General features: G+C 27.1%; 2 protein-coding genes across 2 annotated transcripts; one reads left to right on the plus strand and one right to left on the minus strand.

The window, feature by feature from the left end:
- Positions 1-14849: 14849 nt before the first annotated feature.
- Positions 14850-43356, minus strand: LOC122511991 (programmed cell death 6-interacting protein). The gene is made up of 15 exons (XM_043627593.1): positions 42896-43356; positions 38530-38645; positions 37935-38062; positions 35404-35682; positions 33432-33533; positions 33133-33355; positions 27999-28122; positions 27691-27868; positions 26951-27112; positions 26395-26538; positions 25633-25848; positions 25331-25480; positions 21075-21216; positions 20524-20700; positions 14850-15095 (listed from the first exon to the last, which is right to left on the minus strand). Exons 1-15 carry the CDS (start codon positions 43099-43101, stop codon positions 14977-14979), a joined length of 2466 nt encoding a protein of 821 aa, XP_043483528.1. The 5' UTR covers positions 43102-43356; the 3' UTR covers positions 14850-14976.
- Positions 43357-45719: 2363 nt separating this feature from the next.
- Positions 45720-64685, plus strand: LOC122511992 (insulin-like growth factor-binding protein complex acid labile subunit). The gene is made up of 4 exons (XM_043627594.1): positions 45720-46143; positions 52595-52724; positions 58966-60205; positions 63421-64685. Exons 2-4 carry the CDS (start codon positions 52716-52718, stop codon positions 63786-63788), a joined length of 1617 nt encoding a protein of 538 aa, XP_043483529.1. The 5' UTR covers positions 45720-46143; positions 52595-52715; the 3' UTR covers positions 63789-64685.
- Positions 64686-72089: the final 7404 nt, after the last annotated feature.

Genomic DNA, 72089 nt, shown 5'->3' on the forward strand with positions numbered 1-72089 from the left:
AGGACAACTCATAAAAAAATTTGGGGATTGATTCATCAACACTTTTTTTTGCATGGACATTTGACGTGAAAACCGCCATTGTCTTTAATTTCCAATTGTTTAACAACAATTGTTTGAACAAATTAATAAAAATTTAAAAATATTTGAAAATTGTTAACGCTAATCGATTCTACGTGGAGAAATAAGAATGATTTGTATGGGTCATTTTTTACTCCAAGTCGTATTTTGTTTATAAAATTGTTATAAACAAATTATGCTGGATAGAGGGTGTTTTATCCCAAGCAACAGTATTCAAAAATTTTAAATTTTAATTAATTTGTTTAAACAATTGTTGTTAAACAATTGGAAATTGAATACAATAAATAGTCATATCTTTTTTTTAATTTGCCTATGAATCCAATTGTTAGTTTTACTTAAAATCCATTTGTTGATGCTTTGGATGAAACACCCTTTATCCAGCATAATTTGTTTATAACTATTTTATAAATAAAATACGACTTGGAGTAGAAAATGACCCATACAAATCATTCTTATTTTCCCACGTAAAATCGATTAGCGTTAACAATTTTTAAAAAATTTAAAATTTTTATTATACTCCAGAATCGAGTCGTCACAGTTGAATTTTAATGCACTAATAGGTCGAAACACGGCTTCACATTTTTAATGATATATCGAAGACGGATTAACCTTTTTTAATTTTCGAAAGCTTATTTTAAAGATGAACATCTAACAAAGATTTCTGTGTTTTTAGAAAAATGTTATCTAAATTTTTCTAGATTTTTGAAAAAGTTGAAGTCAAGAGACAAAAATGAGAAAATTTGATATTTTTTTATTTCTTTCTCACTCTACAACTTAAAGAATAGTTAACGAAATGACTTTTTCCATTTGACTATGAATGTAATTGTTAGTTTTACTCAAAATCCATTTGTTTATGCTTAGGATGAAACACTCTTTATCCAGCTTAATTTGTTTATAACAATTTTAAAAACAAAATACGACTTGTAGAAAAAATGACCTAGGGGAGGGTAGGCTACATTGAACAGGGTATTTTATAAAGTCCAAGAACTAATAAAATTTTACTAATTTCGATCAGGTTTTTGTATCAAAATTAAGCTGAAGTACTCCTTTAGTTAATACACACGTTACAAACACAAATTATTATGATTAAATAATTAAATTAAATTTTTTTCTAACAAGTCACACTTTTCTTATTTTGAAGGATGTGTGTCTACATTGAACCACCTCTAATAAAACACTACAATTTACTTCAAAAATAATATTTCCACTTACACATTGTAAAAAATCTTATTTTCCACTCAAAAAAATAGAAAATTGTTATTTAATTGTTATTACTTGTTAATATAGGAGATTAATGTATTTTAATGTCAGGTTAGGTAGGTAAAGTGACAGTTTGAGTTTATCTCGTTCACAATTGTGATGAAAGCATGTCTTCCAGTATTTTTCTTACTAATTAGTAGAGCAGACAATTTTACAACTCTTAAAATTGAAAATTCTTTGCTTTTTCGGGTGGTTCAATGATGCCGCACTCACTGTATTCACATGACATTCACAACAAAAATTGTTTATAATAAATTTGTGTAAGATTTAAAGTTCTTTATCACATCGGAATATTGAAGTTGACACCCTAAGCGAAATAAATCGCAAGTTTACTAATTTTTAAAACTTCTTATTTCAATAAAAAAACGTCATTATAATTCCACCAAATTTTTTGTTTTGTACGTGAAAAACAGTTTTTTTAGTTTTTCTTTGTAAATAATAAACCTACGTGCCCGAAATTTTTGGACATAGTTTGTTTCAGTAAAACTAACTTATATATTAAATATGAAAAAATTTCACTCAGTCATTTCTCAGAAAATTGAAGTGGTTCACTGTTGACGCTGGTTCAATGTAGCCTACTCTCCCCTATACAAAACATTTTTATTTTTCCACGTAGAATCGATTGGCGTTAACAGTTTTAAAAAATTTTATATTTTTATTAATTTGTTTAAACAATTGTTGTTAAACAGTTGGACATTAAAAACAAAAAAGCAGGTATATATTTTTTCCATTTGCCGATGAATCCAATTGTTAGTTTTGTAATACAATGGCTGGTTTCTTCATGGGACTTAATGGGTTAAGGGTGCAGTCTGGGTCTTTTGCACGTATTTCGAAAAAATTTTTTTTTAATATTGAAATTTATTTAAACATTTTAAAATTTTTACATATTATTACACACATATTAAACTAAATAAAAAAAATTTTTATTATTTTTTGATCTTAATAGCGAAGAAATAGCAACTTGAAAAAAATCTCGAAAATCTGGTTGACGTGATATCTTCAGTCAGAACAGACGGAACGAATCAAAAAATTCAAACGGATTATTAAAATGTAGGTAACTGGTTACAGCCGGAACTAAAATAAAAAATTTTCATTGAAAAATAACAAAATGGCGGACTTTTTACTTTTCTAAACCTTCTTTTGCAAATAAAATTGTTTTAAAAACAGGTTAAAAATTATTTAAAAATTATGATTTTAGTTCAGGCTGGTAACCACATACCCTCACAGCACCGGGATATTCAGGATATCCCAGAGACGTCCTGGGGATATCGATTTGTTTTCGGAAGTTTGGATATCTCTGGGATATCCTAGGGACGTCCATGGATATCCAGAGGATAATCCAGGGATATCCAAACTTCCGAAAACAAATCGATATCCCCAGGACGTCTCTGGGATATCCTGAATATCCCGGTGCTGTGAGGGTACCTATATTTTAATAATCCGTTTGAATTTTTTGATTCCTTCTGTTCTGACTGGAGATATCATGCATGTCAACCAGATTTTCGAGATTTTTTTTTAAGTCGTCATTTCTTCGTTATTAACAACAAAAAATAATGAAAGAAATTTTTTATTTAGTTTAATATATGTGTAATAATATGTAAAAATTTTAAAATGTTTAAATAAATTTCACTATGAAAAAAAAATTCTTCAAAATATGTGCAAAAGACCCAGACTGCTCCCTTAACCCCTTCGCTGTGAAGAGAAAAATCTATAAAGTGGGTCCAAAATGTTAAGAAATTTTTTGGCAACCAAAATTTGTGCGATTCAGTACACTTAAGTTTTGGGGGTCGCTGATGACGAATCTTAAGTCAGATTTTCAAAATTCAAAATGGCGGATCCAAAATGGCGGACGTATTTTTTTTTAATTTATCGGATTCGCTTGAAACTTGTTACTCGGGGGTTTTCGAGGTCGCTGAATCCGAATATAAAGTTAGATTTTCAAAATTCAAAATGGCGGATCAAAAATGGCGGACGAATTCTATTTAATTCATCGGATTCGCTTGAAACTTGTTACTCGGGAGTTTTCAGGGTCGCTGATAACGAATCTGAAGTTCATTTTTAAAAATTCAAAATGGCGGATCCAATATGGCGAACATATATTTTTTAAGAATAAATTTATATTTAATATATTAATATTAATATTAATTAATATTTATTAATATTAATTTATATTTAATATTTAATATATTTTTTAACTTTTCGGATTAGCTTAAAACTCGTTACTGTAACTAACACGCGTAATAAATAAACGAAAGGTAAACACTTAGAAGTCGAATTAATACCTATTGTTTCTCGAATCAATTTGAGAAAATTAATCCAATGAATATTATAAATGTAGGAGTGTCCAAAATTTTAATAAGACGAATATACGGTAATAAGACGATTTTATTATAGAAAAGTTGATTAATGTAAAATATCAAAACAAAAGACGATATGCCTTGTGCAAATTACATTCTAAGAATAGGGAGTGTTCAGAAATCATGTCTTTATTTTAGTAAATCTCTGCTTTTATAAAAAAAGAAAGACTCAACTTAAGTATTCATTTATTTATCACGTATTTTTAAAAAAATTCTTATTATTTTCGTTTTTTACGAGCGATTTCAAGCGTAACGACTAGTTTCAAGCGAATCCGATAAATTCAAGAAATACGATCGCCATATTGGATCCGTTATTTTAAATTTTTAAAAATATAACTTCATATTCGTAATTAGCGACCTCGAAAGCTCCCGTAGTAACGAGTTTTAAGCAAATCCGAGAAATTAAAAATATGTGTTCGTCATATTGGATTCGCTATTCTGAATTTAAAAAAATGGTCTTTAGATTCGTTATCAGCGACCCTGAAAACCCCCGAGTAACAAGTTTCAAGCGAATACTACGAATTCAAAAAAATACGTCCGCCATTTTGGATCCGCCATTTTGAATTTTGAAAATCTGACTTCAGATTCGTCATCAGCCACCTTGAAAACCCCCGAGGAACAAGTTTCAAGCGAATACGATGAATTCAAAAAAATTACCTAAAATTCTTTTACAAATTGAAACCCCACCATTTTTTTTATGTCAGACACTGTTACATACATTAGCACCAATGTTTCTACTGGTCGTAACAAAAAGCTGGACCCCACCATCCCCTTAAAGACTTACTTAATTTTCAAATGTGTTTTGATGGTAATTTTAGTTTCATCCGTGATAATTAAATATTTCTTGACTTAATTTGTCAATAACTTTTTACATTAATTGAATACTTTTTGAAAAATTTACTTTTATTTTTTACAATTGGTTATAAATACTTTAGGAGGTGTTTTCTGAAGTCATAAGGAGTTAAAAAATACAATAAAAAAAATAACATTTTTTTAAATTCTAAAGTGTAGGGGAGAGGGCCCCAAGGTGGACAGGGCCCTAAGGTGGTCACCCTAAGAAAATTTTTGTATATTAGTTAGTATCTTCAAATGTTTTTTGTTATTGTTATTATTTGAGAAGACAAATATTTTAGTAAAGTTTTGAGGTAAATAGTCGTATGAGTCTCTTTGTAACGTGAACGTCGTAAAATTTCTGTTTTTAAATGATCGAGAAATTTTTTTCTCAGGGTGTTAAAATCATCGAAATTAACCATTTTAAATTAGTAAAAATCGTTATAATTATCTTTATATATCGTACAATAATATTCCAAATGAATATAATTAATATTGTGCTTTAAAAAATTTTTTCATTAACGTTTAAAAAATTCTGTCTTGGCCCTAAGGTGGACACTTTTTTGGCCCCAAGGTGGTCGCTTTTGATTTTTTATGAAAATGTGTTTATACGCTATATTTATCAACATTTATCACTGTGAATGTGAATTTTATCAATTTTTAAGTTTTATGATGAATAATAATGAAATATAATTATTTTCAAAATTTTACCTATCTAATACATACACAAAAAGTATCATTTTTGACGAAAGGACAAAGTGCAAAAAAAAATATGTAATATGTTTCTGTGATCCTGAAAAACAATTAATATTAACCCTTAAACCGCACACTTCCGAATCCATCCTTAAACCGCACACTGGGTGTGCGACACCCGGGGACTTTAAAGTGTGTTTTTCAAGCTGGAAAAGGATATTATGGTTCAGGAAAATTCTCTTATGTAGCTCACGGAACATAAACTTAAGTACAAAATGTATCGTCCAATAACGACACATGTTCAATTTTTACGAATTTAACCGAAATATTAGAGTAAAAAGCTAGAATATGGGTGTCGCACACCCAGGGTGCGGTTTAAGGGTTAAATAAACAACTTAGTAGTAGGTTTTTTACATTTTTTTAAAACTTTTTTAGTAAATTTTTGTATGGTGACCACCTTGGGGCCACTTTTTTAAAAGTCGAATTTTCAACTTTTTTAAAAAGTGCCATAACTTTTTTTTATTAATGAAATAAAAAAAACTTTATGATAGGAAGTTAGGTAATAAGATAAAGTTTCAAACGCCGTATTATTGACCTTTATATATAATTCCATTTGAAATCTACAGTCGTTCAAAAGATGGGTGACCACCTTAGGGCCCTCTCCCCTAGTAGTACAAAGTGTAATATATGTGAATTATTTTTGTTTAGAATTAAAGAATGGAATTTGTACTTGATATTGTGCAACTATCAAATCTTAAAAAAAAATTTCTTCAATTGGCGTGCGCTTCAATTCTAGATTTCAAAATCGAATTTTTTACGAAAAATCTCTAACTTTAAAGAATTATATTTTTAATATTTACACTATTAGATTGGTTATATCTTAGGCTATTTGACTCTAAATTTATTGAACTTTAAAATGATCCTAGTTTGATAGCTCTAACATCTGTTTTTACAGAAATATTTTGAATTAGAAGTAAGGCGAGCATTTAAAAGTAATCAGTACAAATGTACTGAAACTTTTTGACCCCACTGTATGTATCGATCAATTTTTTTCAAAATTTTTTGTAAGAAACTAGCACTAAATTAACAATTTTTAAGCCTTGTCCGATCGTGGGCAAACGATGGGATCTATGAAGTTTGAAATTTTTAATTTTTATGTACGCAGTGGTGGCCAAATGACTAACTTGCCATTTGACAGAATCACACAAATTTTTCACAGCAAATGTGTTTTCAGACTGAGTCTCTCCAAACTTAACCTTCTTTCTGTGTAAAATTGTGATTTGGTCAAATGACAAGTTAGGCCTACCGTTTTCACTGTGTATATAAAAATTAAAAATTTTTAAATAAATAGATCCCATCGTTTTCCCTCGATTGGACAAGGTTTCAAAATTGTTAATTTAGTACTAGTTTCTTACAAAAAATTTTGAAAAAATTCGATCGATACATACATTGTTAAAAATGAAATTTTATTTAAAAAATTTTAAAATTTTATCATAAATTATTTAAAAAATTTTTTAAAAGGTTTTTATTAGAAACTACGCGTGAAAACAAAACTTTTCATTATAAAAACGTTCAATTTGATCAATTTTTGACCGAGTTATAAGCATTTAAAAAAATTTACGTAAAAAACGTAATTTTTCAAAAATCTGTATCTCCTGAACCGCTTTATGAAAAAATTTGAAAAAAATCAAGGTAGCTCATTTCAAACAGTACTAAAAGAAAAAAAATGTTTAAAAAAGATTTGAGATGCAAAAGCAAAATAATTTCCAATTTGGCCTGGAATGCCCCATGTATAATATTATATATTATTTATATTAATAATATATATGGGCAATTCCACGCAAGATTTACCTATGACCTTGAGAATTCGGTTAAACATATTTTTTTCTCAATCTATATGGAAAAAAAAGAAATACGTGTTTTTTTATTTTTGTTTAATCGCCCAAATTTTCGAGTTATGAATTTTCGAAATTTTGGATTTGTAACTGTAGACATATTTTCAGTAGCTTATAAGTCTGAAAATATTGAGTTTAGAAAAAACTTGATGAAAGTTTTAGTTTTCTTTCAACTTTTAAGAAATGTAAAAAAAAAATTTTTTTTAATTTTTTATTAAAAAAAAATTTTTTTTTTATAAACAAATTAATTTTTTTTAACTTTGGACCCTTTTTTTTTTAAATTTATTTATACCTTATAATATACAGAAGATTTTCCAAAAAGTTTTGGAGTGGGCCGACGCGTTTAATGAGTTGTACAAAATTTTCAAAAATCACGTGCAAGGTGCTCGCGTTCTACGAAACGCCTCACAATGGAATTTTTTTACAATTTACTTCTCAAAAAATGTCTACAGACTAAAATTTTTAATCGATTCTCGTGTTTTTTGTTTTAAATAAAAGGAGAACAATTTCTGAAGATATCTCTTCATGCAAACCTAAGAATCTTCAATTGTTTATAATTTTTTTTAAAAACAAAAAGTTAACAAATTAATTGTGTAGTTTCCTTTAAAAATGAAAGATTATTTTCTTATTTTGCTACTACACATGTCCTAAATCAGATTCAATTAATATAATATACGACCACCAAATAAATAGTAAAACATAAAATAATCAGGGTGTCTAGCGAATCGTCAATTTAAAATTCCCGGGTTTTTCCCGGTTTTTTCCCGGGTTCTTGAATAATTTTCCCGGATATTCACAAAGGATTTAAAAACATATTTAAATGTTTATCAATAACATTATTTACGTAATTAAATATTGTTTTTATTAAATTACAATGATTAAAGTTATACAATAATTTCTAAAAACTTGACATAGAATATCAAAATTTCACTTATAAAAATTTCTCAACTTTATAATATAATTGTCAATTCAGGGGAATTTAAGAAAAACTTTTTTTGAAAAAAAAATTCCGCTCGGTACATACATTATACCCTTTGAAATACTTGTAAAATTTAATTAATTTCTCAAACCATGAATTGCACATTATAATGTTTACATAGAATTAAACTAGAATATTTAAGCTTTATTTTTACATAAGTTTCAAGAAAATCGGATGCGACGTGTTTTGAGATATTCAAAAAGGTTATCTTTCAAACTTAATTTTTTTCATAAATTCTATTATTTAAAAAAAAAATTTCTACCATTATAAAGTTGAGAAATTTTTGTTTTAAAACCACTAATAGTAAATAAAGTTTGGCTTCAATAAATATGAGAAATAATGATTTAAAAATTGCCTTACAATGTCAATTGTTTATAAAGAGGATCATTTTGAAATGGAATGCCCCATATTTAGTTTTAACCACTTGAGCGGCAGGGCGTCAGAATTGGCGTCGGGCGTAGAAGTGACAGAAGCGGCAGAAAGGCGTCAAGACTTGACTCCGATTTTCTAATTCTGTTAGGAGATTTAAAATATCAAAATATAGTAATCTTTTTTTTAAGATTAAAGAAGACATAAGTCTGTTCTTTTATCTTAAAAAAAAATACTTTAGTTTGATATTATAAATCTCCTTACAGAATTAGAAAATCGGAGTCAAGTCTTGACGCCTTTCTGCCACTTCTGTCACTTCTACGTCTAACGCCAATTCTGACGCCCTGCCGCTCAAGTGGTTAAAAAGTAAAATCTTTGCCTTTCCTATATCACAGAAGATTCTTAATTTCTTCTTATAAAATTTGTTACGTATTGTATACATATAAATTGTTATATAAAAATAATAATAGTACAAATCCTTTAACTTTTATAATATAACGTATACTAAAGTTAGTTTTAAATAAAATTTAAGTTATTATTTTTACTACTGCTTCATACTATCAATTTACCCTTGACGATTTTGAAAAAAATTATAATTTTTTATATACATAATTCAAAAAATACCCTATAAATAGAAAATTCCCGGGTTTTTCCCGGTTTTTTGAGGTCGAACCAAATTCCCGGGTTTTTCCCGGTTTTTCCCGATTTCCCGGTTCGCTAGACACCCTGATAATTTATCTAAACTGTTATAAACAATATTAGTTAACAAATAGTTAACTTTGGTTCCTCTCCATAAAAAAACTTTGTTCTTTCATATTCATATTGTACTTTAGGTTCATTTAATGAATACATCTCCCTTTCGTTAAAAAACAATTTTTAATTTGTTATAAACAATAATAGTTAACAAATAATGAACTTTGGTTCCTATTCACCAAAAAGAATTTTTTTCATAGTTTTCATTGAAGTTTATTACAAAGAATATAATATGTTAAAAAATAGTGAACGTATGAAATAGTTTGTTCAATAACTATAAACAATTTAATTTATATAAATTTGTATTAAATGTTTTTTTTCTTTCCTTGTGTTTTTGAAAATTAAAATGAAAAAACTAATTAAAATAAAATAAATGCAATTAATATATATTTTACATTAAAATGTTTATTGTTTTATTTTGACACAAACATTCTTTGTAATAAACTTCAATGAAAACTATGGAAAAAATTCTTTTTGGTGCAGAGGAACCAAAGTTCATTATTTGTTAACTATTATTGTTTATAACAATTAAAAATTGTTTTTTAACGAATGGGAGATGTATTCATTAAATGAACCTAAAGTACAATATGAATATGAAAGAACAAAGTTTTTTTATAGAGAGGAACCAAAGTTAACTATTTGTTAACTAATATTGTTTATAACAGTTTAGATAAATTATTTTATGTTTTACTATTTATTTGGTGGTCGTATATTATATTAATTGAATCTGATTTAAGACATGTGTAGTAGCAAAATAAGAAAGTAATCTTTCATTTTTAAAGGAAACTACACAATTAATTTGTTAACTTTTTGTTTTTAAAAAAAATTATAAACAATTGAAGATTCTTAGGTTTGCATGGAGAGATATCTTCAGAAATTGTTCTCCTTTTATTTAAAACAAAAAACACGAGAATCGATTAAAAATTTTAGTCTGTAGACATTTTTTGAGAAGTAAATTGTAAAAAAATTCCATTGTGAGGCGTTTCGTAGAACGCGAGCACCCTGCACGTGATTTTTGAAAATTTTGTACAACTCATTAAACGCGTCGGCCCACTCCAAAACTTTTTGGAAAATCTTCTGTATATTATAAGGTATAAATAAATTTTTAAAAAAAAGGGTCCAAAGTTAAAAAAAATTAATTTGTTTATAAAAAAAAAATTTTTTTTTAATAAAAAATTAAAAAAAAATTTTTTTTTTACATTTCTTAAAAGTTGAAAGAAAACTAAAACTTTCATCAAGTTTTTTCTAAACTCAATATTTTCAGACTTATAAGCTACTGAAAATATGTCTACAGTTACAAATCCAAAATTTCGAAAATTCATAACTCGAAAATTTGGGCGATTAAACAAAAATAAAAAAACACGTATTTCTTTTTTTTCCATATAGATTGAGAAAAAAATATGTTTAACCGAATTCTCAAGGTCATAGGTAAATCTTGCGTGGAATTGCCCATATATGTATAATTATTTTTTTAAATAAATATGTTACAGTTCAATTTATAATTTTAGCACTGCATATAACGGTCCCACAATTCAAAAGGAAGTTGAAGTAAAATCACTTCCAAGCTTGCTATTATATTATATATTATAATTTGCAAAAATAAAACTAAATATTCTTTAGAATCAATAAATAGAAAAATTAAGAACAATGTCTAAAATTTTTGGAATACATATTTAATATTGTTTTATCAATAAGTAATTAAATTCAATCATTCAATTAAACGTACTCATAACCATAAAAAATAAGGATAAGTTTGACAGTTTAATGTTTAAATCGTTTAATTTTCAGTTATAAGAGTACTGTTATTAAAAAAATCGAATTATAAATTAAAATAAATAACATACTTAAAATATCCAGGCCCGCACATCTTTTTTGTAGTCTTATTTCCTAAGCGAATTTACACTACAAATTTGAATTTTTTTTTTAAATTGATTTTTTGTAGAATCTATTTATTGCTTTCAGTTTTGCGCTTAATGAAAATCATGTTGGAGATACAGAAAATGTAATGTTCAGAAGGATTCAACTTAAAAATTTTGAAGCAAAGCTTTATTCCCTATTACATTCTCATCACATGAGAAAGTATTAGTTTTGGTCGAAAATTGACTTTTGCTAATTTTATGAAATCTTTACGTTTTGAGGTCCCCTGAACCCGAAAAACATGGTCCGGCGAGTCCGTCTGTCTGTCTGTATGTATGTCCGTCTGTAGACCAAAATGTTATTGACACAATAACTTTTGAAAATCTTATCTGATCGTTTTTAAATTTAACACACTTAAAGTTGGTATAAAAATGAAGGCTAAGTTCGTTAACCAGCCATTTTTGTTGAAAACTACAGAAACTATAGTAGTTTCAAAATTTTGAAAACTCAATTTTTTCAAATTTCAAAATTTTTAACATTATATTATTTTATATTAGGAAAATACAAACAACTTTTCTCTATAACATTTTTTCATATTTTTTTTTAAGTTTTTGGGCCATACCAACTTAACTGTTTTATAAAGTTTTATTTATTTTCTGAAATGTTAAAACCTTTCTAAAAATCTGTAGTTTACAACAACCCAGGTGCGATTTTTTGGTCGGCCCATAGTTGGGCCAACTTTTACAAAGTCGGTCCAACTTCTCGTGCCAGAGGTTGGGCCAACCATACAGATGATAACGGCGACCGTCTAATGGCGACGATGGTTGGCCCGACAACTCATAAGGAAGTTGGCCCAACTTACAATGCATATGTTGTGCCAACTATACATTTCAATGGTTGGTCCAAAGACTGACGCCAAAGTTGGCACAACTTTAGATGCGTAAGTTGGGCCAACCACAATTTTCAAAGTTTGGCCAACTTCAACAGCCAAAGGTAAAAAATTATTAAAAAACTACATTATTTAAACAATTAACACGTTATTATGAGCGGGAACATCAGATATAACCTTTACCTATTATTATTAAACACAATCTCATACATACATTTTCGAAAATATCTATCGCTCGCTGGGATCGAACCCCTAACCTAACGCACCGAAGACTTATACACTGACCACTACGCTACGCTCACATGGGAGTGCATAACGCAAAATGTATATTTAAGCTGCAACAGTCGGGTCAACCGTGGCCCAGAGTTCGGCCAACCAAGAAAGTTTAAGTCATTTAAACCGCATTTGACAAAGTTTTGCCAACCGTTGGGCCAACCGTGGCCCAGAGTTCGGCCAACCAAGAAAGTTTAAGTCATTTAAACCGCATTTGACAAAGTTTTGCCAACCGTTGGGCCAACCGTGGCCCAGAGTTCGGCCAACCAAGAAAGTTTAAGTCATTTAAACCGCATTTGACAAAGTTTTGCCAACCGTTGGGCCAACCGTGGCCCAGAGTTCGGCCAACCAAGAAAGTTTAAGTCATTTAAACCGCATTTGACAAAGTTTTGCCAACCGTTGGGCCAACCGTGGCCCAGAGTTCGGCCAACCAAGAAAAATCAAGTCAATTAAACTGCGTTTCACAAAGTTTTGCCCACCGTCGGGCCAACCGTGGCCCAAAGTTCGGCCGACCAAGAAAGTTTAAGTCAATGAAACTGCGTTTCTAGAGTTTTGCCAACCGTTGGGCCAACCGTGGCCCAGAGTTCGGACAACCAAGAAAGTTAAATCAATTAAACTGTGTTTCACAAAGTTTTGCCCACCGTCGGGCCAACCGTGGCCCAAAGTTCGGCCAACCAAGAAAGTTTAAGTCAATTAAACTGTGTTTCACATAGTTTTGCCAACCGTTGGGCCAACCGTGGCCCAGAGTTCGGCCAACCAAGAAAGTTTAAGTCAATTAAACTGCGTTTCACATAGTTTTGCCAACCGTCGGGCCAACCGTGGCCCAGAGTTCGGCCAAGCAAGAAAAATCAAGTCAATTAAACTGTGTTTCACATAGTTTTGCCAACCGTGGCCCAGAGTTCGGCCAACCAAGAAAGTTTAAGTCATTTAAACTGCGTTTCTAGAGTTTTGCCAACCGTTGGGCCGACTGTTGCCCAGAGTTCGGCCAACCAAGAAAAATCAAGTCAACTAAACTGCGTTTCACAGAGTTTTGCCAACCGTTGGGCCAACCGTGGCCCAGAGTTCGGCCAACCAATAAAGTTTAAGTCAATTAAACTGCGTTTCACATAGTTTTGCCCACCGTCGGGCCAACCGTGGCCCAGAGTTCGGCCAACCAAGAAAAATCAAGTCAATTAAACTGTGTTTCACATAGTTTTGCCAACCGTTGGGCCAACCGTGGCCCAGAGTTCGGCCAACCGAAACTGAAAGTCTTTTAAACTACGTTTGGATAAGTTGTGCCAACCTTTGTCGCCAAAGTTGGCCCGACGGTTGGTTAAACTCTGCATTTAATGGTTGGCTTGCAAAGTCGGGCCAACTGTGGGCACAAGTACTTGCCAAAGTTGGGCAAACTCTGGCAACCAAAACTTTGCTTGCCAAAGTTAGGCCAACCTTGGGCCAACCTTCAAACTCTGGCGGCCAACCTAAATTCGCACCTGGGAAAATAAAGAGAACACTTTTAACCGTTTTTTTAAATTATTTTCTTTTGCATCAACAAAATATCACAACATGTTTTGTCAATATTCAGACAATATTGGTTTCTTTATTAGAAAAATAAAATTTTTTTTGGCTGGAGTTTAAGTGTAACTGAAGTGTTTAGTTGTGAAGATGACAAGGTGACGATCCCGATGCTGAATACTTCCTAAAAATTATTTAAAGATTTACATGCAAACTTCGTAGTATTATTTACTATCTAATATTAAAATTAATTGTGTAAAGGTTTACATGTCCCACTTTATTGAATGTTTAGCCTGAAACTTTTCTAAAAATTAAAGTTATTTTTTCATGTAAATCTATTATAGACGTACTTAATTGTACTTAATTTTACAATCATCAGCAAACAAAAATAGGTGATGAGAATGTTATCCTTAAAGTCGTAGTAACTTTAAGAAAAAAAGTTTGATAAAACATATAGTAGGAAAAAGAAAAAAAAGTTTTATAAAACATATAATAGGAAAAAGGATCAAGAACGCAAGTAATGCACAATCTCCGCGAGCGAAGCGAGCTATTTGCGCGCGAAGCGCGCAACAATCTACGGAGCGCGAAGCGCGACGAACAATATTTCGCGCGCCCCGAGGCGCGCTGAAACTTGCGAGCTATTTGCGCGCGAAGCGCGGATTAGAATGTGTCCGCCCGGAGGGCGGGCAGATTTTTTTTTCATATTACTTGTTCAATATGAAAATTATTCACTTGTGATTTAAATATAATTTTTATTGAAAGTTACCAATAAATCTGCTGCAAATAAATTATGAATTAAAGTTTACCACTTATATTAAACAAAACAATTGTAAATCTTAAATATTTCTGTCTAAAAAGTATGCTAATCTAATTTTAAAAAATAGATATCTGTTGAGCGAATTTAGAATCTCTTACGGTAATAGGGCTTTGAAAGTTACAATAAATCTTTCTAATTTGTGTATTATTATTATCATTATTTTATTTGCATTATTCATTTACAATTATATAATAAAACTTTAACTTCCATTCTTTATATATATATACTAAATATAATTTTAATCATATTGTGAAAATAAATTTATAGCTCTAGTAAAAAGGCTTAACATCTTTGCATGTGTTCAATTTATAAATAGTATGTTCTTATAAATAAATGCACTTTCTATTATTAGTAGTTTTAAATTATACTTTTTCCTCTTAAATATTAAAAAAGCGTTAACACACTGTGTCTTGATTTGAAGAAAAGCATATTTATCCATTTGTATTCCAAGGATTATTTCCGGGCAAATGATGACTGCCATCATTACGAGGAAAAGTTGCATATCCTGCATAAGGAATTTGAGGAGCCTGAGGAGGAAAGTTGTAAATACCTAAAATAAAATTAATTAACATTGAACTTAATTTTATGATCAACATTATATTAAAATTAAAATATTATATTTAGAATTTTTATATTGAGCGGTTTCAATTTTAAAAAACAAACAAAATATAGCGTAAAATAAGAAGTAAAAGAAAGTTTTGGTCACTATATTTCAAAATACCTAAATGTTATTCAATTCGCGTAAATTTTGTTACTCGGGGGTTTTTCGGGTTGCTAATTACGAATTCAATGTTATTTAGTTTTCAAAAATTAAAAATGGCGGATACAATATGGAGGAAAAAATGTATTCAATTGACCTTCGATAGCTAATGTCATTTCGATTCTACGGAAAATTTCATGTAAAATTATGTATTGTATAATTTTTTGAACAAGTTATTTGAAATTCGTCGCTAAAAACAGTAAAATTGAAATTAAAAAAAGCATTCGACGGATTTTGAAACTTTCTTTTAGAAAATGTTAAGTGGTATGAAATTTATTACTTGTTGATTACGAATTTAAAATCAGATTTTAAGAATTTAAAATGACAGATGACTTTTCTGAAAATGGATTTCATTTTCCTGAAACTCAAAGCCACATATAACATACTTCATGCAAATCCCATTATTTTGGAAATTTTTTTCCGCTATATTGGATTCGTCATTTTGAATTTTTGAAGTCTGACAATTTTTAAGGAAATTCAATTAGTTGTTAATAATTTTATTTGCTATAATGAATTTTGTCTGCCATATTGGATCAGCCTTTTTGAATTTTTTAAATTTTACTTTAGATTCGTAATCAACAACCCCATAAAGCCCCGAGTCCGCCATATTAAATTTTTTATGTCTGACTACGGATTCGTATTCAACGACCTCAAAATCCCTTGAAAAACAATTTTCAAGTAAATACAATTAGTTTTTAATAATTTTATTTACCATATTGGATTCGCTATTTTGAAATCTGACTTTGAATTTGTAATCAGCAACCCCAAAAACCCCCGAGTAACAAATTTTAAACGAATTTAATGACTCCGTATTCCCTTTCAGCGACTCATAAACATACTTCTATGTCAAAGAAGTTTTATAAAAAATTAAGTTTTGTGATTTTATTCACGTGGCTATATGGTTTTGCTAATAAAAATTTATTTTTGGCGCCATTTTGTGTACGCCATTTTGAATTTTTTTTTTCATAATACCCCTATCTAATAGATCTTTTAGATGTTTTCCAATACAAATACCCACACTAAAATTTGAAAAATTTGAAAAGAACAAATGATTCCGAACGACGTGAAATTTAAGAGCGTTACGGCAGGGTTGCCACGCAACCTAGAAACCTGGAAGGGTCAAGGAATTTAATAAACCTTGAAAAAACCTGGAAAAGTTAGGAATTTTGATCGAAATCCTGAAAAATTGTTGTTTTCTAAAGTTATTGTGTTTATTCTTGAAATCTAATTTTACTTAAATATTTCACAATTAATTCAATTTTAAAATAGCTACGTTTATAATTTTCATAAGTAGATGAACTTCAAAAGATTTTGATTTGAAATATTGTAAAATTTCAATTTTCAATTAATTTAATTAGAAATTTTAAAAAACCTAGTTTTGAAAAAAAATTCTTCTGAAATTAGTTATATTTTTTAATATATATTTAATTGAATATTAAATATAATGGATTTATAGAAGAATTTTAATTAAAAACACTAAAACAAATTGAATTTTGAAGCAATTACAAATGATTGTTCAAAATCAGTTATTATTTTTCAAAGTAGTAAAATTCTTCTCAGAAATTCAATTTTTTAAAAAAAATTTTAATAACATTCTTGGCAAAAATCTTAAAAATTTTATTAAAAATTATCAAAGAAATTCAATTATTTTAAGAACCTTTGCTACAATTTATTTATTACAATTAAATAAATAATAAAATTTTTCTCCGAAATTCAATTATTTTCAAAAATTTTGATAAAATTCTTTGCAGAGAATTTCAATTATTTTTAATACAATTTTTATCAAATCTCTCTAAAAATGAAATTATTCTTAATAATTTTATTAAAATTTGTCAAGATAATTCAATTATTTAAAAATGTGTTGATACAATTTTTTATAAAAATTAAATTTCAAGAAATATTCAATTATTTAATGAAATATTTTTTTTTGTAGTTACATAATTGAATTCTCGTAGAATTTTCTAATAACTATTGATTTAAAAATGAATTTCAGTTAAAACTTAAGATTATAATTGAATATTGAAAGCCTTATATAGCGTCGATTTTTATAAATAATTGTATCTTCAAAAGGTTTCAAATTAAAATCTTTGAAAATTTAAACTTTTCATTCTTTTAATTATCAGAATTCTGTACAATTAATTTTTTTCAAAAAGTGTAATGGAATTTTTTTTTAATTATTTGAAGTTTTTTGAAAATGTTCAAAGAACTTTTTCGAAATCTTACTTTCTATGAAAAATATTAATGATTAAATATTTATTTAATTATGGAGTTATTTAATTTGGTAAAATATAAATTTAGTTTGAAAAACCTGGAAAACCTGGAAAAGTCAGGGAATTTGAAAAGAGCAAAAGCGTGGCAACCCTGGTTACGTTTTCCATGCCAATTCAGTAAAAAACGAATTTATATTTTATTTTTTCTCGTAATCCACTAATAGCCTAAAATAATCTTTGGATGGTAGAAACTAGAAAATCTGAACTTTCTTGTGAGAAAACTTCCAACAAAATTATAAATGACAAATTTTGAGAAATTAACACTCACAGTTTTTAAATGACAATTGAGGCTCCGGATCTTAGAAGGGCACTTTCAGCATTGATTTTAAATGGTAAAAGTGCCCTTATAAGATGCTCAATTAAACCAAAATATAATTTTTAATTTTAAAATAGCTTTATATCATCTTAAAGATTGAGAAAGTCTTAATAAATAGCATTATTTACATTTTAAATTTAAAGTTTTTTAATAGAAAAATCTCCTCATTTGCTAAAGGAGACGTTTCTTGGGGTAAACCTAGGAGGATTTTTTTTATTTTTCAATGTTTCATAGCACTTGGAAGACAAAAACCGATTTTCTCTTAAAAAATCGGTTTATTTGATACTGTAAAATTAGTAATTTTTTCTTTTTTAAAAAAAACTCCCCCGGGGATTGATCAAGTAAATGTTGATTTACAGTGTACATGGACTTCAAAAACAAGTTTCAGAAAAACGCTTCAACCTTTGAGGATCAGATGCACAATATTTGAAGTTTGGCATTATTTTTAAACGTTAAAACGCAATTTAAAAATGTGGTAATATAAATTTCTTAAAGCTCAGGAATCGCTCTTTCAAATGCATCGGAAAATATTGTAAATTTAATAATAAACAAATTACAGATGATTATTAACTATAATAATTTGAATGTTCTTTCATTCATTCAATGTTTCTGTCCCTTACACTATGAAGTTGTCTTTTGTTTCTACTTTTGTTTTTTGTTATCTTTAGATAGATTGTATATTATATTATTATGTTATAATTATTTTTATTTTATCATTAATTCAAAATTGTAATTCATTAAAAGACTAAAATTTTGTTAAATATTATGTTTTGTCAAATTAAAATTATGCAGATTTTTGTTCTTTATTTATAAACAAAATTAGAAAACTGTTAAACAACTGTGATTAAGAAATAAAAAATCTATTTATTTTGCAATATTTTTGTTTATGAATCACAATTTTTTTAACACAATTATTATTTTGTTTTAGAAAAAAAAGAAAAATATTTGCACAATTTCTATTTTTAATCTTATTTTTGGAACAGGATTTTCCACAGGATTTAAGATATTCAAAAATTTCAAATTCACACCTTTTTTAAATTAAATAACTTATAAAAGTATTGTTATAAAACATGAAGATATCGACTGCTCCGAGTAGAAGACTCGAAGTGATCGATTTCTTCATGTTTTATAATAACTGAAGATGACCGAGAGATAAAATCATTATTTTATATTATAAGAATATTTTTATTCTAAGTTCTTCAAAAATTATTTTCATTATTTCAATTCAATTATTATTTTCTAGAATTTTGAATTATTTTTTATGAAAATAAGAATTGAATTCCTTAAAAAATTGTATCATTTATGAAAACAATTAAATGTGTATATACAATTTTTTTTAAATAATTGAATTATTTTTTGGGAAATTTTATTAAAATAGTAGATATTGTAAATCATTGAAATTAGAAAATTTTTTGAAAATAATTGAAATTAGGACAATAATTTTTTTGACATTTATGAAAATAATTGAATTTATTTTCAAAAATTTTAATAAAATTCTTGGTAAAATTTCAATTATGTTAAAAATTTTTTAAAAATTCTCGTCAAAAATTCAATTATTTTCAAAGATTTTAGTCAAAATTTCAACATTTAATTATTTTCATAAATAATAAAAATTTCACAAGAATTCAATTATTTACAAATTTTTTATAAATTTCTTCGCAATAATTCCATTTTTTTCATAAATAATAAATTTTTTTTAAAGGGATTCAATTATTTTCATAAATAATAAAACTTATCGTAGAGTATCAATTATTTTTAATACAATTTTAATCAAATTCCTCGAATTTTTCACACTTTTAATCAAAAATTCTGTAGAATTAATTTTTTTGAAAATGTTTAATTGAATTTTTTTTAAATTATCTAAAGTTTTCATTTTCTATAATATATATTTATTTAAAAAATTTCCGCATAATCAAAATTTCGGAAAAATTGTATTCTAAACAAATGGATTTAAAAATTCTCAAAGAACTTTTTCAAAAATTATTAAAAATCATTGATTTAAAGAAAAATTTCAGTTAAAAATTCTAGAAAATAGTAATTGAATTGAAATGATGAAAGTAATTTTGAAGAAGTTACAGTTATCTTTTAATTATTATAAAACATAAAGAAAGCAATCACTCCGAGTCAAAAACTCTAAACAAAATTCTTCTAAAAAATTTATTATACGAATATTGTTACTGCAACTTCATCAAAAATATTTTCATAATTTTAATTCAATTATTATTTTCTAGAATTTTAAATTATTTTTTATGAAAATAATTGAATTCCTTAAAAAATTTGTATTATTTATAAAAATAATAATTGAATTTCTGCAATTATTTGTAATTTCTCCAAAATTAAATTTTTTAGTGTTTTCAGCAAAAATTTAAATTGAAAAATTTTTCAATTCTATTATTTTTAAAATTGCTAATTTTATTTAAAAAAGACAGTAAGAAGTTAGCCGCGCGAATTGTTGCTAGTTTAATAAAAAACATGAATTTTGAAGTAGATTACTCGAAAAATGTAGCGTACTCAATAATTGGATTTGATTTTATTGGAGTCATTTATAAAAAAAACTTGAAAGTTTAAACACCTCATAAAATATTATCTTATTATAAGTGTATAATTTTCTAGACAAAAAATGACTGTATACCTTGAACAGAATATGGCATTGTAGCGTATGGATTGTACGTCGTTGGCATTGGAGGAGCAACATAAGTTTGATAAGCAGTTCCGCTAATATTAAGAGGAACTGGCATTCCACCTTGATATTGTAATGGGTACGGTAAATTCATCCCAGTGTCCGTAACTGTTTCGGATGAACCGGGCCCTAAAACATAAAATTATTGTCAATGTTAATGAAAACATTTTTATCGCGGTTTGTCTTTCTTTTATTTCTCTTACTAATATTGTTAATTTTCCATAAATTTAAATTTAGAGCGCCGAATTTGTTATTAATTTTCCTGATAGAACTCCCTTTAAATGTATGAATTAAGAAATAAATATTTTAAAAAATAATAATAATAACAATTTAATGGTGATTCTCATGAAAATGACAATATATTATTCACTATTTAAATAATTTAACAATTCTTTAGATTTATTTATTACTTGTCTAAAAATGTTCAAATTACATCTTATTTTATGGTTGGCAGAATTTTTAATTATTGAAACTAACCGTAGAACATAAAATTACATAAATACCTTCATGATGAGAAGGAATAGCAGGTGTTAGAGCTGGCCCAGAATGCCCTAAGTTTGTTGTTAAATCCTTAAACAACTCTTCTTTTTCAGTTTTCCGAGCGAAACAGAAATCAGATATCTTATTTTGGAAGACCACTAGCAACTGGAAACAAAATTTGTAACAGTAATTAACACTTGATCTTAAATAAATTATAATTTAAAGTAAAATTTTTATATAGAGCATTCTTCATTAAAGAATTTTTCTATGGGATCAAAATATAAAAATATATTTCAAGAAAACAAACTTCATTTCAAATATGGTCCTTATTTTGTCACATATTTAATTTTTTACTATTTTATTAGTACACTTTTTATTTAATTCGCCATATTGGTCGACATTTTTGTGACACCAATTCTCTCCATTTCAGTTTTAATCCAAAACCTTTTATAATAGCTCAAATTAAAGGTAGAAATATGTAGGGGAGTATAGTCGAGGTTGGACCACTGTCTAGGTAGGCCATCCGCGATTTTTTGGACAAGTTCACCAGCGCCACCTACGCGCATACTTGTCGAAGCTTGTCTTGGTGAAACCTAACTTTTTGTTCAATTACATTTTTGGAGAATCGAAAATTGTGTTTTCTGTGACGTCGGTACAAAAAAAGCTCAAAAAAAGTTTTGTGCATCATGTGAAAAATCATTAATAAAAGATAAAAAAAACATTGAATCGTCAAGGCAAGCATGCAGAAATTTTGTGGGACTCATGGTTGAAAGAAAATCAAAGTGAAAAATCAAATCCCGAAACGTATTTCCTTATGGTTACAACAATTCGGTAATGTTACTCTCTGTCAAGGTCGGCCACTTTGTGTTTAAAATGCGCACACGGAGAGAAGAAAGTAGTCAATCTTACTCAGCCCTGAGTCATAGTTACTAAACAATATGGTGACATTTTCGTTCAACAAAACAAAAAGTAATCTTCACTAAACGGCCGTTTAGTTATTAAGACTACTAACTTCATTAGTATCGTCTACGATATAAATTGTCATATCTGCGATTCTGTTTACAATTTACGAAAATAAAATTTAACCTCTTTTATAATAATTAATATAATAGTTAACACTTTATAAATAATTAATTATTTAGAAATAATTATTATTAACTAATTATTCTTCCAAAAATTTGTTATATATGCGGGGAACGAGAAGAAAATCAAGTAATATTTTACAAAAATACACTGACGGTGATATAAGGTAACAATAATAAATCAATTTAAAAATTATAATTTCTGTAATTGTTTAGTTAAATAGAGAAAATTATAAGAGCTATATTTCTTTTCAAAACATATTTGTCGCATATTTGAATAAACAGCTAAACTTTTTTTTATAATTATTATGATAACAATAACCTAATATTTGTTGTAATAACAAGCATAAATAATAAGTATAACACTGCAAATAAAGTTTTGATAAATAATATTTTTTCTCGATTTCGTTTAATTTTTAATAGGTAGCTTTTTAATTAATTTTAATATTTTTTTTAAAGTTCAATTAATAATATGATTAAAAATGTAAACAGAATTAGTTTTGTCTGCTTTACTAAGCAGACATTCATCCTTACTACTATGTTTAGTTCGATCGACAAAAAAAAAATTGAACGCTGTTTTGTAACCTTTACTTAATATTTATTTGTCACAACTCAAATTTTCTTACTAAATGCGTAATAGTACAACTCACTATAACTCTTCTCTCCGTGCAAAGATGAGGACGAGCTACTTCATTTGCAAAAACTGAAATTCTGTATAACTCATAATATAATTGATCATCTTATTAATATTTTTATTTAATTTTATTAATATTTCAGTGCAAAATTTTTTTTTTATTTATATTTATTTTTTATATTGTTTATTGTTATTATTTTGTTATTTCAATAAGTTACAAGCTGTAAACAATAAAGAATCAATTTTCCGTAACTCCAAACATTTTATTTTATTTTTTAACGATTAATGCCCTTTGGATTTTAAACATGGCCGACCTTGACTGTAAGGACCAACCTGGACTGCAAATTTTTTTTTTTAAATCTTTATAACTTTTTCATTTTAAAACCAACCAATTTACTTTGTACAGAAAAGATGTTCCTATTAAACAGGACTTTCCAACCATATACTTCAATTGTCCAAATTCATTTTTAAAAAAAGTTATAAACAAAAGTCAAAAGGTGGGCCGACCTCGACTATGTTTCCCTACTTTTTAATGTCGTTGGACCCATAATATTAATTTAAAAATTTTATTAAAATTTGTCAAGAGAATTCAATTATTTAAAAATTTATTGACAAAATTCTTTATGAAAATTCAGTTCTAAGCAACATTCAATTGTTTAATAAAATATTTATTTTTATAGTATTAATTATTTCGTAAATAATAAAATTTTCACAGGAATTTAATTATTTTCATTCAAACACAATTTTCATAAAATTTTTCGAAAAAAGTCCATTAATTTAAAATGATTTATATAAAATGCTTCGCTAGAATTCAATTATTTAAAAAAAAATTAATAAAGTTCTTTGTAAGAATTCAATTATTATTTGCAAATTTTTTATAAATTTCTTCGCAATCATTTCATTATTTTTACAAATAATAAAATTTTTTACAAAGATTCAATTATTTTCATAACTAATACAATTCTTTTTAGGAATTCAATTATTTTCATAAATAATAAAACACTTTGCAAAATTCCAATTATATTTAATACAATTTTAATCGAATTCCTAGAAAAATTTGTTTATAAAATTCTGTATGGGATTTCAATTTAAAAAAACATTCAGTTATTCAATAAATTATTAATTTTTGTATTTAAATAATTGAATTTTCATTGAATTTTCTAATAAAAATTAATTTCAGTTAAAATTCTATAGATAATAATTGAATATTAAAAGCATTATTGTATAGAATTTTTAGAAATAATTGAATTCTGAAAAGGTTTCAAATTAAAATCTTTGAAAATTAAAATTTTAACTAACAATTCTGAAAAATTAATTTTTTTCAAAAGTTTTAATTGAATTTATTTTGAAATTTGTTATAGTATATTAAGCAACAAGAGGAGAAAGGCAGCCATTTCTTTACGGTGATTTTTGTGACACGAGTGGAGATCGAGGGCGCCGTAGGCGCCCCGAGACCGGAACGAGTGTCACAAAAATCATCGTAAAGAAATTGGCTGCCTTTATTCTCGTGTTACTTACGATATTTTTTATTCCTAATGCACAAAAGCGGCGATTTCAGTTAGCAGACGACAGGGAGTAAAAGTCATTCACTTGTTCGATTTGTATGAAAATGGCGGCCGTCTTCTCCCTTGGGCAAGAAAAATGCATGTGAACAGCTAATTTTCTTGCCCTTGAGAGAACACGGCCGCCATTTTCATACGATCGAAGAAATGAATGACTTTCCTCCCTGTCGACTGCTATCAGAAAGCGCCGTTTTTGTGCATGTGGGATAAAAAAGTTGTTATTTTCTAATGTATATTTAGTTGATGAATGTCAGAATTATCGAAATTTCGTAAAATTAAATTGTAAACAAAAGAATTTGAAGATTTACAAAAAACTTTTTCAAAAATTATTTTAAAAAAAAATTGAAGAATTTTAGTTGAAAATTCTAGAAATGAATAATCGTAATGATGAAAATAATTTTTGAAGAAGTTACAGTAACAAAGTAGCAAGTTTTATAATAAATATTCTTATATGTTATTGAATTTATAATTTTTGAATATCTTAATTTTTATAAAAAAATTATTAAATTTTACAAAATACAAAATGGCGGATCCAATATGGCGGATTCATTTTTTAAAAATCGTATTATTTTGCTTAAAAATTGTTGCTTAGGGGTTTTCGGTGTCGCTGATTACGAATATGAAGTCAGTTTTGCAAAATTGAAATTAGCAGTTCTAATATATCGGAAGTAATTTCAATATTAAAATGATTTTGGTCGATATTTATTTTACGGGGGTTTTTCGGGTTGATAATTACGAATCCGATGTTACTGTATAAAACTAAAATATCGATTCCAATAGAATTAACCAATGCTTGATAGATAAATAGTTTACTTTTAATTTGTAATTAAAGATTTTGTATCATCAATTGCATTGGGAAATCTTTTTATTAGTAAATGTCTTGCTGCAATAAATGTAACTGAGTGACTTCTAAGTGAGACCAGTATACTAAACTTTTATAAATGATCGTGAGCTATTATATTGATTATTTATTATTTGGTTTTTGTACCATTATTACTCACCTGAGTTAAATCATTGTAAAACTTTGCACCTTCTTTCAAATTGTTTTTTAATTCTTTAAATGAATCAAAAGCTGCAGCCAGTTTACAGAGTATTTCTTCACGAGCAGTTCCGCTTCCAGATTGCTCTTGCACAAAATGTTTATGTTGAACCTATTATAACAGAAAAACTTTATTATTCTTTATTCTTCCTCGGCAATTGTGTGGATCCCTTTTTTGTGAACACGATAACTCAAAGAGGTTGTAACGAATTTTGATAAAAATTCTTACGTATGTAAATACTTGAGAACAAACAAGTTATTTACCTGAATCTTACTAATTAATTCTTCTTGTCTGCTTGCACTTTCTCGAACTTGTTTTTGTAAAGGACCATAAATTTTTCCTATTTGCTCTACCGATAAATTAGGCTCATCAATAACGCCATCCTTAACTAATGCTGACAAAAACACTGATGTCATATCTGAAGTAGCAGATTTTAATTCACTTTCAATTACATCTCGTTCTGCTTTTAAAGTTTCCACCTGAAATGAAATATTAATTTTATTTAATTGTCATATGAGCATTTTTAAATTTTTATTTATTTCCTGTAAAATTTATTTTACAGATGTTTTTTTGATATTAAAGGGGAAGAAACACCGATATTTTAACTAGGGTAAGTGCATTTAGATGTCATTTTGTCCGCAGCAACTGAAGCACATGCATTTCACATGCATGTTTCAGCTTCTGCAGTAAGCAGAATATAAAGTTAAATAGTAAAAGTAATTTTATTTTAAATGCATATCTTTATAGAAAATTGTATCAAGTATTGTTCAAAATAATTTTTTCAACATTTTTTAAACATTAATATTTTCTCAAGTGGTAAATAATTACACATTTCACAAACGCGCAGCAATTGATGCACTTATCCTATATCAAGAAAATAATTTAAATATTCTACAAAATTATTTTTAAAATATTTTTTTGAGGAATTCAATGGTCAGAAAGTATTTTGACCCTTTTTGAATTTTTATTATTTTCCTTAAAAATGGGTAGATTTTGAAATTTATAAATAAGTTAATTTAGCTTACTTGTTCCATTAAATTTCGAAGTTCTGTAACAATATTGCTCTCTTGTATGGCTGTACCAGCAGGTATACGATCCTTTAAGTCGCCTTCTTCCAAACTAAGTATTTCCATACTTTGATGATGATCGTCAAATTTGTTTCGAATAACCTATTTCAAACAAAAAATAATGAGATACTATTATTTTAAACGTGATATATTAACTGAGAGATTCTAAATGTACACAGTTAATGAATGCCACGCTTCTCGTTAAGAGCCTTCCTTCTTGCGACTTTCAGCATAAAATTTATACTTTGCATGTAACTTTTAAAATAAAACAAAAACAAATTAATTTGGACCACAAACATAAAAAAAATCGTTTTTTATTGATCCAAACTCGAATCTGATGTCAAAAATAAAGTTTTACAGCATAATCTCAGGGCGGACAGTAATAGATAAGATTATAGGAAAGTCATTACATTTAGGGCAATTCTCAGACTCATATAAATGAAAAGCGCGATTTCTATTATGTATTAACAACTACATTATTTCTGTTAATAGAATAATACTAAAAATTAATTACCTTATCAGCAGAAACGGCAGTATTTATAATTCCACGATACTTTTGAGCATTCAGAACAAATTGTTCAGTTAGTCTTGCGCTAGGAATCCTGGTCCAACGTTCTTTGAACTGAGTTTTTAAATTTTCATCGGATTCACGTTCCTCGTTTAACATTCTTTCAGTCTAAATAAACATAAGTTTTACATTATTCAAATGTTTCTGTTTATTTTAGTTAGATTTACTTAAAATTTGTCAAACTGAGAATTTAAGAGTCATTCCATTATATTTCGACTAAAGTCGTTGCTGACTAATTTTAAAAAATTATAATATTTTGCAGGAATGATGTTAAAGATATTAGGATCACGGTGATCCTAATATCTTTAACATCATTCCTGCAAAATATTATAATTTTTTAAAATTAGTCAGCAACGACTTTAGTCGAAATATAATGGAATGACTCTTAAAATGAATTTCTACATTGCACAAAAATTTAAACCAACTTGTGTCAGACATTTTGATTTTCTATCTTTTTTTTGTGACATATTTTTTAAAAAGAGACAACAAAAAATTGCTACCACAAAAGAGTCGACACCAGATGGCGTATCACAGTTCTGCGATTCCCAATGGAGAAATTTTTTTTATTTTTTCTAGATTATGAGAAGTTTTGCATTCGTGAAAAATTCATGATGATAGTGTATAGAAGTATTACAAGAACGTTTACTAAATTATAATATAAGAATAATATATTTATGTTACTGTACCTCGTTCAAAATATCCTCATTTCTCTTAAGCAATTCCGGCAATTCATTCATGGCAGCTTCCAGAGCTACTATACCACCTTCCGCCTTTACAAAAGCAGCTTTATCTATTAAAGACTGCGGAATATCTACTCCACTAGTATCTTCAATTGCAGCAGGCAAATTTAAGTTTGCTAACACTCTGTTGAAATAGAAAAAGGACTTATGCACAGAGACGAAATTTTAAATTTATATTTATAGAAAACAGAGACCCATCAAAGACGAGAACAACGGCTAATAAATTAATAATATTAATTGGAATATTGTCTTACCCGTTAAGAATTTGAGTCATTTCCCGTAGTTTCGAAATTTCGCCGTTGACAACTTCACTTCGTCTAGTTTCATAGGATGTAATAGAGTGATATACACTAACTGGCAGCAGATGTTCAAACAAATCTAAAAAATTCCAATAATAATAAAGTTTCTTGATATAGAATATATGGCGACATCAAGTTGTACATTTTTTACTTCACTTTCTGTTCCGTTAGTGACTTCAGTCACGCAATTAATTTTAATAAAGTAATTTTTAAATATGAATTAAAAGGTTTTTTTATATTTTATTTTATTTTTTTATATTTTCTTTTCTTTTTTTTATCAAGTAGAAGAAGCTAAATTCGGAAGTAAGTACATATACTTATTAATTACTTTTAAAAAACGATGTATAAATTTTGGGTCACCACACATTATAATGTTCTTGGGGTCGTTGATTACGATTTTACAGTCATATTTTCAAAATTTAAAATTCGGATCCAATATGGCGGACCAATTTTAAAAAATTCAAATTTTCTACTCGTTTGGCCTGCACGAGTGGTTTCTGTCTTCAAAGTAACCCCCCACGGGGTGGAGACTTCTGTCCTCACTAAGGGTATGGCGAATCCAGGGTGCCCGAGCTGGGTATAAGTAAACGCTGCTTATATCCTAATACCGTAACCAACAGGTGTACTTCAACGACCTCTGTGATGCGGGACAGAGAAACGTTGTACATTTGTTGACCGAAGACTTGGCTTAACCGCCTGGTCGCGCGATGGGGACCCTCTATATGGTCCCCCCTAATCCTAAGCTTGAGCCGTGCGGCGAGGGGATGCGTGATTGAGGGGTGCCAATCTTAAGCACGAATGCTGAGTATTTACGAATTGAAGTTTGAATTATTTTTTCCTTCACTTAAGGGTGGTTCATTGGGCACCCGTCTTCTGCACTCTGGGCATTGTATATCTTGTCTCTCTTATGAGAAACAAGGAATTCCTTGCCTCCAAATGCGTTTTTCCATTCTTCTCTTATCAGTGATTGATAGCTCGCATGCTGAGCTAGAATAAGTGACTCGTCGCTTCGCTGTGTGAGTTGCAGTATCAACTCGGGTTGTGAACTGCAAAGACACTAGGGATTAGAAAGGTCCTGCCCCAAACCGAGGGTCCATGGGTACTCTCTGGCTCGCCATTTCAGTGAGAAGTCGGATGTTGGTATACCTATATGGGGAGATCCATCACGTTAAACAAACGAGGCGATGTCTTCAAAGTATCGCCTATGCCATCACATGATCCTTTTCCATGTGCTGTTGCATGGGAATGCCACTTTGCATCTACATCAAAATCTTTTTTGTAATGAACGAGATTACTAATGTGAAATCGATTTTTATAGTGTTGCTTTGCCCTAGTAGTAAAATAAAATAATTTACTTAGTTTTGAGCAGACCTTTTTAATTTCAGGTATTACTGTTTGTTGAATTAAAAACACTGCTTCTGAGTCGTGAGCTCCACTATTTGATAGTAATATAATGCTACAATGCTCCACCATGTCTCCATGCTTATAGTAAAAAGTGACTGGCAAAGTGTATCGTGCACTGATCATTATTATAATGAAACTATTAAAACCCTTGAGCCGCATTTTCTGCAACAAATCCATAATTTTCTGTGTAATCAGACTGAAAAATAACATCGAATCAACAGATAGTTCAGAAACATAATCTTCCTCAGAAAAATACAACTACTTCAAAGTACATCTATAGGTTGATTGCCAAGAACTACAAATTATTTCAGAAACATTGTTTTCTTCTAAAAATTTTCCAGAAAAGTTTTCAATCCCGGGACATGTTGAGCACTGTAAACAGAAGCATAATGGTTCAGGGTTTTGGCATAAACTTAGTCAATCATCACTTTGAAATTTTCGTGGATGACGCAAATACACACACTACGTGTACCTGAAGAATCAGAACAAACACAATTTTTTGGGCGCAGCTCTGCAAACTTAGTCAACCCTATAGGCAATTTAGGATATTGTTTCTGAAACTGTGAATGTAAATCTTTTATGTCAGACAATAAAAGCCTTTTTGTACTTTTTCAGTTCTTCCATTCATCTTAATGTCCTTAGTGTCCTTTTTATCTTTCATTATACGACTATTTCTACCAACTGATAGAAGTGACGCGTGGTCTGAATTGTCACATCAGGTAATTTTTTACAAATTTTTGCATCAGGTGTTGCTAAAAGTCCTTCTGCTTTTCTCAGAAGTTTCGCCTTTTTGCTTGTCTTTCAGAGCAACCAAATTCTGAAACAATCTGTTGCACACACGAACATTCAGGAGCTGCTGTAAGTATACGCAGTCGTAGAGGATCATTCTTAGGAAGAATATCTTGAGATATCTTGCAGATATCTGAGGAAATAATTTCAATAATTCTTTTAATATTGTTCTCAAATCGGAACCCTTATGTTTTTTCGGTTAAGAGGATCATGCACTGATCTACACAGAGCAAACCTGAAGAAAACCCCGAGTTAAAAGTTTCGATCAAATTCAATAAAATTTGTCAACCATATTGGATATACCATTTTGAATTTTTAAAATCCGACTTCAAATTCGTAATCACCGACCCCAAAAACATTAAAATAATTTGTGGTGACCCAAAATTTATGCATCAGTTTTTAAAAGTAATTAATAAATACAATTGCGTACTTTCGAGTGAATCTTGTAGCTTATATATTTTTGTCACGTTATTTGTTTGGAATTATTTTCTGCTATTTCGTAGTAGAAAAAATTGAAAATTAAACAACAATTTGAAAAAATTGTCCTTTTTTATAAGAAACATTAATAACTTGTTTGTTTATAAATTTTTAATTTTTTTTATAACGCCATTCGATAGAACGCATATGGGTGATTTTCACGTAACTGCAATTTCAAAATCAGTTTTAAAAGAAAAAAAATTTTGTTTTTTTTAATGTTAAACATCACTTTTCCTCATCATTAGGGCATAATATAGTTGTAATTTGAACGGTTTTACTACAGCTATAATTACAAAAAAATTATAACAAATTTTTGAAAATTGGCTGCCACGGAGCTGACCACCCTATGTATTGAATTATATTGCCGTCAACTGCCACTATTTTATGTACGTGAGGCATTTAATAAATAAAATTATTAAAAACTTCAATTAAAATTTATAAGTTTTTCAAATTAGTTTTAAAACTATTTCTCTCGTTTCTCTTAAAATAACTTGAAAAGTGTATTAGATATTAAATTGTTATTCATTTAACCTTGAAATATTAATTTCAAGTTTTTGAAAAATATGATATTCAAAACGTTTAAAAAAGCTCCTATTGAAATGATGATTCAAAGTTATTTCCATGTGTTTAAATGATAGTTTTATAATTATCATGACATTTTTTCATTACTTTTAGGCGGTATTTCAATTCTCCTCATTTCCTCACGTGGTCTCATTGCGAATAATAATTCATTTATTGTATTTTGGTGTTAGAAAAAGTAAAATATTTTTAAAAATGTCGTTGCACAACGACAACTATTTAATTAAATTTGCATATGTGCGTTATACAAAACAAAAAGACTTCGAATCAGTGTGTGTAAAGAGAATAAAAAATTGGGATGCTAGAAATTTCGATGAGCATAGAGTGTATCTGGTTAATATTAGTATTGATAACAAACTTCATCACGCTCAAATAATGTTTGTTTCAGATTCAATAGCCGAACTGAATAAAAAAATTGAAAAAAGATCCAAGAGAATGCAATTTTTTAGTTCAAAAATAGATCAGTCATTGTCTCAAGAGGAGGAGGATTTTTTTTGTAAAGATAAAAAGAAGAAACCAAAAAAAAATTCCAATAATCAGCGTTTTAAACGCGTAACACAAAGGAAAATTTGAAGAAAAAATTAATCAAACTTAAGAAAACTGACTTGCTAGGGGAAAAGACCCCTGAAAAAGTTTCTACACCAACATCGGTTAAGAAACATCTTCATTTCAATATTCAATATGAAGAATGAATAGGATGATCAAGAATACTCGGCAGAAACTACCTCTACTTTAAATTCTAAAGAAACTTATGATTTGAGTGAAATTGATGGAGAAAAGATTTGTTTCTAATGTAATCTTCAAAAAAATTGTAATAATTACAACAGAGAGTGTTTAGACTCAGTTTAGATTAAAAGAATAGTAATAGCACGGTACTTACCACTTTTTTTGTAAACTTCACATTTTTACAAAAAAAATTGTTTTTAAGTGTAGAACTTCCAATTTTAGAACTTTTTTTTTACTGATATTTGTTGCTAATGGATCTTATTTTAGATTGTAATTCTCGGATAACATTAAAATGTGCCACAAACACTTAAATTATAGGGGGAAAAATCTTTTTATAAAATTGAAAAAATTTGTGAACAAAACTATTTTACATTTTATAATTTTATAAGAAGTTTTAGAAGATGTATTATATGCACAAATTGTTCATCTATATACACAATTCATATTATAAAAATGCTCGTTTCCAGTTTCGACGTTTTCAATAAAATTTCTGAATTTTAACTTAAAATTTTAAAAAACGGACACGCCACGGAGCCGACATTTTGGAGTGAATTCCGCAATTTATCAAAAATTATAATATCTATTTGTACATATTTGTGGTTGCGAATAGGTTTTATATATATTTGTAAAATGTATTCATACCCAAGTAAAAAATTTTTATTTTGAATGTGTTTTCTGTGACGCCGCCAAATATTACAGTTACGTGAAAATCACCTATATGAAAACACAAGAAATGATGATTCATGAATTTTTCTATTGATTTTTAAGTACCGAAATAAGTCCTCAAACTTCATGCCAAAATTTTGTACATTTCGGGGTTAAAGGGTTAATTTATATTCCCTATAAAAAGGATTCCTAAAGAATTATAAATCCTACACACGGAAAAAAAGGATTGTAGGCCGGCTGTCATAAGAGAACCACATAGAGAGCTGGTCGTTCTCACTGTGAGAGCCCTCGAACCCCACAGCTGACGACAAAACTTTATAGGATTCTATTTAGAATCCTTCAAAAAACTTATACCTTCCGAAGTACAACTTGATAGATTTATGTGAAAAAAGTTACTTTATCTTTATAGTACTTGTTTTACAGTAATTATAATGGGTAATGCACATACCTTTGAATCCAGAACTAAATGTTTCTGGTACAGGAAACAATTTTGCTAATGAAGCTTTTCCAACAGGATCTAAGCTCTTTACGTCAGGAATTCTTTCATGATAAATAAAATCATTATCCTTTTTTGAATCATTATAATTTTTTTGAGCTTTTATAGCATAGTCTTGAAATAACGTAGGTTTATTGGAACGATTTTGTGCTGTTTTAAAAAGCTCAACTGCATACTGAAATTAGATAAACGTAAAAAATATGTCGAACATATTTCTGTTTTTAATGCAGAAAAATAATTTTATTATTTACCTCTAATCTCGCTATTTCCATGCCAACTTGTTTTTGAGTTTTACAAACCAAAGATTGATAATATTCGGCCAAGGCGTGATAGCCTGCTTGTTTGCCAGCCATCTAATAATACAAAACAATGTTAAAAAATAACAAATAAATATAAAGTAACTAATTTGGATATAGTTTTTATAAAAAAGTCAAACTTTTTTATTTTGAAAGTTGGAAATGATTTCCAAAAAGACATGTCAATTAAAAATTATTCAATTTGACGTTTCAGAACTGGATCCAGTTCCCTCTTCAGAAATTTATTTTATTACATATTGTTTTATAAAATTAATAATTAATTTTGTTCACATTAAATATTGTAAAGAAAATTAAAATTTTCATTTATAAATGGTTTTTATATCTATATGTTATAATCTTTTTTATAAAGGTTTGATATGTTAGGTAAAAAGACTTTTGAAAGAATTTTGTATAAGGAAGTACTTTTATTAGTGTTATTATGTGAAGTAGATGTTATGGAACAGATAAATTCTTTTTATGTACAAGCTCAGACGTTTATAATGATATCTCACGAACCGAATCAGATTTTTAAACTTTTGGTCTTAAATTAAAGATAAGACTTGAGTGATCACACTTATGTAAGTTTCAAATTTTTTCTACAAATTTTAAAAAATGTGCAAGAGTTGAAAAAATTTCCAAAAAAATTTTATTTTTTAATTTTTTGTCAAATTTGTCGATTGCTGCAATCTTTGTATAAATTATTAAAATTTTTAGTTATGTATTATTAATCGTAGAATTTAATAATCTTTCGAATGGTGTATTTGTTAATTTTCCGACATTTGTACTTACAAAAAAATCGTGATTTATAGATTAGTATGTTTTTGGGCCGTGCGCGTACAGCCGTACCAATAATTCCCGACGGTAGTGTATATTCTTTAAATGAACCTAAATAAAAAACTACACGTGAAAAAAAAATTTTTAATGGAGATGAATCAAAGTTATCTATTTGTTAATTAATATTGTTTATAACAATTTAATTAATTATTTCTTAAACAAGGAGAACACATATTCTTTAAATGAACATAAATAAAAAAGTAAACGCCAAAAAAAACTTTTTTATTGAATAGGAATCAAAGTTATCCATTTGTTAATTAATATTGTTTACAACAATTTAAATAAATTATTTTATGTTTTATTAATTGCCTGGTGGTCATTTTGGATTAACTTGAACTGATTTAAATCATGTGCAGTAACGGAATAAGAAAATAAACGTCCTCTTTAAAAAATTGTATTAATTTGTTAACTTTAATTGAACTAAACGCTTCAGAAATTTTAAGCCTGCAATAATAGTATATTAAACAACAAGGGGACAAAGGTAGTCGTTTGTCTACAGTGATTTTTTTGACACGAGTTTGCACCCCGAAATTTTCCCGAACTCAACAAGAATTGTTGCCGTACAGTTCGTTTAGTTTCACTAAACATGACAAGAGATTGTTGATTACTTTAGAGTCTCTCTTGAATTATTATTAACGAATTTTTTGTTTAATTATTCTTTCTTGAAATGTGTACATGATATTTTAAAACTAGTTGAGCCGTAAATCTTAGCTAATTTTTTTCATATCCACCGTTCTTGAACAAATTCAGGAAAGTTTTCTGAATAAATTTTTTCCGTGCATATGGTATTTGAAAAATATAAGTGTTATATTGTACTGAGTTTAAAAGTCATAAGCTATGTACAAAGAAAAGTCATTGAAATTTTCAGAGATAGGTATGCAGAACAATTTTAAAAATACTTTTATACAAAAATACTGTAGATCATGCACTACTAGATTGGGGTGCCCGCCGTCGACGGGCTCGAAAGCAAATAATAAGTAGAAAAATAGATGAAAAGTTTTCTTTGCTACTAAATTTAAAATGACTTTTGAACAAATTATTATTAAATTATGGTTCAATTCATTTAATAGGTAATTTTTTTGAAATAACTTACCAAATGAATCCATTCCTTATCCCAAAAAGATCTAAAAATTTCCTTCTGAAATAATTTTAAAGCTTCAGCATAAAACTCATTTACTTGTGCTGACAATTTAGCAATTATTCCATCCTTCATATTATCATAAATTGCTTTATGCACAAAAATTTCCTGTGCTTGAGCCAGCATTAGAGCAGATAATGCACCAAGTGTTTCTGGACTCATATCTGGTGTGGGCTCTTGTTGAATAGCTAACATCACATTCCCTTTAAGATAGTTGAAAATTCCGGCTGATTGCTAAAATAAATTTACAGAAAGACATAGTTTAATATAAGGGTGATTTAACGTGTTTACCTATGGACCTTCTAAAGTCGGTTAAACATATTTTTTTACCTTCTTTATAATAAAAGTACGATATACCTATTTTTTTATTTTTGTCTAATTTTCCAATTTTTCGAGTTATGAATTTTCGAAATTTTGGATTTGCAAAAGTAGACCTATTTTCAGTACCGTAAGATGGAGTTATTTTTCTCATTCGTGAATAAATTCGCTCACCGACTTATTTGTTTTTTAGACTTAAAATAAAGTTTTATATCTTTAATAAAAAATAAAAAATTTTAATTTGCTAATAGACACATAAAAATTTATCTTAATGCTAGTTTGAAGCTAATCTAAAGAAAATAAATAAGTGAGCGAATTTACCCGAAATGAGCGAAATAATCTCGTTTTACGTTAGCTTATAAGTCTGAAAACATTTCAAATTTAATTTAACCCTTTCAGTCCCAGTGGTCGATATATCGACCACCTTTTAAGCCCCCGATTTTTTTAACATAACGTAAGGGAAAACTTTAAATAATTGCATATTTCTTATTTTTATGTTTCTAGAAATAGGGTTTAGTAGTTTTTTAACAAATTAATCTATATTATTTATGCTTTTTTGTTATTAACAAACTTATACACGGCAACGCATTATTTCAGGTTAAACGTAACTGTAATAAAATTAAATCAGTAACATATACTCTAAATTATGGTTGTTTTATAAATTCTCGGGGTTTGCTGAATATTAATCTAAAATCAGATATGCAAATTCAAAATGGTGGATCCAATATGTCAGATAAAAATTAAACAAATTTAAAATGGAAAATGGTCTCTTGGGGGTTTTTGGGGTCGCTGATTACGAATTTAAAGTCAGTTTTTAAAAATTCAAAATGTCGGATTCAATATGTCGGACAAAAATTAAATAAATGTGCTTTAAAATTGTCTCTCGGGGATTTTTGGGGTCGCTGATTACGAATCTAAAGTCAGTTTTTAAAAATTCAAAATAGTGGATGCATAAATCCATATGGCGGACATAAAAAGTTACGAATTTGGAAACTCTCTCCTCTTTTTTAAAAACGGGCTTGGGACCGGCAATGGCAGAGTTTCATCTCTTTTCTATTAATTTTTTTTTTGTTTTTTTTAAATGTTTTAAATGTTTTTTTTTAATTTTTTAATACTTTTATTAATTTTGTTTTTTTAAAAATATTTTTAAATTTGTCGTAACAAACGACAAAAGACAAGTGACGAAACATAAAAGACGAACGACAAAAAAACAAAAGAAAATTAAAAGAAAAGAGGGAAAATGGCAAACGACAAAAAAACAGTGCTTCTCTCCTATTTTTAATATTATTATTGTAATAGTCGTAACATTAGATTCGCCATTTAAAAATTTTGTAAGAATGATTTCAGATTTGTATTTACACACCCCACAAACTTCCAAGAAGCAGCATTCAGTCCTATATTGTCAATTTTTAATTTTTGACTATCATATTGTATCCATTATTTTAAAGTTAGAAAAACTGACTTTAGATTCGAAATAAGTGACTCAGAAAAAACCTAAGCGGTAATTTTCAAACAAATTTGATAGATTTTTTTATTCTTTGTCCAACATATTGGATCCGCCATTTTGAATTTTAAAAATCTGACTCCAGATTTGTAATCAGCGACCCCAAAAACCACCGAAAGACTACTTTCGTGTAAATTTGATTAATTTTTTAATCTATCGTCCGCCATATTGAATCCGCCATTCTGAATTTTGAAAAACTGACTTCAGATTCGTAATCAGCGACCCCAATAACCTCCAAGAGACAATTTTCAAACAAATTTGTTTAATTTTTAAATTTTGTTTGCCATATTGGATCCGCCATTTTGAATTTTGAAATCTGACTCCAGATTCGTAATCAGCGATCCCAAAAACCCCCGAGTGACAACTTTCAAGTAAACTTGATTAATTTTTTACTTTATCGTCCGCCATATTGACTCCGCCATTTTGAATTTTTATAATTTTGAAAATCTGATTCCAGATTCATAATCAGCGACCCCGAAAACCATAGGTAATATACCTATTGTAGATATTTTTTAATTGCCCTAATTATGGCACTGAAAGGGTTAATAAACTTTTATAACAGCTAAAATTATGCTCATTTCCCATATAATGGCCATCGCTGATTTAATCTTTGTTTATATTAAATTATCTTAACTTGTAATAAGACTTACAAATTTTATCTAACCTGAAATAATTTTGCTGCCAATTTTAGTCCTTCATCATTATCAAGGGACTGTGAGGCTGCAATGGAACTTTGTAAAGCAGCAATGTTGAACAAGACACACATTTTTTCATACGAAATTGTACTGATAGCTAAAAAAAAGCAAATAAATATTAAAAATGATAACAATTAACAATCAATATTAAGTAGAATAGTACATTGTACAACTAGTGGCGAAAGTGTGATTTTTCGAGAGTGAAGTTTGCGGCTCGAGCGTAGCGAGAGCAGCAATCACTCGAGAAAAATCATTCTTTCACCACGAGTTGTGCACTACGATTTCTCCAACGCCTTGCGAGGAAAGGTTTCTTCGTGAGTTTCGTATAATTTTAATTTAAAATGTTCTTATGTTTAATATAATAAAAGACGAATGTTTTGAGTGGGGAAGAAGTTAGATACAAAATAAATATCGGTCAAAGAACAAGAAAAAAGAATAAATTCATGATTTACTTTCGCCACGCTCTTCAGAGCAGTTGAGAAAAGTTCTACTTTCGCCACACTTTTCTACCAAGAAAAGTACTCCTTTCAGAGCAAGTGTTGGAGAAAATAACATTATACATACTTAAACTTAATTTGCCGCCAAATATGGTTCGATCGAAGGCGTCTTTCCATTTGAAAGGTATTTTGAGTTCATGTGCAGGTATTTTCCGTTCTAATGCACAGAGTTGATCATAGTAACTAAAAAGATTAATTAATTAAATTTTTTAAAGAAATAAAATAACTAATCTAAACTATAATTAAAATAACAATAATTTAATTTTAATTTAATTTTTAATTTTATTCTTAATTTTACCAAACTCCCTGATTTACAGACAAACGACTTTTTTCCTGTTCACATTTAATTACGAATTTCTTTAATTGTAAAATACTCAAAAACATCAATAACTTCGTTTTTAAATTAATATTTAATTATTATTATTTTTTACAGAAATTAAAATTTTCAAAAATTTTAAATTCAATTACATATAAGAATATTATTATTATTATAAAACAAGAAGATATCGATCACTCCGAGTCTTCGACTCGAAGTGATCGCTTTCTTCATATTTTATAATAATTAAAACTTGATGCTATCATTATTTTTATTATAAAAATATTGTTACTGTAATTTCTTCAAAATTATTTTCATTTCAATTCAATTCTTCATTTCTAGAATTTTAAACTAAAATTCTTTTTTAAAACAATTTTTTTAAAATAATTTTTGAAAAAGTTCTTTTTTGAGAATTTTTAAATCCATTTGTTTACAATTCAATTTTACTTAAACTTTCGATTATTCTGACAATCTTCAATTAAATAAATTAGAAATTAAAAACTTTAAATAATTAAAAAAAATTCCATTAAACTTTTTAAAAAAAAATTAATTCTAAATTTCCTTAAAAATCTTGCCAAGAATTTAATTATTTTTAAAGATAATAAAATTATTCTCAGGAATTCAATTATTCTCAAAAAATTTGAATAAAATTCTTTGAAATACACTACCGTCCGTGAGTATCAGGACGCCCCTTTTTTCATGAGTGGAAAAATGCTTAAAACGTAGAAAATAAGAATGACAAAAATTTTTCGTATTTTTTCCTGAAAGCTAATGAAGTTATGAAAAGACTGACACCTGATCGAAGAAGTTTCGTTGACTATTCTGTCAGATACAAAAAAAATACTGGATTTTGCATGCTTTTCGTAATTTTTTAATTTCTCGAAAACTAATTAACTTTTTTTAGCGTTCTTGGTCTCGTTTCAATCTCTATTCAATGTAGAATCTAAATTAATTAATGGTATTGTGATATAAATTTTTCCAAAAAAATTTGAAACTGTGAAAGTCGGATAAAAGAATTTTGAAAAACAGATTGACACTTTTTCAAAAAAAAAAATTTTTTTAAATTAAATAATTAAGCAATTAAAAAGCTTTTTTGAATTTTAATATATCTATTAAATTAACATATTTTACATTGACCTTTTTGACACTTTAATATTCATGATAATTTTTTGAATTTTTTTAATCCTCCTTTTACGGTTTCAAATTTTTTTGGAAAAATTTATTTCTCAATACCAGTTAATAATTTAGATTCTACATTAAATAGAGATTAAAACAAGACCAAGAGCGCTAATAAAAGTTAATTAGTTTTCGAGAAATTAAAAAATTACGAAAAGCATGCAAAATCCAGTATTTTTTTTGTATCTGACAGAATAGTCAACGAAACTTCTTCGATCAGGTGTCAGTCCTTTCATAATTTCATTAGCTTTCAGAAAAAAAATACGAAAAATTTTTGTCATTCTTATTTTCTATGTTTTAAGCATTTTTCCACTCATGAAAAAAGGGGCGTCCTGATACTCACGGACGGTAGTGTAATTCAATTATTTTTAAAATTGACAAAATTCTTCGCAAGAATTCAATTATTTTCAAAAATGATAAAATTCTTCGTAAATATTCAATTATTTTCAATATTAATTTTTACGCAATTTTGATTATTGACATTCTTCAATTAAATATATATTAAAAAATAAAAACTTCAAGAATTAAAGAAAAATTCAATTAGACTTTTTTAAAAAATAAATTCTACAGAATTGTTAATTAAAAGTATGAAAAGTTCAAATTTTTTAAAAGATTTTAATTTAAAACATTTTTAAAATTCAATAATAATCTAAAATTTTAACTGAAATTTATTTTTAAATCAATATTTACTAGAAAAATTCACGAGAATTCAATTATTTAAATACAAAAATAAATATTTTATTAAATAATTGAATGTTTCTTAAAATTGAATTTTCATAAAGAATTTTATCAACAAATTTTTAAATAATTGAATTCTCTTCACAAATTTTAATAAAATTTTTAAGAATAAGTTAATTTTTCGGAAATTTGATTAAAAATAATTGAATTTCTTCAAAGAGAAAAGAGTTTTTGAAACTTTTTTTCAAGAGTTTATGATAATAATTGAAATTTTGCCAAGAATGTTATTAAAGTTTTTGAAAATATTTGAATTTCGGAGAAAAATTTATAAAGATTATTGAAATTTTGAAGATCATTTTTGTAAATTGTTGAACACAATTCAATTTTTGCGAAGAATTATATTACATACTTTTGAAAATAATTGAATTCTTGAGACGAATTTTATTAAAATGTCTTTTTAAATAATTGAATTTCTTTGATGAATTTTAATAAAATTTTTAAGAATAATTTCATTTCTCGAGGAATTTCATTAAAATTGTATTAAAAATAATTGAAAGTCTGAGATGAGTTTTATTATTTATGAAAATAATGAAATGTTTGCGTAGAATTTAACAATTTTTTTTAAATAATTGAATTCTTTCGAAAAATTTTATTAAAGTAGTAGATTTATTAAAAATCATTGAATTGAGGAAAGTTTTTGAAAATAATTGGAATTTTGCCATGAATTTTATTAAAATTGTTGGAAATAATTGAATTTCTAAGAAGAATTTTACTAATTTGGAAAATAATTGAATTTATGCAATCATTTGTAATTGCTTCAAAATTCAATTTGTTTTAGTGTTTTTAATTAAAATTCTTCTATAAATCCATTATTTTTAATAATCAATTAAAAATATTTATTAAAAAATTTAACTAATTTCAGAAGAATTGGAATAATTAAAATTTCTCAAAAATCTACGTTCTTTAAGACGATTTCTAATTAAATTCATTCAAAATTGAAATTTTACAAAATTTCAAATTAAAATCTTTTGAAATTCATCTATACTTATGAAAATTGTAAAAGCAACTCTTTTATAATTCAATTAATTTTGAAATATTTATGTCAGATTAGATTTCTAGAATGAACTTTAGAAAATAACAATTTTTCAGGATTGCGATCAAAATTCCCTGACTTCCAGGTTTTATCAAGGTTTACAAAATTCCCCTGACATTTCCAGGTTTCGTGGCGCAACCCTGTCATTTATTTGTTATTTTCATTAAAACAAAAAAAGTAAAAATTCAAAAAAGCGCTTTCTTGAGTTTCTTAAAAATTTACTTTTGAGTGTTTCTAAAAAAAATTCACATTTTGTCAAAATTTGTGATCTGTAGACTTTTTTGAACAGTTAATTGCAGATTCCAACGACAGTGGGACGTCTTCAAATATTCTTGAAAAATGTACTAATTAAAACTTTTAGTGATTCGAATTTTGAAAAACTGAGTTTGGTAAAGTAGAATCAATATTGAAACAAACTTGTAAAATATAATTTTCATTTGAGATAAGTGGGTGTTATATAATATAGAATCTGTACTTAACAGAAACTTTTGTCGTTGAATCCATCGTTTTATGTTATTTTTATTTTTTTTGAAAGTAGCTAAACACAATATTCTTGATAATTTCCGATTATGTTACAAATTTAGACTAAAATAATTCTGACAGTGTTTACTCCAAGTAATAAAATTTTATTAAATAAGAATTTCATGAAATGTCAATTTATGCAAATGATGGGTGAAAATTAATTTAAAAAACAGTTGTGTTCTAAATGCAACAATTGTTTTGTAAAATGAATTTATAAGCTTGAATATCGAAGATGTTAGATTTTTCTCAATTTTCTCGAAAAAAGAGATGTGTAAAATAATTTTATACTTCTTTACATTACATGATTCACGTATTCGGTTATTGCATTACGTTTTACGACGTAGTTAATAATTAAAGCTTAAACGGAGTAGCAATTTAAAGTAAACGTCATTCTTCCAGAATAACATCTTTTTAAGAAAATATTTCATTATTAAAAATACCTCCAGGTATCATTTTTAGAAAACAAAACAATCTCTTTCAAACCTCAATTATTATAACAATATAAAGAAATAAGACTTATGAAAACAGAATAAATATTTCCCTGACATAATTGGTCCACTTATTTATCGATTTAATCATTCTTTTTGAAAGCTAAAATTTACTTTTTCTACCATTTTTATAAACATATTTAACATAAGAATATCTTACCTGTAAACACATTCTAATGAACTTTCGTGTTTCTCAAAGGCTCCCCACAGTGCATTATTTCTCATCTTGCTAAATTCATTAATAGCCTCTGAGAAATTCTTTCCATTTTGGTCGAAATTATAAGTGGATTTGATAACATTAGTTACTGGTTTTATTACATCCACATCGGACGGTTTTTTGAGGGGTATAGAAATTAATTCTATCATTTTTCACAAGCAAAAAACTATTACTTCAAACAAATCGAATGGCTAAATAAATTACGTTTGAATTTTCTCAATATTGAGTAATGACTGTCACAAAGATAAACAAACGATTATCAAAAGATAAAAACACCTTTTAATAAATGAATTGTAAATGTATGGTCATAATTCCATTGGAAATGGAAAAAAACACGTTGCTATGTTACCAACAAAAATATTACTGAATTACTGACAGGAAAAGGGTTGCTGGATTTCTGACTCATGGAAATGTGACTAGAGGTCAGATTATATACCAGGGTTGGGTAGCGACGAGTCATTACTAAAGGTGAATCCACAATACCTACAGGCAGAGGTGGGTATGTAGCTGTGACGTCATCACGTCACGCCTAGTGTCGACTTTGGTAATTTAGTAAATTTAAAGAAATACAAAAGTCACTATAATTCACTAGCATAGGTAATTGAAACATTTTACATTTTAAATTAACATGATGAGTGTTCTTTATGTATTTTTTTAAGGCCTAAGGGTGCGATCCCATGTGAGCAGAATACGTCGACCGAAAGCAGAAAATCATGAGTTCAAAAGAGGTAGGTAGATATTGTTGTTCTTTTCACTCTTATGATTTTCTGCTTTCGGTCGACGTATTCTGCTCACATGGGATCGCACCCTAAAGGTGCTTCTATACCTCCGGTGGATTGGTCAAGCAATCGGCTCGATGAATTTTCACGGTCGGAAAATGTACTTTCATGGCGGGTATTTTTGAATAAGTAAATGTTGAAAAGGTTTTTCTTGAAAATTTATTTAAAAAAATGATTTTATCATAGAAATTCTTTTGAAATTTATGTTAAAAAACATGTTTTATTTCAAAAGTTATCAAATTTTAATTCATAATGTTTTAATTTTCCAAAGAAGAGTAAAAAGCCTAATGTTTTTGAAATGCTAGTACAGACGGTACAGACTGTTTGTTATGAATGTACATAACCTAGCGTTGTGTTGTCGTGCTTGTGATATTATATTCTAAATTTAATGATTTAATTATTATTATATTAAATAATAATGAACAGACAACACAACGCTAGGTTATGTACATTCATAACAAACAGTCTGTACCGTCTGTACTAGCATTTCAAAAACATTAGGCTTTTTACACTTCTTTGGAAAATTAAAACATTTTGAATTAAAATTTGATAACTTTTAAAATAAAACATGTTTTTTAACATAAATTTCAAAAGAATTTCTATGATAAAATTATTTTTTTAAATAAATTTTCAAGTAAAAACCTTTTCAACATTTACTTATTCAAAAATACCCGCCATGAAAGTACATTTTCCGACCGTGAAAATTCATCAAGCCGATTGCTTGACCAATCCACCGGAGGTATAGAAGCACCTTAAGCACAATAGGTTTGCGAAAGTCGTTCGCGAACGCAAAGCATGAGTTAGAAAAGGACAGAGATATATTTGTGTCCTTGTCTATCTTATGCGTCTCGTTCGCGAACGACTTTCGCGAACCTATTGTGCGTTGGACTTTATGCTGAATCCGATTTTCATGGTTAAATAATTGTTTAAACAACCCTGTAATTGTTATAAACAATTTACTTTGCAAAAGTCAAACTATGGAATTTTCAAAATTAATTTAAGTAGGAACTGGATAAATATTAGAAATTCTTGAAATTTTGAGGTTTGTTTTCTTTTGATATAATAATTAAGTACCCAAAATTTAAGAATTTTTCAGTGCATAGTTTAAAAGTTATAAAATTATAAATTTAACACGGCCTCTTATAGAGAAACCAACAAATTGAATCTTCACAAACGAAAAAATACTTTTTAAAAATCTCAACTATTTTTAATATAAATATATATAAAAGCTAAAAATGACAGTTTTAATAATTTTTTTCGGATCTTACGGAAATCGTAACGTTACGTCGAACCTAGCACGTAACATTATGGACGGTCACAGCTCTGCTTACAAGGCTCATGTATGCAGGTTGCCCTAACGTAAGCCCTGAGCAAAATAAAACGGGAACGGAACGCAAGCATGAGATAGAAAAAGACAAAAGTTGGTTTGTCCTTTTCTATCGCATACTTAATTGCTACGTTCACGTACAAAACGTTTTGCGTTTTGTAACAAGGCCATGAGTATGAAAGAGATAGATGGAGATATATGTTCAACGTGAGAGAGATAAGGCCTAAGCACAATAGGTTCGCGAACTCAAAGCATGAGTTAGAAAAGGACAGAGATATATTTGTGTCCTTGTCTATCTCATGTGTCTCGTTCGCGAACGACTTTCGCGAACCTATTGTGCGATGGACTATAGGTAATCGATATTACTTAAAACGAAATTCCCTATGCTAGCGAATTACCTATAGGGGATTTTGTATTTCTTTAAATTTACTAAATTACCAAAAACGACACTAGGCGTGACGTCACACTGAGACGGCGTTCCTTCAGAGGTATAAACGCACCCTAAGGCCGCAGTCCCATGGCAGCGTTTTGCTTTGCGTTGTAATAAGAGAGAATACAGCAAACGTATATTTGCGTCTTTTTCTCTCCCATTACGACGTAACGCAAAACGCTGTCATGGGACTCCACCCTAAGGCTTGACAATATAAAATTCACATTGATTCTCCAAACTGTGTGTTATCAACTCTACGGTTGATATTGCCTGTCAGTTCAGCCTAGTGTGAAATTCATAAAATTTGTATGTTATATTGTTTTATTACACGAAGAATACAAAATGTCAATATGTGAATTATGAAATAACTTTAAATTTTTGTGACTAGTATGAAAATCAATGCGGTTTTTCACAACTGACTTGTGTCACTTTAATCTAAAAATGGAATTAATTTGTAAGAATCCGCCCAAGTAATTTGCTGGAATGGCGTCAGGATGTTATTAAAGAAAATGTCAAATCTAAATAATCATTGCCATTTTCTCTTATTTACACAGAAATATGAGTGATTTAAGACAATCTACATGGTGTTAAAATGCATGTAACTGTGAATTTTATACTACAAAATGTACACAAGCAATATGACTGCCGATTAAGTGTGAGTAGTATTTATTTTTTCTTATTCCTTCAACTTTTCAAACTATAACTTTCGTAAAGAGTAATTAAATGTTGTTAGAATTTTTTTAATTTTCTTTAATTTGCCTGTGGTTTGTATTTTACTTTAATTCTCCATCGTATTTTTTATTATTGCTGTTTAGATATCCTTATACTCGGATAATACGATTTTTTTTTCAAATATTGCATTGTTGCAAAAAAGTGATACTTTTTGCAACTAATTTTAATAAAATTTCACTTTTTTTACATATTTTAAAAATTTACTTTCTAGTTAGACTTTTTTTCACTTTTTTATGAATTTCGAGAATAAGTGAGTTACCTCAGATAAGAAACACCAAGGAACTTTATCTAAAGTAGTTGAAATTTCTAGAAATGTTACACAAATTTTAGTTTTTGGTGAACTTTAAAAATATTGAAACCTTTAAATTGTCATTCGATTTTCTTTTTTTACTTTAATAACAAAAAAAAGAAAAATAGAGTTGCAGTTTTTTTAAAGAACTTCTTAACTTAACTTCTTATTTTTGTTACAAAATTAATAATTTTAAACAAGATGGATAATGTTTATTACATAAACATGTAATAATGTTTATTACATAAACATGTAATAATGTTTATTACATAAACATTATGCTTTTTCTTTACGATCAGCAAAAAATTTGCATTATCATTTTATCATTCTTTGGACAATTTTTTTCAAATCGATGCAGTATATTTAGTAAATTAAAATTTAAAAAAAGATTTTTAGTTAAATAAGTAATTTAAATTAATTAGGTTTAATTCTTAAGTAATTTCTATAATACAGAAAAGTTCCTTTTCTCCTTTTTTCCCTTTTTTTGGTGATTTGTTTCCATTTTCACGGTTTTTTAATAAATTAAAAAATAAAGTTTTTCTTTTTTTAAAAATATATTTCAGTGTAATCATAAAATTTAGACTCAATATTAGAATTCAGTGCGTTTAATTTTTGATTTAGATTATTGACACCACAACACAATATAAATTAATTTTTTTCTGTTTGTGACTTAAATAATACACTCGGATTGCAAAGTATCAGTACATTTGGATTGTTTACTTTTAAATGCTCGTTTCACTTTACATTCAAATATTTCTGTAAAAATTGACGTAAAAGCTATAAAACTAGGACCATTTTGAAGTTTAATAAATTTAGAGTTAGAATTTAATAATGTAAATATGAAAATATAGAAACCATAGTTGATTGATAAAACAAATGATTTATATTTATATTCATTGAAAACTTTAGAGCAAGAAAAGTTATTTTTATACATTTTAAAGAAAATACTGAATATTTGTGAATGATTTTGGTCTAAAATTAAAGAGTAGAATTTGTACTTCATGTTGTAAAACTGTCGAATCGCAAAAAAGAATTTTCTTCAATTGGCGTTAGTTTGATCTAAAAATTTTGAAATCACTATTTTCAAAAAAAATCTCCATCTCTAAAGAAAAATATTTTCATATAATACATTAATAAATTGGTTATATCTTGGCCTATTTGACTCTAAATATATTAAATTTCAAAATAATCTTAGTCAATTTTTACAGAAATATTTGAAGTTAAAGTAAAACGAGCATTTAAAAGTAAACTGTCCAAATGTGCTGAAACTTTGCGACCCGAGTGTATAATAACGTAAAATTTTTTATAAATATTAAAGGTTCATCCAACAGAATTCTGATTTTTGAACAAGCACGCCGTTTTGAAATTATGCTTATTTATTTAAAAGAAAATTTGTACTTTTTTTAAACAAATAAGCATATTTTCAAAATCATTTTCTGGAAATAATAAACCTTATTACATTAAAATCGAATTATTTATTAAAAACCTGTATTGAAGCGATATGTTAAAAAATTTGAATTATATGTGCAAATTGTATAAACAAATAAATTTCACATAAACATTGTCTATGTGATGTAAATATTAAAAAACTTTCTTAATACTAAAGTTATTTTCTACCAAAGAATCCAAAACTGTAAGAAATTTGAGTATTAATACATTGTTCATATAAATTTTAGTACATTTTAATTTATTTTTGTTCCCTTTTTCAAGAAAAAAATTCACCTTTTCACCTTTTTTTTTGAGGAAGAAAGGTACTGTGATACCTGGATTCGGTATAATTTTCAAAATTTTCCGTTTTTACGTATTTTTTTCTGTTAACTGACAAAGAATTAAATAATAATAATTAGTGCCCACTATCGTCCTGTAATCAGGCAATGTTTAAAAAAATTTCTTTTTAAAGATTTTATTTGTTAAAAACCTCGCGAGCACAAAATAGCCCCCCGGTTGATGGTAATTTACTTTATTAATTCAGGTTCTGGTTGACACGAAACTAAATTAAAAGTAAATTTTTAATTTAGTTTTGTTTAAACATCGGTTCCTGATTATAAACATGTTTATTTACTTGTTCGAAGTGTACCCTTGACACAAAATTGGAAAAAACTCATGTTTTCAATCTGTTAAATTGCAAACAATGTATTATAGTTTGTTATTGCAAAAATTCCTTTTGGATATTGTTACATATATGATATACATTACAAAAAGAATTAAAAAATTAAAAAAACATATTTTTAGTTCATTTGCTAGACAACAAACCAGGGATGGCAACCGAAACTAATACCCGAAAAAACAGAAATTTTCAAAAAACCGTAAACCAGAAACCGAAACCGAAAAAAAATTATCTGAAACAGAAACCCGTATTAGAAAAATTTAAACCCTTTATTTCAAAATCTAAATTTCGTTCTTTCGGTTTTTAATATAAAACGTTTTTTCAAAAAAATTTTAATTTTTCCTTGACAACGCTATGACCATCTCACTTACGCAGCAATCTTTCTTCAGCTATGTTGGAAAATATTTTACTTATTCGGCAAAACAAATTGTTTGCTGCAAAGGATTAATATTAAATTTCATTAAATAATTATTTTTGTTTTAAAAATTCTACATTTTTTTCGACTATTAAGAGTTTCCCACGTGAAACAATTCTACGGAAATTCCCAAAAAAAAACCGAAATTTTTAAGAAACCGAAAACAAGAAATCGTAACCGTAATTACTCGCATTAAAAACCAAAACCCAAATACAGGAACTCGAATTTTTTTTAGAAGAATACAGAAAAGTGGAAACCGAAACCGATAAAATTTCGGTTGCCATCCCTGCAACAAACTAAACAAAACTGTATTTTTTGGGTAATTTATCCCCATGAAAAGTAACAAGGGGGAAAAATGTAAAATTTTAGAGGTTTGTTACATACTTTTTCGGATAAAGAATCGAATGGATTTTAGTTTTTTAAAATCGATTCCATAGATTTCGAGAAAAGTATTTCCCCAGTTTCCAAAAATGTGTTTTTTAGAAAAACGCGTTTAAAGTTTTCGTAACATACTAAAAACAATGTGTTGAGATGCGGCCGTAAAAATTGCTATAATTTTTTTGTTTTGTGTATTAAAAAATGTTTTATGACCGTTATTTTATGACACTAAAGATCATTTTTAAACAAAAAAATGAATTTTTTTAAATCCTTGACCAAAAAGTCTCCTTAAACTTTTTCAAAGCACCTTTACAAATTTATTAAAACTTGGTAGTATTATATTTATTAGTCCTATAAAATTCCAGAAATTTATCTTTGCCAAAATAAAGGTATTTATCCAGCGAAGCGACTTTTCTTAAATTTACAAACTTTGTATTTTCTTTTTTTTATAGCTTTCATTTAGGTAAAAAATGAAAAATCCAGTAGGTGAGAAAGAAAAAATTGAGTGCTTGAATACGACAGAAGAATGTACTCTCGGCATCACGTTCTAAAGCCTAAGTTGTTAAAATTGTGAAAAAATTGGAAATTGAAATTTTGATTCTTGAAAAATTTTACCTTATAGGAAATGAAAAGATGCATCTTCTTTCCTTCAACCAACATTTTTTTGTTAAACGAATATTTTAGAAAACATTGACCAAAAATTGAAAAATTTTAATTGTCAAAATTCATTCAATTTTTAAACACAAATCGTTGTATCTTCTGCAAATATTAAGATAATTATGTTTCTTTATATTTGCCGTCAAAAAGTTTGCGGTGAAGTTTAAAATTGAGCAAACACATAAGCGAACGTTCCCTGCGCCACAGTGGGGCCAAATGTACTTTTTGTGTCAAAATCAGTCTAGAGGTCACAATTTTCATTCAAATTAAACAATTTTTTTTAAAAAATCTTCGCTACTAAATTCTCTTTCAATTACTCCAGGCCGATTTTTTAATTTTTGTTTATTTATATTATTTGTTTATAACAAAGTATGAAAAAATCGATATGTTGCTATAAAATTTAATAAAGTTTAACATTTAAACATTTTTAAAAATTTTTTCTATTTAATGTATGTAACATGCAATTTTAAATTCTTTTTTATTTCGAGCTTTAACTGAGAAAAAATATAAAAACTGAAAAATATGAAAAAAATTTTTTTAAGTCACTCAAATTTTTTAAAATAACAAAAATAATTTGTTTAAACAATTTTGAAATTAGATATAAGGAAGTTATTTTCATAGTTACATATTCTTACAATTTCTTAATATAAATGTTTCAGAAATCAAGATAAAATGTAAATTAGTATCTTGATTCTATTAAAAGTTAAAAATATTAATAATTTGTTTAAATAATTATAAAAATTATCATTTGCAAGCCACACTTTTGAGTTTAGTTCATTTAAATAGAAAAATTTTCAGGAATAAAAAAAATCGAAATTTTAATTTTTTAAAAATAAAATTTAACAAAAAACATAATTTATTTGTTTAAACAATTGTTAAATACTTACACAATACCTTTTATTTTTGTATTTAATTATTTCCTGCGTAAAATGTTGAGAAATGTAAAAAAAAAAATTTTTCTTGGTTAATGTTGAAAAAAATTTACAATTAACAATAAAAAATTGTTTAAACATTTTAAAAATTTATTAAATTAATACTCAATGTTTTTATGTTAATTACCCATTAAATTTTGGGTAAAAAACTCGAAGAAATATACTACCTACAAATTGAATTTTTTCAATCATGTTCTTTTTTCCAAAAGTTAATTAATTAGCGTATTGTTTATTTAATAAAAGTGTAACTATATCAAAAATTTTACTTCAGGAATACTAAAACATGATTTCTATTGTACTTAAAAAATTTTTAAATGTTAAAAACTTTATTTTATAGCAACATATCTTAACATATATCATACTTTGTTATAAATAAACAAAAATTAAAAAATCGGCCTGGAGGAATCGATAGAGAATTTAGTAACGAAGATTTTTAAAAAAAATTGTTTAATTTGAATGAAAATTGTGACCTCTAGACTGATTTTGACACAAAAAGTACATTTGGCCCCACTGTGCTGCGCCGGCCTGTTTCTTAAAACTAAAATATTTTAATAAATAATTGAAGAATCTTTCTGGAACTTTACAAAAAACTAATTAAAGGAAATAAAAAAAAACTTTACAAAAAACTTCCTTAAATATAGTAATAAACAAATGTCTCAAGATGGTGGACGCCAATATGGCGGGTAATTTTCAAAAAATTGTCCTCAAGTTCAACGCAACGTGGTGCCAAATTTTATGAAAAAGGCTGAAATTGGCTTAGAATCATTACCTGAAGGTTTTCGAGGTCGTTGATTACGAATTTGGTGTTAGTTTTTGGAAATTTAAAATGGCGGATCCAATATGTCGGAAATTTTTTCAAAAATCTTCGAATGAACTTTCAACTTGTTACTCGGGGGTTTTTGGGGTCGCTGATTACGAATTTGATGTTATATTTATTTAACCTTATTTATATGTAATGATATAATATAAAAATAATTGAAGAATCATAAAATTTTAGCACAGTTTTATTGGATCCAATATAAATTATTTTAAATAAAATATTGCAATTTCAAAAATTTGGCATTATATTCGTAATCAGAGTCCCCGACAACCCCCGGCTAACGATTTTAAGCCGATTTTAGAAATTTAAAAAAATTGTAGCACCTCGTTGTACTTGTGGAGACCATTTTTAGAAAATTACATGGCCGCGATATTTTAATCTTTTGAGAGAATCCCTGACTTTTTTCTAGAGGAAATAAAATGAAAGAGAAATTTTTTCTCGAAAAATCGTGTTTTTCTAAAAAAAATTGTTTATAACTTTTTTGTGTTTGTTATAAACAAATTTAACCACAGTATGTGAAAAAGCGATGAATTTTACCACAGAAATGTTATATGCAAATTTTTTCCTAAGTAATTTTCATAAAAAAGAGAATGATCAATGTCTTACGTACCCTTATTACACGCAAGCCTTCAATTGTTAAAATTTTTTTAAAATGTAGAAGTATAAATACCGTTACAAAAGAATTACTTAATTTTAAGTTGCATAAATGATGATGTTTCCATAGATATATTTATGCCTTTTACTTTACTGAATATACTTTATTTTCCATAAAATAGGTTTCACAAATGGAATAGATGATGTTTCTATCTTGTCCTGCCACTAGAGTTTAAAAAGGAAAATGAAAACTGGAAAAAAAAGAATCAGACACACGAAGTTGAAAATGTTCAAGTAACAATAATGAAGAAGGTAATCTATTTTATTTTTTACTCCATAATTTGATGTCAACAATAATTTTTTACAGCTGCCGGCTTTCAAATTTTTGACAACGCGAATTTTTGAGAAATTTATTATTAATATACTAAAAACGAATGTTTCTTGAAAAATTAAGGCAAAATCGAATAAAAATATGTAATTTAGACGGTTGGAAGTTGTCAGTAAAGATGTTAAACTTTTAAAAAGTGACTTGTGAGAAATTTTACATTAATTTGTTTTTAAAAAATATTGTTTTTTGAAAAATTAATTGACGGAAAGAAAAAAAGAGATTAATTTTCAATGAATGCGGTTAGAAGTTTTCGATTTATAAGCAACAGTGTTCATATGGTAATGTTTATAAACAAGTGACACATAACATTTGATATTTTGAATTTATTTAAATTTATACCTAACCATAATTTTTTTTTATAAATAATACAAAATTGTATGGTTAAAAATTTAAATAAATTCAAAATAATTTATTATTTTTGATAAATCATTTTAGTTCAAAATATAAATATAAATTCAAATCATCACACGTCACGTGTTCCAACATTACCGTGAACACTTTTGCTTGTGTATCGAAAACGTTAATTTTCATTAATCGAAATTTAATCATTTTTATTGTAAAACAACAACTTTATAAATTAAATAACTTTTAAACCGTACAAGATGACATTTTGTCCTTTGGCACATATAATCTACATACAAAATTAAATATTTAATGAATATTATTTAATTCAAACCTTTTTGAAATTCATCAACTTATAAAAAATTGTTATAAAACATGAAGAAAAAAAAAAAATTAAATAAAAATTAAAAAAAAAAAATTAAAATTTATTCTGTTAAAAAAATAAATAAAAAAATAAAATAAAATAAAATAAATAAATAAATATTATTTTTTGAAAATAATAAAAAAGTAAATTTTTAAATAAATAATCAAACGGATTATTCGATTCATTTAAGTATTTTTTTTTAGTTACAAAATTAATTATTACGATTAAAAATTATTTTTGAGTCTCATCGCAAATATAAAAAAAAACTATGTTCTATCGTCATTTATTCGTTCAAATGTAGTATTTTTACTTATATTGACAAAAATGTTAAAAAAACAAAAGAAATAATTATTTTTGTGTCTCATTGCAAATAAAAAAAACTACAAATAAAGTAATTTTCATAAAAATATTTTGTTACATTCTACACTCAATTCTAATAAACCCCATTAACAATTTATCATTTTTTTACAATTTTTACAATTGAATTGCGAATTTCGAAAAGGGCTCAACTCGGATTTTTTTCAAATTTCACTTTTTTCTATTTTTTGCATTATTATATATTCATTGACGTTTTCTTGAAAGGAAAATTTCATCTGAGGTACTTTAACGGAGAAAAATGTATTAAACTGTGTTTTCCTTTGACTTTTAACCTAAGATTGTTTGTTTTCTAACCTATTGCTGAATTGTTTTTGAGCTCAAAAAAAAGTTATTACATTTTGAAATTAAATAAAAAAGTAATTGATTTGATTTTCGATAGTAAAATATTTAATTAATATATTTTTATGATTAAAACGATTGAATTATTTTCATGAATTTCGAAAAGGGCTCAACTCTGACAACTATATTATCAATTTTCTTCAACCCACTTTAATTTAAGACTATTATTTTATCATTTTCTCATACAAAATAGCATCTAATTACTATGAAAAAAAAACTGGACTCTTTTAATTAAAGCTGTTTGAAATAAAACGTTTTTTGTCTCTCCTGTAAAATTTAAAAAAACCGAGTTGAGCCCTTTTCGAAATTCGCAATTCAATTTCATGCCTCTTTTTTGTCGTTTTTTCTAAAATTTCATGCGACTTTTTTGCGACTTTTTCGGAAATTTCATGCGATTTTTGTTGTGAATTTATGCAACTAAAGCGACTTTTTTTGGGTCTTAAAGTCGATCCGAGCCCTGAAACTCAGAACTTTGAAATTTTTACCATTGAGAAGACTACTGTACAATAGATCATAAAACTTTGTTGGTCGCTTGAAATGTAAAACGTGACCGGATTCATATCAAATCAAGTAGGCAGTCCGATGACATATTGCGAATTATTTTCACAATAAGATATGTTATTCTACTCGAAAAATAAAGAAATACGTATTTTTTAAATTTTTGGTATGATTTTTTTGTACTTTTACGAATATTTTATGATTTTAGCAAAAAAAAAATTACTTTTTTACATTTTCTTCTAGAGAATCGCGTAACTTGCGTAATTTTTAACCATTTTGAAAAATCTTGTCAAAATTGAAGAATGTAGATAATTAACTATAGTTAAAAGATTATAATCTTTTAGAAATATATTATTACCTATTCATGCTTGATTTAATCGATTAATTAAAAGAAAATTTCAACTATGAGTAGAAATTTTATTCTTTATTAGAGATATTGCCTTTGGAATAAATAAATATATAATAAAATAATTCTTATGAACTAAAAAAATTTGTAATGTTATTAAAAAAGAAAATTTTATTAACGAACCTAAAAAAATAACATAAAAATTGCATCTATGAATTCCTATTTATCAAAAAAATTAGTAGAATTTTTTCTTTTTTCCTTTTTTAAAACATTGTTTTTTGTTTTGTGTAATTTTTCATAAAAGAGTATAAAAGAAGAAAACAAATAAGCCCAAGAGTAACAGAAAAGGTTGAAAATTACGCAAATTACGCAATTTTATAAAAGAAAATGCAAAACGTCATTTTTTGATAAAATTTTAAATTATTCGTAAAAAGTGCAAACAAAATTCTATCAGAAATTCTATCAGAAATTAAAAGAATTCGTATTTCTTTATTTTTCGAGTAGAATAACACATCTCATTGTGAAAATAATTCGCAGTATGTATATCATCGGACTGCCTGAATGTTTTGAAATGGGATCCGGTCACGTACTGTTTATTAAAAAGTTTTAATCAAAAAAGTGATTCTGATGAACTCAAACTAATAATGTAATTCACAAGAAGCTGAACTCATAAGTAAATTTAAAAATTAATAAATTTAAATTAAATTGTAAAAAATGTAATTTTATCTATTGCTGGAATGTTTTTTTATAGTGAATAATTGTTATATTTATTATTCAGCAGACTGAAATGGTATATTTATGAGTATTAATCAAATTTCTTTTACAAAATTTCACCCGAAAGTACGAAATTGTTAAAAGTGTTCAGATTCGCTTGAAAGTTGTTACTCAGATTAAAAAAATTTTTTTATCTCATTGCCATATAAAAATCTCTACGGAAGAAAAATTTTTTGTTTTTAATTCTTATTAAGTTTTTGGTATTTGGAAATTTAAAAAAAAATTTATAGCTAAAGCTGTGTTATTAGGCCAGAAATTTTTTAAATTTTTGACTGGAATTTTATAAGTATTCACCTGGAAACCATGGAAAAAGCCTGGAATTTTATATTTATCATTTTGTGGAAACCATGAATTATTTTTCTTATATTTTGTAGTAGAAAAAATTGAAAATTAAACAAAAATTTAAAGCGATATTGGTCAATTCGTTTTTGAGATATCATGGTCGTCAGTTTGAAGAAATTAGTTTTGAGAAAAACGCTTTTCAAAGTTAAAGTATTTCACTGTACGCTCTACAGTGCACACAAATGCTTTATCTTATCAGTGCCATAACTTTCTTAGGACGTCAAATATTAAAAATTTTATCTCGCAGTTCAATAAATTTTCGATTTTAATTAATTGTCTAGTATAGAAACGAAAATTTTTGACACTTTCTACCTCTTAAAACTACATCTAGAAGCTACAAAATTGTACAAGAATATTTATATGACATTTTAAAATTGTCAATAATTATTTGCGCTTCCTCAAAAACAACTCCTAACTCATATATTCATAGTGGAAAGCAACACCAAAATATATTATTTTACTCTTATTTGGTGTTAACTAAATCTACAACGCTTTTTAATACTTCACAATTTACTGTGTTACTTCCACCACACAAAATTTACTTTCACCACTCTCTTCCAAGGAGTTGAAAAAAGTTCTACTTTCGTCCCGCTTTTCTAAACATACAAGTACTCCTTTCAGAGCAGGCGTCGAAAAAAATTCTTTTTTATCCCACATGCTTTCGGGTAAATGTCAGGAAACAAAATTTTTTTCAGGGAAATTTAGAAAATTGAGATTTTTTCCACACATTTTAAAAAATTGCGACTTTCTCGATAAGAAATTTTAATGGAAAATCTTTAAACGTAAATTTAAAAATGAAAATTAATGAAAATTAGCTTCTAATTTTTTAAAATTTAGTATTTTCAGTACTTTCAATTACATATTTCCGAATTCAAATACATACAAAAAATAATATTTTAGAATTCATTTGTTTTCGAAAAATTACAATGATTTTCAATATCTACTATTTTAATAAAATTTTCCAAAACAATTCAATTATTTGAAAAAATTTTAATAAAATTCTACAAAAACATTTAATTATTTTCATAAAATAATAAAAATTCCCAGGAATTCAATTATTTACAAATTTTTTATAAATTTCTTCACAATAATTCAATTCTTTTCATAAATAGTAAAATTTTTACAGGGTTTCAATTATTTTCATAAATAATAAAACTCATTGCAGAATTTCAATTATTTTTAATAAAATTTTAATCGAATGCCTCGAAAAATGTAATTATTCTTAAAAATTTTATTAAAAATCATAGAAAGAATTCACTTATTTAAAAATTTTGTTGATAAAATTCTTTATTAGAATTGAATTTTAAGAAACATTGAATTATTCAATAAATTATTTATTTTTGTATTTAAATAATTGAATTCTAGTAGAATTTTCTAATAAAAATTGATTTAAAAGTAAATTTCAGTTAAAAACAAATGAATTTGAAAATTCTCAAAAAACCTTTTTCAAAAATGATTAAAAATAATGGATTTTTAGAAAAATTTTAATTAAAAATACTAAAAAAGTTTCATTTTGGAGAAGTGACAAATTATTGCAGAAATTCAATTATTTTCAAAAGTAATAAAATTCTTCGCAAAAATTCAATTAGGTTCAAAAATTAAAAAAAAATTCTAGTAAAAATTTAAATTATCGTTAAAAATAATAAAAACAATTTTAATCAAATTTCTCGAAAAATATAATTATTCTTAAAAATTTTATTAATAATCGTAGAAAAAATTCACTTATTTAAAAATTTTGTTGATAAAATTCTTTATTATAATTGGATTTTAAGAAACATTGAATTATTATTGAATAAATTATTTATGTTTGTATAATTGAATTCTAGTAGAATTTTCAATTAAAAATTGATTTATAAATTAATTTCAGTTAAAATTTTAGATAATAATAATTGAATATTAAAAGCAATATAGCGTGAATTTTTTTTAAATTAATTTTTTTGAAAAAGTTTAATTGAATTTTTCTAATATTATTTGAAGTTTTTATTTTCTAACATATATTTAATTGAAGAATTTACGAATAATTGAAATTTGTAAAATTGAATATTGTAAACAAATGGATTTGAAAATTGTCAGAGAACTTTTTCGAAAATTAATTGATTTAAAGAAGAGTTTTAGTTATACAAATTCTTGAAAAATAATAATTGAATTGAAATGATGAAAATAATTATAAAGAAGTTCAATATTCTTATAATATAAAATAATGTTTTTATTAATTTGCTCTCTTTCACTGGTTCGAGTCCTGCAACTTGAAATTTTTACAATTCAAATACAGAAAATTGAATATTCAGAACGAGCTTTTATATAATTTCCTGACAATTACTGATTTTCCATGACTCAAAAAAATTCCATGATAATTTCATGTTTTCCAGGTTTGTGGCAGTCCTGAATTCTTGATCAACATCTTTTCATATATGTGTAGTTAGAAGAAGAAAAACTTTAAAGATTTTGCAGTAGTTTTCATTAACCTTAACAACTGCGCAGAAGTTTTTAGCATTTATAAGTGAAGAGCCTTAATATTATAAGTTATTGACAAATTAAAAAATATTTTATAAACTAACTTGTACAATTACCTGTACCAGTTTATTTACTTGTGCAAGATCTTGTACGAGTTTAGACAAAGAACTTGTTTAAAATTCTTATACGGAAAATTGGCATTTTGCAGAATTTTTTGTACAGGATTATGTACAGATATTTTTCTTAGAGTATATTTAATTTAATAGTAAAATTATAAATGTTGTTGAAATACATATTTTAATAATGTTTTCATCTTTTTTATTTTCAGATATATTCATACTGTAGATCTAAGTTACTTTTCACCTTCTTCCTGGTTGCTCTCTTTGTGCGAGGAGAAGCGAAGGCGACATTCTGCCCGAACCTATGCACATGTGATGATGAAACTTTAGAAGTTTCTTGCATTGGTGCAAATTTAGATGTCATTCCAATTGCATTAAATCCAAGTATTCAACGCATAGTTTTGAAAGATAATAAAATAAAGGCAGTTGAAGCTGCAGCATTTCAATTTTACGGTGATCTGAAAGCTGTCGATCTATCGAACAATCACCTTTTTTCCATTCCAAACGGAAGTTTCGAAGCACAAAAGCAACTTATAGAACTGCATCTAAAGCACAACAAACTCTCTTCCATAAATGAGAATACATTCTTAGGTCTAAAGTCGTTGACTATTTTGAACTTGCGAGACAATTACCTTGAAATATTAAAAAATGGATTTTTTAATTCTCTTTCAAAACTTCAAGAAATCGATCTGGGCCAAAATAGAATATCCCACGTTGAGTCGAACGCATTTCAGAAGTTAGTGATGCTTCGAGTGCTCTATTTAGACGATAATCAACTCCGAGTTATTCCTTCAAATGCCCTAAGACCCCTCAATGCTCTTGCCGAGCTTCATATTGGCCTAAATGCTTTCACTTCCCTAATCAATGATGGATTTGAGGGTCTTGATCGTCTAACTGTCTTGGATGTATCTGGAGCTGGATTAGATAACATTACTGAAAAAGCATTTAAAGGCCTTAGTGCTCTACGAGTGCTGAAACTTAATGGTAATAAACTCAAGGAAATTCCCACGAAACAATTAAGTCTGCTGCTTCGTTTAGAGGAATTAATATTGGGTCAAAATCTGTTTACTGACGTGAAGACTGCCGCTTTTCAAGGTTTATTTAATTTGAAGAAACTTGATATTTCTGGAGCAAAAATGCTGACTACTATTCAAGCGGGAGCATTTTCTGACAATTCAAATCTTGAAACGCTAATTTTAAATAGCAACAAACTTCTTAGTGAGATGGAAGACGGAGCTCTAGCTGGTTTACCTAATCTAAGACATTTACTCTTAAGGGATAATGCTTTTACTGGATTTTCTGAATCATTGGTGTCATGGAATGAACTCCGACGTTTAGATATTGCTGAAAATATGTTGGTGTGTGATTGCAGAATACTTTGGTTAGCTGAAGTACTTGTTTCCAGAAACTCTTCTCCTGTGCTGTGTTCAGAACCTGTTAATATGAAAGGTATATTATTATATTTGATAATACAAATTTTTCGTTTAATATTATTTCATAATATTTGATTTAGCTACAACTGTTAATAAATATGCGTAAAAAAATTAAATTAAAAAATTAAAAATATCCCACGTAAAAATGTTTCTTTTGCCCATATTCAACTGTCAATTTTAATACATGTGGGGTGTTCCAAAAGTAGGGCAAACTACTTTAAATCTCAGCTCTTCTTCATACTTTGCAATTTTGTTGTCTTGAGGATCATTTTAAGTTTTGCAAAATTTCAATTATTTTGCAAGATATTATTATTTAAACTTTTGAGTAACTTTTTTCATCTATTTTTATTTCGAGATCTACAATAGTTAGAAAAAAGTGTTCAAAATGAAAAGTGAAAGTTAATTATTAAATTTTAATAATATTTTATTGGAAAATAAATGTGTCATGCCCCGAAGAAAGGTGCCTAAGAAGCAAAAAATTTGAGCTTATGTTTTTAATTTGTTGAGTAAAAATACAGAAAGAGATTTAATTATTAATTGAAAATTGTTGATCTTCAAGTTTTCATTGTATCCAAAATATTCAGTGAAAATTGGTTTCAAATTCAAATAATTAAAAATTAACTGTTAATGAAGATAAATCTAACAAGAACATAACCTACAATTCTTTTACTTCTCAGGTACCTTTCTTGGGAGCGAGTCTCAAATAATTAATTTTTTTTATTAATTTATTTAAACAATATTTTTTTGCTCGAAGTACGTAAAATTTGTTCTCTAAAAAATATTTAAATAAATGTTAGCAATGTCCTTAAAAATCTCTGAAAATTAGAGAGAGGTGTTTTTCGATATTCGTGAGAAATTAGTTTTTAAATTTTCCATTGCACGGCCCGGCCTTTGCATCCTTGTTTTTCTTATTAACCCTTTTTGTCCCAAATGTCCGTTTTTCTTTATACAGTTTCGAGTATTCCCTTCTACGATTTAGGAGTTTTAAAAAATTCGGGACCTTGGTTTTTTTATGGTTTTGTGTCTTCTCTTTCAGAATATGAAAGAAAATTTCAATTTCGAACAAAAAAAACCGACTTTTTGGATTTTTTTTTCATTAAAATCAGTTTTTATCTTTATAATCGCGTCCAAAATGTTCGGACTATTAGAAAGGTATGATGACGAAAAAATTGTTTTTAAAATTCAAAATGTCGTCTCAAAAATAGTCGACAAAATTTTCAAATTTGGAAAATAATGTAAAAAAATTTCAATTTTATTTATTTTAACATAAATAAAGTGGCCAAAGTGGTAGAAAAATTTTTTTTTCAGCAATTCTTTTATTTTCTGCAGTAAGAATAGATATTGAAAAGTAAAAAAATGTATTGCAAACTTTCATTTAAACATTTTTTGTAGAAAAAATTTTACGTACTTCGAGTAAAAAAATATTGAAAAATTCCAACTATTGTAGATTTCGAACAATCAATATTTTTCTATCGTTTTACTCTATTCCTTTTCATAAATATTTAACATATTTTAATATTAACATCCAATTCGTTATAAAAATTTTTGAAACTTAACCACGTTCTAAACTTATTTATTTATATTTTATATATTTATATTTATATAAATATATTATATAAATTATATAATATATAATATATAATATAATAATTATATAAATTTATATTTATATTTATTTATATTTATATTTTATTCAGTAAACAAATTTTCATATTATATGAAAATTATTTATTTTCACCTCGAATAGTTAATCTTGTCTAACTTTAAAGTCATAAAAATATAAACTTTCATGAATAATTAATTGAATATTATTAATTAAACATTCCTGACGAGAAATAAAGTAAACCGGTATAAAAAATATTAGTTTTTGACGATATTATAAATTCAAGGAAAAGAAAATTGTTATTTTATCTTTAAACATAACTGCGATCATTTTATTATAGGATGATTTTTTAGTAAACTAATAGATTTAGAGAAAAATTGGTTTTATTTGTTTAATTTATTTATTTACTATTTACTAAATTGAAAATAAAACACATTTAATGATTATAGTCTAATAAAAAAATTAAGAAAAACTTTATAAAAGAATTGAACAATTTTTAACCAAGAAATAAGTTTGAAGTTAGTAGTTTTGGTTTATATATTCGGATTTATTGTTTATTTTTAAATTTGATTCTTATTATTGTGAAAATGTGTTGTATTTATCTCAAAAAGTTATCTAAATGTAGTGTCGCATCATTTTGTCAAGAAATAAAAAATTTGTATTTCTTTGAAAAAAAAGTCATAACTTTTGTTCAGGTTAATATTTTTTAATCAAATAAGGTTAAGATTCTAAGTTACGCTAATACCTAAATTGTGCAAAAAATTAAATTTTTTTCCTACCTGCACGGAAAGTATGTAATTTCGGGCACTTAGTGCGGGCGCAAAGTGGCTCATTCCTGCCCGCTTACTGGTGCAGTGTTATTTTTGCATTTTCATTTTCAAAACCTAATTTCTCTTGAAAGAATTGACCAAAATGAATGAAACTTGGACCAAAATAAAGCTAAATAAATGTAGAATAGAGGAAAATTATAGAGAATCCTTTATCTAATTTTGTGAGCTCCTGAGAGCTGAGTGAAGTTAGCATTTTTTATGAAAAAATTACAAATTGGAGTATGAAAACCTTTAAATCATTGTAAAACTTAATAAAACAACTTTTTTGTAAGCATTTTGAATCGCTGAATACAATAATAAAGTTGGTCTTTCGAAATTCAAAATGGTGGACTAAATTTGTATAATATTTGAAATAGGTTTCAACGATTAGTACAACTAAATAAAATAAACTAAACAATTTTTTTAATCCGCCATTTTGGATCCGCCATTTTGAATTTTAAAATTTTACCATCATATTTGGATTCAGCGACCTCGGAAACATTACAATACCACACTTTAAACAAATGTGTGGCGCAAAGATAATCTCGCCCATCCTGAAATCACCTACTTTGCGTTCTTGATACGAAAATAACTATTTGAGCAGTGCACAGACAAAAGTCTGATTTTTCTAAGATAGGAGTGAGCTATGACCCATTACATACAATAATAATAATTGACAGCTGAAACATTTTAAATATAAAAGTTTTAAGAGAAAAGAAAATTGAATTTTAAATAGTTGAAAGAATTTTCTGTTTGTAATAAAATTGAAGAAAGTGCAAAGAAATGACAACTGAAGTAACGAAATATTTTCTTTTTAAGGGAAACCTCTGAAGGGTATGCAACCAGATGAATTGGGATGTGCTTTCTTCGATCCCCGAAAGCAAGCGTTGCTGGCTACACTCTGCGTTGCTGGGATCGCTCTTACTTTTGGAATCGGTCTTATTCTCTACTATAGATTTCGCAGAAGAGTCCGTGATGTTCTCACTGATTACAAGTGGAGTCATCGTGCAATATCTCGAAAAGAACATGAATACAGAAAAACTTTCTCAGAGGAAGAGTACATTGTTCGCGCTGCGCACACTCACCACCACGACTCGCAATCTCAACATTATCTGCAACAGCAGTCCCAGTTGTCTGCCCACCAACTGCCGACAAGCAATCGACCGGTGCCTGTGACGGAACTGTAGCTAGAACTTCGGGCAGCGAGCCCTGGCAATAGCGGTGTTTGGTTTTTGCCACACGACGGCACTAGTCTCGCCGATGGTTTCTCCTACATCGACAGAGACATGGTGCGGCAAAAACAATGTCCAGGGATGCTGTCCAATGCAGGTGTTTGTCACAGTTTGGCATGTTCTAATTCATGTTCCTCAATTGGCGAATTACCTAGAGGTTCAGGAGGTGCGGGTATTGGTGGAAGCACTATTTCTGGCAGAATACACAAGTCAGATTATTTCGGAAGGCATCCGCCGCAACTGGCAACATTGTCGTCTTTGAATAGCAGTGCTGCCAAGAAAGAGAATGCAACGAGGTATCAAAAGTCTCCCTCTTCGAAGTATCAACTCATGTACATACAGGCATCATGCTCTGCAATTAACGGACAACCCAATCAGTTTCATCAGCGAGATAGAAATTGGCTGAAATCGAGCCAAAACGTGCAAGTTGTTACTATGCCTCATTGTACGGAGGAAATTCTGGAACTTGAAATCCATAGTAATACGAATCAAAGTGACTCTTATCTTTATCGTACATAAACAAATTTTTAAAATATTTAAATATTGTGACAATTAAGGGCTGTAATGTTATGAAGTTTATCTTTATTTCCAGAACTGTTGAGTGCAAAACTTCATCAGAGATATTGATTGCATGAGTATTATTTTCTATTTATACAATATACAATGCTGTGTTGCAATTGGAATTACTTTTTTATCATGTTTGTATATTTTAAAAACTTACATTTTTTGTAGTACATTATATAATGTAAACAAAAAAAGTCGGAATAAGTGAATAATGAAAATCCATGTTGGAAATGAATGAAGAAATTAAAGCGATTTATTAATTAAATGACACTTAATTTAAAAATAAAAGTTTTGAGTTTTTATTTCATTAATATTATTTTTATGTTTATATCGTGTAAACTTAATTAAAGGACCACGCCTTTAATGTGTTTAAATATTGGGTACAAAGCCTGATTACAAATCTGAACTTAGTTTTTCAAAATTCAAAATGGAGAATATATAACATGGCTGACAAAATTTAAAAAAATTGACGGATTTTCGAATATATTGGTATCAAGGGATCTTTCGAGTCTGTGACTACGAATTCGAACTTAGCTTTTGAAAATTCGAAATTGTGGGTCAAAAATGGCGTATCTCGTATAAGTCCGTTTTTTTAAAAAAAGCCCGTAAAGTGCGTAATTTGTTTGAGAAAAGACGAAAAGTTCGTAAATTCTACGATATAATTTGGAGAATTTTAGGGAAATTATTTCATAATAATTATTTTTTATTTTATAAAATAATACAAATCTCACAGGAATTCAATTATTTACAAATTTTTTTTATAAATTTCTTCGCAATAATTCACTTATTTTTATAAATAGTACAGTTTTTACAGGGTTTTAATTATTTACGTAAATAATAAAATTCTTTTCAAGAATTCAATTATTTTCATAAATAATAAAACTCATTGCAGAATTACAATTATTTTTAATACAATTTTAATTAAATTCTTCGAAAAATGTACTTATTTAAAAAAATTTTATTAAAAATCGTAGAAAGAATTCACTCATTTAAAAATTTATTGATAAAATTCTTTATGAGAATACAATTTTCAGAAACATTCAATTATTCAATAAGTTATTTATTTTTGAATTTAAATTTTAAATAATTAAATTCTCATAGAATAATCTAATAAAAATTAATTTAAAAATTATTTCACGTTAAATTTTAGATAATAATTAAATATTAAAAGCAATATTGCATTAATTTTAAAAAGGTTTCAATTTAAAATCTTTATAAATTTGAATTTTTTATATTTTTAAATAACAATTCTGTGGAATTAATTTTTTTGGGGAAAGTTTAGTTGCTGATTTCTTTTTTTGAAATTATTTCAAATATTATTTATTTTCAACAATATAAATATTGTTAAAAAATAGTAAAATTCTTCTCAGGGATTCAATTATTTTCACAAAAATAATAAAACTCATCGCAGAATTTCAATTATATTTAATACAATTTTAATCAAATTTCTTGAAAAATGTAATTATTCTTAAAAATTTTATTAAAATTCGTCCAAAGAATTTAATTATTTAAAAATTTTGTTGATAAAATTCTCTGTGGGAATTGAATTTTAAGAAACATTCAATAATTATTGTTCAATATTTTATTTTCTTTTTGGTTTTAAATAATTTAATTCTAGTAGAATTTTCTATTAAAAAATAATTGAATATTATAAGCAATACAGCGTGAATTTTTAGAAATAATTTAATTTTTAAATTTATGTTTTTTAGAAAAGTTTAATTGATTTTTTTGATAGTATTTGAAGTTTTTATTTTCTAATATAAAAATTGAAGAATATACGAATAATTGGAATTTCATAAAATTGAATATTGTAAACAAATGGATTTGAAAATTGTCAAAGAACTTTTTCGAAAATTATTAAAAATAATCGATTTTAAGAAGAATTTTAGTTAAAAATTCTGGAAAATAATATTTTAATTGATAATGATTTTATCACTCGGTCATCTTTAATTATTATAAAACATGAAGAAAGAGATCACTCTGAGTCGAAGTCTCGGAATTATCGATATCTTCATGTGTTATAGTTATGAAAAATTTAATTTATAGTTTTAAATATAATGTTCTCTTATTTGACTCGGAATAATTATATTTTTGTCCTTAACTAGGTATTTTTCATCAGTCATCTAAAGCCGGTTTCCATGTCTGTCATCCGTCGGTGATTATCAGCATCTGTATCATACTAAGAAACTAATATTTATAATAGCTAAAGCAAACGCGCGTGAAATTTCCATTTTTTGTTTACAGATCAAACAGTATTATATTTGTTAATATATATTTATATAATTAGGGTGGCCACATGTCAGTAAAGTCAGGGAAATGTCAGTAAAACAAAATTGTTGTCAGTAAAGTCAGGTAAATGTCAGTAAAAAAAAAATTTTTGTCAGAGAAATTTTGAAAATTGAAATTTTTTTCGCTTATTTTTAAAAATTACGATTTTTTTAAAATAATCTCAATTTTTATAGTGCGAAAAATAATAAAAACAAATCTTTCAAAAATTATTTTTGAATCATTTTTCTATTTAAATTTTCGAAATATACAATTAAAAAGATTTTGAATAATTAAAATTTTGTAAAATTTAATTGAAAATAATGAATTTTTTAAAAGTATTTTTTTAGAATTTTCGAAAATCTACTTTTGAAGAATTTTAATTGTAAATTTACAAAATAATTGAATTAAGTATCAAATATTTTAATGAAAAATCTTTAAACGTAACTTTAATATGAAAATTAATGAAAATTAGCTTCTAATTTTTTTAAATTTAGTATTTTCAGTACTTTCAATTATATATTTTAGAATTTAAATACATACAAAAAATAACAATAGTTTAGAATTATTTTTAGCATTTTGTGGAAAAAAATCATGTTAAAAATATTTAATTAAAATTCATCAAGAAATTAATTACGTTTTTAAATATTACAGTAGGGGAGAGTAGGCTACATTGAACCAGCGTCAACAGTGAACCACTTCAATTTTCTGAGAAATGACTGAGTGAAATTTTTTCATATTTAATATATAAGTTAGTTTTACTGAAACAAACTATGTCCAAAAATTTCGGGCACGTAGGTTTATTATTTACAAAGAAAAACTAAAAAAACTGTTTTTCACGTACAAAACAAAAAATTTGGTGGAATTATAATGACGTTTTTTTATTGAAATAAGAAGTTTTAAAAATTAGTAAACTTGCGATTTATTTCGCTTAGGGTGTCAACTTCAATATTCCGATGTGATAAAGAACTTTAAATCTTACACAAATTTATTATAAACAATTTTTGTTGTGAATGTCATGTGAATACAGTGAGTGCGGCATCATTGAACCACCCGAAAAAGCAAAGAATTTTCAATTTTAAGAGTTGTAAAATTGTCTGCTCTACTAATTAGTAAGAAAAATACTGGAAGACATGCTTTCATCACAATTGTGAACGAGATAAACTCAAACTGTCACTTTACCTACCTAACCTGACATTAAAATACATTAATCTCCTATATTAACAAGTAATAACAATTAAATAACAATTTTCTATTTTTTTGAGTGGAAAATAAGATTTTTTACAATGTGTAAGTGGAAATATTATTTTTGAAGTAAATTGTAGTGTTTTATTAGAGGTGGTTCAATGTAGACACACATCCTTCAAAATAAGAAAAGTGTGACTTGTTAGAAAAAAATTTAATTTAATTATTTAATCATAATAATTTGTGTTTGTAACGTGTGTATTAACTAAAGGAGTACTTCAGCTTAATTTTGATACAAAAACCTGATCGAAATTAGTAAAATTTTATTAGTTCTTGGACTTTATAAAATACCCGGTTCAATGTAGCCTACCCTCCCCTAACTCATTTAAAAAATTCAAGTGTTTTCGAAAAATTGAATTAAAATATTTTTAAAAACTACTTAATTCTTAGAATTTTACTATCATTGTGAATTTTTAAAATCTGATTCCAGATTCGTATTCAACAACCCCAAAAACCCCGCAGGTTTCAGTGTTTCCCCTAATCCCCTTTTTTCCTCTATTTCAAAAAATTACCTTTTTCCCCTTTTTTACCAATCAAATATATTTTATTTGAGTTAAATAAACATATATTTTTCCTGAGCCAGCTAAATTATTTATTTTTTTTGACTTAACAATAAAAAATACAAGAAGTTGTAATTTTACTATTTTGAATATTAATATTTTTAATTTAAATAATGTACTAATTTATAAATTTATTAATAATAATTAAATAAATCCATCACAAAAATTTACATTTCTCAAAATGGTATCCTGCTATTCTCCAGAATGAATTTAGCCGAACGTATTTTTCACCGAATTACAAGTTATTCCTCGAATATTATTTTATCGAATGCATTTTCACTGAAAGTACAACATCAAAACAGCATAAAATTAATGTTAAAAGATAAAAAATTTGTGTATAAAAACTGTCAGTAGGTAATGCAAACAAAAAATTTTCAAAAAACTTTTTTCGGAAAAATTTATTTTGAGACATGGCTAAAAATAATTTTTGCCGTGGAAATGGATTCGGGAGAATCAAGGTTGTGAAAATGTGAAGTCAGTTATGGAATCGAAGAAATCAAAAGAAATAATTAAAATGTTTCCTTTCTTTTTCGGACAATTTAGTAGGACTGATATAATGTGATAAAACTTTTTAATGTGTTATAAAATGATCTAAACTAAGTTAATTTTAAATTGTAGAAATTTCTGAAGTGATTTTATGAAATAAGAGTCCTCATTTAAAAAAAACATGTTTAGATTTTCCGCCGCTATAATTTTCGTAGAAATATCACTTCATCTTTTATAATTTAACTTTAGTTCAATTTAAGGTTTGTTTTTTATTATTATTATTAAAGGTATTACCATTCTAAAAAATATTATTCATTCCATCAACAAGGCAATAAAAAAGAAATAAAGTCAGAGCTAGAATTATAGTGATCTTTTTAACCCAACATTTCAAAATTTTAAAAACTGATGTCATAGTCGCAATCAGCGACCCTGAAAACCCCCGTGTGACAAGTTTCACTCGAATCTAGTGAATTTTAAAATTTTTCGGTCGCCATATTGGATCTGCCATTTTGAATTTTTAAAAACTGTCATCATATTCGTAATCTGCGACCCCGAAAACCCCCGAGTAATACATTTCAGGTGAATCTGATCAATTTTTAAATTGTTTGGTTTTTGGTGGTAGTTTTCGTTAAATTTTTTTCCCTGCGGGTAAAATTTTGATATTTATTTTTTTTACAAAGTTTAAAATATTTTTAAACATATGTTATTGTGGAAGCTGAAAAAAATATCTTTTGAAATTTATACAGTTTTTTGAATTTTGTGATATTTCGCCTTTTTTGAAGGGATGTATTTCAAAAAGGGTAGTTTTTTCTAAAAATGCATGTAAATGCATTTGTTACACTCGCTTTCCCCTTTAAAACGAGACCTTAGTGGAATTATTCTGTTAAGTTTTAAAAAAGTTATGATTTTTTGAAGTAGGTGGGACGTATGTGTCCCACTGGCCATTAACCCCTTAACTGCCGACTGAAAAACACTAAGTGTGCCCAGAATGCCAAGAATAAAAAACTGTTAATCAGGGGTTTTCGGGGTCGCTGATTACGAATCTGATCTCGGTTATTCAGAATTCAAAATGGCGGACGGATTTTTAAAAATTGATCTAATTTACCTGAAATTTGTTACTCGGGGGTTTTCGAGGTCGCTGATTACCAGGGTTCAGAAGTTACGCGTAACTTGAGAGTTTTCGACGTAATATACGTCGAAAAGAGTAAAATATTCAGTATATTACGTTTTCAATATGGCGAGCGCATAATATATCATAACATAACCTTTAAAAACATATACCTTATAATTTTTTCTACTTATTAAACTTTGCATAATTAAGCGATAAAATTATATCACGTTTTTTTAATTTAAATTGTTGGTTTTTATACAATAATTATACGTAAATAGCATTAGTTTTCTGATAGTCTGTCAATTGTTTTAGAAATGTCTGTAAAAAAGGGGGACAAAAATGCGTTCAAAGCAGAAAATTTACAGTCAAAACATTCATCTTCGCAGGCAGATGATTAATAATAAACAATGTGTGGTTATTATTAACAATGTGGTTATTGAATTACAAATATTTGAGGTTATGTTATGCACGTTTTACCCGTTCTACGCATGCGCCGTAGTAATATCGACAAAACGTAATATACATCTATTTTCGTAAAAAATTCAAGACGTAATATACGTAGTAATATACGTGTATAAAACTACGTATATTACCTTGACGTATATTACGTGCGAACCCTGCTGATTACGAATATGATGTCGGTTTTTCAAAATTCAAAATGTCGGATCCAATATGGTGGACATTTTTTTTCAATTTTGAATTCGCTTGAAAATTATCATTAGGGGGTTTTCGGGGTCTCTGATGATGAATCCGATGTCAGTTTTTAAAAATTAAAAATTACGGATCCAATATGGTGAAATTTTTTTTTAAATTTTGTATTCGCTTGAAACTTGTCACTCGGGGATTTTTGGGTTCGCTGATGACGATTTCTATGACAGTTTTTCAAAATTCAAAATGGAGGGTCCATTATGTCGGATATTTTTTTTTAATTTTGGATTTTCTTGAAAATTATCACTCGGGGGTTTACGGGGTCGCTGATGACGAATCGGATGTCTGTTTTTAAAAATTCAAAATGTCGGATCCAATATGGCGGACATTTTTTTAAAAAATCTCTGTTTTTATCATAAAAGCAGAACAAATTTTACAAATGCTGGTTTCATAGAACAGCTATAAAAAGAGTGTAAAAATTGAAATTCCATTGAAATGTCCTAACTCATTTCACCTTTCCAATAAGTTCATGGGTGAAGTGGATCTCCACGGTATGCCATATTGGATCCGCAATTTTGAATTTTGAAAAACTGACATCGGATTCGTCATCAGCGACCCCGAAAACCCCCGAATGATAATATTCAAGCGAATCCAAATTTTTTTTTTAAAATGTCTGACATATTGGATCCGCCATTTTGAATTTTGAAAAACCGACGTCATATTCGTAATCAGCGACCCCGACAACCCCCGAGTAATAGATTTCAGGCGATTTTAGACATTTTTAAAATAAATAAAAATGCATTGTATTTTCCATGGCAAAGATTTTGAAAAATTTGCTAAAAGTGTTGTTTTTAAAAATTTATAACATTTTTATAATTCACTGAATTGAAAAACAGAAACGTGCGTCGCATTCTGCATAGCGTTGACTTTTTAGAAATCATTTTATTTTTAATTTTCAGCCATTTTTGAATTTTTTACATCAATTTTTATCATGGCAAAGATTGTCAATTTTCCGGCAGTTAGAGCAAAGTCCGAAATGGCAAAGATCTTTGCCATCGGCAGTCAAGGGGTTAAGGACCAGACGGACGAAAAATTTCAATTGACTTTGAGGACCTCGTTTTTTATTAAAATGCATATAGAAAAATTGGCACATACCATTTTTAATATAAAATTTACCCTTCTTTCAGATACTGCAGTTAAAATTTATTTATACCAGATTTGTAAAAAGTTATAAACAATTATGACCAAAAAAACACGATTTTTCGAGAAAAGAATTTTATTTCAGACGTATTTTCACCTGAAAAAAGTTGGTGGATACCCTCAAAATCTCAAAATATCGCGTCCATGGACCCTCAGCTACAAAATTCCTGAAAACTA

This window comes from Leptopilina heterotoma, unplaced genomic scaffold (assembly GCF_015476425.1).
Source record: "Leptopilina heterotoma isolate Lh14 unplaced genomic scaffold, ASM1547642v1 Lhet_92, whole genome shotgun sequence".
In the NCBI taxonomy this organism is placed as follows: Eukaryota; Metazoa; Arthropoda; class Insecta; order Hymenoptera; family Figitidae; genus Leptopilina; species Leptopilina heterotoma.

Excerpts from the sequence above, each read along its gene's own strand:
- LOC122511991 (XM_043627593.1), bottom strand. The coding sequence starts at position 43,101 with ATGATAGAATTAATTTCTATACCCCTCAAAAAACCGTCCGATGTGGAT. Across the intron at positions 25,481-25,632 it reads AATTAATTAGTAAGATTCAG|GTTCAACATAAACATTTTGT; the intron begins GTAAATAACTTG and ends CTGTTATAATAG. Across the intron at positions 20,701-21,074 it reads TATTCCTTCTCATCATGAAG|GGCCCGGTTCATCCGAAACA; the intron begins GTATTTATGTAA and ends TTTATGTTTTAG.
- LOC122511992 (XM_043627594.1), top strand. Across the intron at positions 60,206-63,420 it reads AGAACCTGTTAATATGAAAG|GGAAACCTCTGAAGGGTATG; the intron begins GTATATTATTAT and ends TTTCTTTTTAAG.